This window comes from Drosophila ananassae, assembly GCF_017639315.1.
Source record: "Drosophila ananassae strain 14024-0371.13 chromosome Y unlocalized genomic scaffold, ASM1763931v2 tig00000153, whole genome shotgun sequence".
Taxonomy (NCBI): Eukaryota; Metazoa; Arthropoda; class Insecta; order Diptera; family Drosophilidae; genus Drosophila; species Drosophila ananassae.
Window position 1 is genome coordinate 1 of NW_025319087.1, and position 72089 is coordinate 72089.

The following is a 72089-nucleotide window of genomic DNA, read 5'->3' on the forward strand; positions in this document are numbered from 1 at the left end:
CCCTGGTCTAGAACCTTCTCAAGCATTCCTTTATATTGATGACTTAATAGTAATTGGTTGTTTCGAAAAACATATGCTTAAGAACCTAACAGATGTTTTTGAGAAATGTAGGAAATACAACCTAAAGTTACATCCAGAAAAATGTTCATTTTTTATGCATGAAGTGAATTTTCTAGGTCATAAATGCACTGATAAAGGAATTCCAGATGACAAAAAATACGATGTCATTATAAACCGCCCAGTTCCGCTCGACGGGGACAGTGCTATACGTTTCGTAGCATTATGTAACTATAATAGACGTTTTATAGAAAATTTCGACGACTATTCACGTCACATAACAAATTTATGTAAAAAGAATGTTCCTTTTAAATGTACGGATGAGTGTGAAAATGCATTTCAATACTTAAAAACAAAACTTATGGAACCTACCCTGCTACAATATCCTGTATAATAACACAGGCCGACAATATCCAACTATTTTTTCCTCCACGCATAATTTTACCTGCTCCATAACCTATAGGTTCCCCTGAACCAAAGTCCAGAACAATCATAGGTTCACCCACAGTTTCCGCGGTACACCTAAGAAAAGAAATTTCAAATTTTACGATATATTGAATTATGTAAGCCGTGTAATGAAGATGACCATCATTGTTTCTAGAACATATCATTTTTGAAATGTATGTGTACCAACTAAAATTAAAAAATGGTATCTAGCAGTTACCATATCTTTGGAATACTCAACCAAAGTTGAAATCTCCAATTTTTTACATTATTTTTTGGTCTTCTATGATTTTTCCTCAAACATTTTCCTATGGAAGATTTTTATTTTCTTATTGAAATCAGTAGACCATGTTTTAATTTTGGATTTAAGGAAAAACTCGAAATAATTTTATATAATTTATTATAGGTGGTTAAATAATATTTTCGTCAATTAAACTGGAGTTTTTAATCTCACATTTTCAAAGAGTCAGTGACTTGTTTAAAATAAAAAAAAATAAAAAATAATAGAATATTTAAAAATTATAAATTAATTTTTGCTAATTTGCTAATTAATATTTTAAAATGGAATACAATGTTGTTAGTGATTTATATACTAATGGAGGTATTGACTTAGATCAATTATTCAAAAGGCTTGAAATGCAAGCCGGTATACATAAAATCAGCCAACTTAAAGTGGCACCGTGGGAAAATATCTTTGAATATACTTCAATAGATAATTTCAAATTTATGGAAATACCCAAATAACAAATTTAAAAGAAAAAGAAGCAATTTTGTCTACATTTCATGATGATCAAATTCAAGGAGGTCATACTGGCATATCAAAAACTTTGTCCAAAGTAAAAAGACACTATTACTGGAAAAGCATGTCTAAAAATATAACTGAGTATGTAAGAAAATGTGAAAAATGGCAGAAAGCCAAAATGACTAAACACACAAAAACCCCTTTAACAATTACAGACACACCAATAAATGCTTACGACAGACACTATTGGTCCACTGCCAAAATCAGAAAATGGCAATGAGTATGCAGTCACTTTAATATGTGACTATTTACATATTATATGTGTGTATTTAGTTGCCATACCTGTTCCGAATAAAAATGCTAATACTGTCGCTAAAGCAATATTTGAATCTTTTATCCTGAAGTACGGTGCAATGAAGACGTTCATTACGGACATTGGAACAGAATACAAGAATTAAATTATAGACGATTTGTGCAAATATTTCAATATTAAAAATATTACATCTACAGCACACCACCACCACACAGTTGGAACTAGAGGTGGAGAACTATCGATGGCCGCTATCGAGCCGCAATCGATAGTGTCAGACACATTCGATAGTGACCCAACCACTATCGATGGTGCCTTCGATAGCTGGCGTCTCACATCGCTAAAACTATTTCAATATTCGCTTGTGTAAAAATTGAAAAATTTGGTGTAAAATTGACGGCAATTAAAAAGGAACTATTAAATATGGATCGCTTTTTAAAAAAAGGTATGCTTAATGTATTCTACATAAGTATTTTGATGGCGAATTTAAGGTATACGTCGGAGGTCCGCAAAGCCTATTGCGCCAAGTCCATAAAATCAAGACTGCGATTGCACCAGCACAGACTCTGAAAATGATTTTGTTCCCAATAAGCAGGGTAACTCAAAAAGGAGTAAGATTTCACATGTTTGGAAATATTTCAAAAATTCCGACGACCAAAAACTTGCCAAATGCCTTGAAAAAAAATATGTTAATGTCGGACGATAGTATCGGTGACTATCGATGGCACTATCGACACTATCGAGGGTTTAAGAAAAACAATCGCCGGCTATCTAGTTGAAACAATAGAAAGAAGTCATAGAACTTTCAATGAGTACATACGATCTTACATATCGGTTGATAAAACTGATTGGGACGTATGGCTTCAATATTTTGTCTTTTGTTTCAACACTACCCCCTCTATGGCACATTCTTATTGTCCATATGAGCTAGCATTCGGTAAAACAAGTAATTTACCGGAACATTTTAATAGCATAGATAGTGCAGAAAAACCAGATAACTATGCTAAGGAGAGCAAGTATAGATTAGAAGTAGCCTATAAAAGAGCTAGAGTTATGTTAGAAGCAAATAAAAATAAACTACTATACGATCATAAAGTTCGGGATATAGATATATCAGTAGGTGACCAAGTTTTATTAGAAAACGAGACAGGTCGTAAGTTACATCCTAGTATATGGTAACGGAAATAAGAGATAGAGATAACATAGTAATAACAAATAATAAACATAAGAAACAAACAGTTCATAAGGATAGATTAAAAATTTTTATTTCATAAATTGCACTTAGTATGGCCATGCAAAGACACACATACATAGGTAAATAAATAAACATATTCTTTTAATAATTTCAATTTCTTTGATTCTAATAACACAATACAAAAAATAAATAAAAAAAAAAGGATGTATTAACTAGAAAATTTTATTATAAAAATAACTTCATTACATTACGTTATTTTTCAAAAGGAGGGAGATGTAGTATTCACATATATTGAATACCCACTGTACCGAAAGTACTTAAAGGGTGCGCACTGTAACACTTTGTTACGGTGCTTACATATTTCAAAGTCCCGGTCCCGGCCACCCTAAGTGCCCGAAATATGAACCGATCGCTATGGCTTAGCCCGCACACAGGAAGGGCTAACGTCGGCATAATTGTAACGAACGGACAGCATATGCATACCCCTTGCGACTCCACTTGAGAGCGCATACCAATATATATAAGCACATTCCTTTATACATAAGTATATAGGTACATAACTGTCTCTCTGCCGCCGCCTGCGAGCAGCGCAGCTACGAGACTTAGCCTTAATTAGACTTAAAGAATATTGTAAAAGAACAGAGACACTTCGATCGTTAGAGCGGTACCATTGCTGCTCTAATCAAATAAACTTTAAGCATATTTCAATACAAAACCAAACGTACCTCAATACAAAACAAAACCAAACATATTTCAATGCATAATAAAACCAAACATATTTCAAAATATTTAATATACTTACTGAGTCAATACGACTTGTTGCTTTGTTACTTGTTTAATCTTTGTTACTTTAGTTTAATCTAAAATATTTTGGGACAACATACTTAGTTCTAGAAGTATATTATTTTTAACTACGGAAAATGACACATGAATATAATCATCGGCTCCCCAGAAATTAAATAGCTATTCTTGTTTCCTTTAACTCCTTTTATTTAGGGTGGATTAGTGAACAAAACTGGGACAACATTACTGAATTGGATAAAGTGGCAGGGTTTCATGGGATAATAGATTCTTTTGAACAAAACTTTAAAGCTTGGAATGGTAATGGAAGATAACTATAATTAAAATAACTTTAATAAAAATTATTATTTTAGCGTGGTATGCCACAACGTTTCCTGAACAAGAAGACTTGGTTGGAGAATGGAATGACAAGTTGACAGATTTTCAAAAGATATGCGTCTTACGTTCATTGCGACCAGATCGAATTACTTTCTGCATGACACAATTTATTATTACCAAACTGGGGCCACGATACGTTGACCCACCCGTTCTTGATCTTAAAGCTACTTTTGAGGAATCAATTTCTCAAACTCCACTTATATTTGTATTATCGCCGGGCGTTGATCCAGCACAATCACTTATAACTTTATCTGAATCAGTTAAAATGGCACAGAGAATGTTCTCCCTTAGCTTGGGGCAAGGACAAGCTCCTGTTGCAACTAAGCTCATTATGGATGGCATAAGAGATGGCAATTGGGTATTTCTTGCAAATTGTCATTTATCTTTGAGCTGGATGCCAACGCTTGACAAGATGATAACAACAATGCAATCTATGAAATTACATAAAAAATTTCGACTTTGGCTAAGCTCTAGCCCTCACCCCGATTTTCCCATATCAATATTACAAACAAGCATTAAGATGACTACTGAACCTCCGCGTGGAATTAAAGCAAATATGAAGCGTCTTTACAATAATATAAATGAACAAAATATGGATACATGTAATGATCCAAGCAAGTACAAAAAACTCCTTTTTGCGTTATGCTTTTTTCATACCATATTACTTGAACGAAAAAAGTTTCTACAGCTTGGATGGAATGTAATTTACAGTTTTAATGATTCTGACTTCGAAGTTTCTGAAGTACTACTTCTTTTATATTTAAATGAGTATGAAGAAACTCCATGGGGTGCACTTAAATATTTAATAGCGGGAGTAAATTATGGAGGACATGTAACCGATGATTGGGATAGGCGTCTTTTAATAACCTATATTAATCAGTTTTACTGTGACCAAGCATTACAGTCAAGAAAGTTTCGGTAAAAAATATTCAATATATACAAATGTATAAATCTTTTATACATTAATTATTTTGTAACAGGTTGTCATCACTCCCCAATTATTTTATTCCCGATGATGGTGACGTACAGACTTATTTAGATCAAATACAAATGTTTCCAAATTTTGATAAGCCTGAAGCTTTTGGTCAGCATTCTAATGCCGATATTGCTTCACTTATAGGTGAGACTCGGATGCTATTTGAGACTCTTTTATCTATGCAAGTACAAACAACAAGCTCAGCAGGAAGTGAAAATACTGAGACAAAAGTATCTGATTTAGCAAAAGAGATATTGGCTAGTACGCCAGATGAAATCAATTATGAACAAACTGCAAAAATTATTGGCGTCAATCGAACTCCTTTAGAGGTTGTATTGCTTCAAGAAATAGAGAGGTATAATAAACTTATCGGAGAAATGTGTACCCATTTGCGCGATTTACGTCGAGGAATCCAGGGATTAGTTGTAATGAGTTCAGACTTAGAGGATATATTTTTGGCGGTCTCTGAGGGTCGAGTTCCATTGCAATGGTTAAAAGGTATATATATATTATGACACAAAATAAGTATTAATTAATTTTTTTTTTTTAGCTTATAATTCTTTAAAACCATTGGCGGCTTGGGCCAGAGACTTAACACATAGAGTTGCACATTTTAACACATGGGCAAAAACATTGCGCCCCCCGACTTTATTTTGGTTAGCCGCATATACATTTCCAACAGGATTTGTAACAGCTGTATTGCAAACTTCAGCGCGATCTACCAAGACACCTATTGATGAATTATCTTGGGAGTTCTATGTATTCGTTGAAGAGGATGCTGCTGCAGCTCGTATAATAAGAGAAGGAGGCGGTGTCTATATACGAAGCTTATTTTTAGAAGGTGGTGGATGGCTTCGAAAAAACCAATGCCTTCAAGACCCTCTTCCAATGGAACTTATTTGCCCCCTACCTGTAGTTCATTTCAAGCCAGTTGAAAATCTTAAAAAACGGTCTCGTGGAGTTTACCAGTGTCCAGCCTATTACTATCCAATTAGGTCGGGTTCATTCATAATCGCTGTGGATTTGAAATCGGGCGCTGAGAAATCTGACTATTGGATAAAGCGTAGCACAGCGCTTTTATTAAGTTTAGCTAACTAATATATTGATTTCGCTTAAATTAATTGAATAAATTGAAAAATAAAATGGTCTTTTTCGTTTTAAGCGAACACACTGAGGTTCCGTGTAATTCATAGTCTAAATTTTCAAAAATCGATCAGAATATATTTTTTAGCCATAAGTGCTCAATCTAATTTGCAAATATATAGGGTGATGCGTCAAGCAGCCACTAAGAAAACCATTTAAAATAATCACAACATGTTTTGCGGTTGCGTCTTGCTAGCACTTATTCTATTCCGCCTCTCCCAGTTTCGCAAGCCATTTTTTGTTATTTGTAGCGCATGCGCTTTGGGAGCTTTGGTAAAGCTTCTGCGTCCAAGCTTAGTTATGCACTTGTATGCAAACAAAAGTTTGAGTTTGAGTTAAAATGGTTTCATGCGGCTTGTACTCTCCTCAAATTACGTAATGGTGACTGGAGCCGAAGCTAGTGAAGTCCGCTTTACCCTAAATCTAAAGATAAAACATGGTATGATCTACTGATTTCAATAAGAAACAAGAATCTTCCATTGGGAAATGTTTGAGGAGAAATCATAGAAGCACAAAAATAAATGTAAAAAATTGGACATTACAACTTTTGATGAGTATTCCAAAGATATGGAAACTGCTAGGTGCCATTTTTATACCATTGCAGAGTATAATTTTGGTCAAAAGTGTGCAACGCAGTGAAGGAGACATCTCCGACCCTATAAAGTATATATATTCTTGATCAGGATCACCTCCTGAGTCGATATGAGCATGTCCGTCTGTCCGTTTGTCTCTTTCTACGCAAACTAGTCTCTCAGTTTTAAAGCTATCGAGTTGAAACTTTGCACACACCCTTCTTTCCTTTGCAGGCAGTATATAAGTCGGAACGGGCGGGATCGGTCGACTATATCCTATAGCTGCCATACTGATTGATCGGAAATGCCATAACTTGGTTGTTTTTCAAGTTAGAAGGATGGGATTTTCAATGGACAAAATAATTCGATATGCCAAATTTCATAAGGATCGGCCGACTATAACGGATCGTAATAGATCTAATAATATAAGATGCGTGGCGGCAACTAGCGGACTGCAACTCAACTGCAAGGGTACATAAACTTCGGCTCCGCCCGAAGTTAGCTTCCGTTTCTTGTTTAATTTGAGTTGGTATACATAAATTTCAAAAATGATATGTACCAAAAATTAAGATGATCAACGCAATTATACGGCTAAATAATTCAATATTTAGTAAAAAGCTGCATTAAGACGACTTAATTAGTATCATTCGTCTCATCTAGGAATCGTGCAGGACGAACAAGGCAAACCAACTTCTTCCAAACCTTAAACCACGCATTGCTCCCCCCAATAGACCACGGAGCGCAGGGGGTCGGGAACGATGATTCTACTCTGATTCTCTTTCTGCATCGGGAAATCCAGCTTACATAGGAACCAGGCGATTAATTGGCATCAGTTGAGGTTAACAGTCTGCTGACCGAAACTTCCAAGCTGTTTTCCCGTGGCGCAGAAATTAGAATTCTGGGTCAGCCATCGCTACGTCGTGAGGAATATTCCATTTCGAAATATCGATTTTAAGTCTGGGCTGACAGTCCGCAATGTGAGAAACTATGTCAACAACATCGGTGGAAACCAAGTCTCGTTTTTGTGGGGCATTGGTAGGGCTGGACAGCTGCCCGCAACGGTGAAACAAAGAATGATGTCGGCGATTGCACGTTGGGCAACGAGAAGCTGAACACTCGTGTGCAAAATGGTCAACCAGCGGCTCAGGTTCGTCCACCCCCGCTGCACTGTGGTTGGGCTTGTATGGAGCCGCGGCCATAAATACTTTCCGTATCCGACTGTATCCTATTGCTCTCATAGCACCGTAGTAAGTATGGCAGTAGTATTATAAGGCAACGGTGCTCTAAGCAAATACTTGCTTACTTACCAGTAGAATTACAGTGCTAAAATTTCATTATTAGGCATCCAATTTATTTGTATTTAAATTATTTAGAGTATAAAATAGTAACTCCTCTCCTCCTTCCCACAAGCTTTTCAAAATATAATGAAATGAGGTTCTAAAGTTCCTTTTATGATATGAATTTGGAGTGAAATAAATATTAACAAATATCTTCTAATAAATCAAATGTGCTGGGAGAAAAATTAGATTTGTCTCTTGTTGGGCTAAGCAGCCACCAGATAGGCTAATTAGAATATTGATAATTTGTTTATCTGCAGCGGCATTTAATCTTCTCTTTTGTCTCCCAGATTCGCATGCATTAATTCGGTCGCTATCAAAATTGTGATCGCTCAACATTGGTGACCCCGACGTGATCGCGCCCGAAGTTCAATCAGTTTAATTTCCCGAGAAACTGAAAAAACTGCGGTACGAAAAACACAAAAATAAAAAAAAAAAAAAACATCTCTTGGTTGTCGATTTGCATCACTCGCACTGGAGATTTGCGGGATGGAGTCTAGATGTGGAACTACTGGATCTGCTGCCGCAAGCCGGGAAAGGATGCTGCGGAGAAGAGCAGAGGTGACGTGCCAGGAGATGGAGGCGCTGCATCATAAGGTGAAGGCCATTATGGCGCTGGAGTCAGTGGAGAAGCGTTTGCGTGAGCGGTTCACCGCGCTTCAAGAAGAGTTGGAGGAGCTTAACTTCAGCGAGATCGGGAGTGAGCTTTATTGGAAATTCTCGCAGCTGGCAACTGATGTGCAGGTGGACATTCAGGTGGAGGTTGCCAAGCACTCCATGAGAATCGCTGCCCACTCCACACTTCTCGACGGTGCCGGTGTCTCACCCATGCCATACAAGCCAGCCCCATCCTTACCACCGTTGCCGATGCCAACATTTAGCGGCGGCTATGTTGACTGGCCGGATTTCTTTGCCCTTTTTAAGACGACGATTGACAGCCATCCTCACCTAACAAAAATGGAAAAGCTCCGGTGGCTCATTTCATGCCTGCGCGAGTCAGCCTTGGAGACAGTGAGAGCGCTGGAAATTACTGAAGCGAACTACGATGTGGCTCTTGACCTTTTGCGCAATCGGTTTAGTAATCGGCGATTAATTTTCCAGTCTCACATCAACGAGATCCTGCAGCTTCGTGTGGTCGAGCCCGGATCTGTTGCTACGTTGCGGGAGCTGTCGGATCGGTTCAATGGGCATATGCGTGCTCTCATGAGTTCCGGATCAGCTGCCGAGATCCAAGGATGCTTGCTCATCCACATTGTCCTACAGAAGTTGGATCCTGTCACAAAAGCCAAGTGGGAAGACACTCTGGCCGGAAACAACGACAGCCTTCCGTCTTGGGAGTCCATGGCACGATTCTTGGAGCAAAGGTGCCGGACTCTTGAATGCGTCGACTTTTCTTTGGCTGCGTATCCACCAGCTAACCAAGTGGGCCGAGGGAGATCTACGAATAACCGATCGTCGTGCATGATTATCAACGCTCGTCCAGCTCTATGCGCCCTGTGTGGTGTTTTGGCGCACGCGCTTCCTACATGTCCCAGCTTCCTTGCCTTGCCACTTAGTCAACGGTACGACGAAGTGCGACGGCTGACCCGCTGCTTTGTATGTTTGGAGGATGGTCATTTTGCACGCGGATGTTCAGCTGCCCGATGTCCAAAGTGCAATCGCCGACATCATGCTTTGTTGCACCATTGCGGGCAGCTGCCCAGCTCTAACAATTCCCCATCACTACGAGGTTTGGTTTCCGCCGCTGGTGTTGCCGTTGCTGCCCCACCTTCCCAGTCAATCAACACGATCTTGACGCAGGATCGCCCTACTGAAGTGCTTCTGCCAACCGCCAATATCCTCATCCGTGGTCGATCAGGTGCCTTTCTGCCTTGCAGAGTGTTATTGGACTCTGGTTCACAAGTTCACCTTATGTCATCGCGGCTGGCAAGTCAACTTCAGCTTCCTCGCACCAAAAGCTGTGTAGCGGTCGCAGGTCTCGGCGGCACTGAGTTTGCTACGGATGGATCCTCCGTTAATGTGTGTGTGAAGTCTCGACTAACCACATATTGTGCGAACCTAGAGGCGGTTATAGTGTCTCATATTGCGGACTGTCAGCCCAGCCTTAAAATTGATAATTGATAATTGATTGATGAAAATTGACAGCCTGTTCTTCAACCTATTGTCAGTTGGCCAAATCCAATTAGGTCACTGCCTCCCAGTTGTCCAAAATACACTATTTGGATGGGTGGTTTCTGGACGCAATGGACTATCGCGGGATGCTGGATTGCCCTATGCAGAAGGAGAAGAGGAGAAGAATCAACGTTCCGGACCCCCTGCACTCGTTAGGAGAACTCGACTCCCGCATTGGTCTATTGCATGGTCAAGGGTTTGGAAGAAATTGGTGTGCCTTTTTCGCCCTGTGAGTTCTTAATCTTCTTAATGGAACTACGCATCCTGTGGAATATCCCTTAAAAGATGTGTCTGCTGCCCTTCCAAAATTGTTATTGAAGGCACGCCCTTCAATAGGTGGGAGGATGTTGGGCTAAGCAGCCACCAGATAGGCTAATTAGAATATTGATAATTTGTTTATCTGCAGCGGCATTTAATCTTCTCTTTTGTCTCCCAGATTCGCATGTACTTTGTTGTCATTTTGTAGCGCATGCGCTTTTGGGAGCTTTGGAAGAGCTTCTGCGCCAAAGCGGTTCTTCTTCTTGTTGTATTTTGGGAGTTGTTATTGACCTGCCGCTATTTAATAATAATAATAATTTTTTTAATAATTTTTTATTGGGACTTTCAAATTCGGTTGGCTTTAGGTTATCTATTTTATTTTTGAAGTACAGTTCTTCTTCAACGGATAGTGTGGCTGATTCCTTTTTAAATTGAAGTCTGACTGGTCTACAATAGCGTGTAGATGATGGTCTAGGATTTTTCCATATTATTTTTGAGTTACTTTCAGATATAAGCTGAAGTGGGGCGTATGATGTTACAAATAGACATCTATCATCGTCATTGCAGTTTGAAAACTTTTGCTTATATTCACTGTGCCCTGTACTGCCATCAAAGCCCCATTTTCCAATTAATGTTAGTGTGTTCTCCGTGCCATCAAGACAATTTTCAGTTACAGTTTTTTGGAGCTCTAAAATGCTTGAAGCTGTGTTGTCTAGTAGACTCTGCAGCTCAACTTCTGCATATGTTTCTGCTACTGTTATATTTTCTGGATATCTTAAGGTTTTAAATTTGAGAATTTTCTCATAGCTTGGCAATATATTGCATGAAGCTTCACTATTTATAAATTCACGAATAAGCAAGTATTGATGTTTCGTGATTCCAGTGTCCATAAAAAGCGATGAGACCTTTTCCATATTTGTTTCGGATGACTTTGCGATCGGTTGAAACTAGGATGAGCGTAAAACAGAAGCTGCAGACTCATCTTGTTTTTCTAGCAGAGCTATCTGACGACGTTTTGTTCTTTTTGAGGACTCAACAAAATCAATTTTGGGTCGTCCACGTTCAGCACTTGCAATCCCTTGTTGAGGTGGCTCAATTATAATTGTTTCAATAGTGTTCAGCCAATTAGATTGATGTTTAACAATTGAATTCTTAAAACGATTGTATTTGGCCCAAAAAGTACCATTTTTTTTGCAAATGTAACTAATGCAATTACTAAGTGTTGTCATGTCGACTGCGTAGCCTTTGTGTTTAATGTTTGTGACAACATACTTAGTTCTAGAAGTATATTATTTTTAACTACGGAAAATGACACATGAATATAATCATCGGCTCCCCAGAAATTAAATAGCTATTCTTGTTTCCTTTAACTCCTTTTATTTAGGGTGGATTAGTGAACAAAACTGGGACAACATTACTGAATTGGATAAAGTGGCAGGGTTTCATGGGATAATAGATTCTTTTGAACAAAACTTTAAAGCTTGGAATGGTAATGGAAGATAACTATAATTAAAATAACTTTAATACAAATTATTATTTTAGCGTGGTATGCCACAACGTTTCCTGAACAAGAAGACTTGGTTGGAGAATGGAATGACAAGTTGACAGATTTTCAAAAGATATGCGTCTTACGTTCATTGCGACCAGATCGAATTACTTTCTGCATGACACAATTTATTATTACCAAACTGGGGCCACGATACGTTGACCCACCCGTTCTTGATCTTAAAGCTACTTTTGAGGAATCAATTTCTCAAACTCCACTTATATTTGTATTATCGCCGGGCGTTGATCCAGCACAATCACTTATAACTTTATCTGAATCAGTTAAAATGGCACAGAGAATGTTCTCCCTTAGCTTGGGGCAAGGACAAGCTCCTGTTGCAACTAAGCTCATTATGGATGGCATAAGAGATGGCAATTGGGTATTTCTTGCAAATTGTCATTTATCTTTGAGCTGGATGCCAACGCTTGACAAGATGATAACAACAATGCAATCTATGAAATTACATAAAAAATTTCGACTTTGGCTAAGCTCTAGCCCTCACCCCGATTTTCCCATATCAATATTACAAACAAGCATTAAGATGACTACTGAACCTCCGCGTGGAATTAAAGCAAATATGAAGCGTCTTTACAATAATATAAATGAACAAAATATGGATACATGTAATGATCCAAGCAAGTACAAAAAACTCCTTTTTGCGTTATGCTTTTTTCATACCATATTACTTGAACGAAAAAAGTTTCTACAGCTTGGATGGAATGTAATTTACAGTTTTAATGATTCTGACTTCGAAGTTTCTGAAGTACTACTTCTTTTATATTTAAATGAGTATGAAGAAACTCCATGGGGTGCACTTAAATATTTAATAGCGGGAGTAAATTATGGAGGACATGTAACCGATGATTGGGATAGGCGTCTTTTAATAACCTATATTAATCAGTTTTACTGTGACCAAGCATTACAGTCAAGAAAGTTTCGGTAAAAAATATTCAATATATACAAATGTATAAATCTTTTATACATTAATTATTTTGTAACAGGTTGTCATCACTCCCCAATTATTTTATTCCCGATGATGGTGACGTACAGACTTATTTAGATCAAATACAAATGTTTCCAAATTTTGATAAGCCTGAAGCTTTTGGTCAGCATTCTAATGCCGATATTGCTTCACTTATAGGTGAGACTCGGATGCTATTTGAGACTCTTTTATCTATGCAAGTACAAACAACAAGCTCAGCAGGAAGTGAAAATACTGAGACAAAAGTATCTGATTTAGCAAAAGAGATATTGGCTAGTACGCCAGATGAAATCAATTATGAACAAACTGCAAAAATTATTGGCGTCAATCGAACTCCTTTAGAGGTTGTATTGCTTCAAGAAATAGAGAGGTATAATAAACTTATCGGAGAAATGTGTACCCATTTGCGCGATTTACGTCGAGGAATCCAGGGATTAGTTGTAATGAGTTCAGACTTAGAGGATATATTTTTGGCGGTCTCTGAGGGTCGAGTTCCATTGCAATGGTTAAAAGGTATATATATATTATGACACAAAATAAGTATTAATTAATTTTTTTTTTTTAGCTTATAATTCTTTAAAACCATTGGCGGCTTGGGCCAGAGACTTAACACATAGAGTTGCACATTTTAACACATGGGCAAAAACATTGCGCCCCCCGACTTTATTTTGGTTAGCCGCATATACATTTCCAACAGGATTTGTAACAGCTGTATTGCAAACTTCAGCGCGATCTACCAAGACACCTATTGATGAATTATCTTGGGAGTTCTATGTATTCGTTGAAGAGGATGCTGCTGCAGCTCGTATAATAAGAGAAGGAGGCGGTGTCTATATACGAAGCTTATTTTTAGAAGGTGGTGGATGGCTTCGAAAAAACCAATGCCTTCAAGACCCTCTTCCAATGGAACTTATTTGCCCCCTACCTGTAGTTCATTTCAAGCCAGTTGAAAATCTTAAAAAACGGTCTCGTGGAGTTTACCAGTGTCCAGCCTATTACTATCCAATTAGGTCGGGTTCATTCATAATCGCTGTGGATTTGAAATCGGGCGCTGAGAAATCTGACTATTGGATAAAGCGTAGCACAGCGCTTTTATTAAGTTTAGCTAACTAATATATTGATTTCGCTTAAATTAATTGAATAAATTGAAAAATAAAATGGTCTTTTTCGTTTTAAGCGAACACACTGAGGTTCCGTGTAATTCATAGTCTAAATTTTCAAAAATCGATCAGAATATATTTTTTAGCCATAAGTGCTCAATCTAATTTGCAAATATATAGGGTGATGCGTCAAGCAGCCACTAAGAAAACCATTTAAAATAATCACAACATGTTTTGCGGTTGCGTCTTGCTAGCACTTATTCTATTCCGCCTCTTCCAGTTTCGCAAGCCATTTTTTGTTATTTGTAGCGCATGCGCTTTGGGAGCTTTGGTAAAGCTTCTGCGTCCAAGCTTAGTTATGCACTTGTATGCAAACAAAAGTTTGAGTTTGAGTTAAAATGGTTTCATGCGGCTTGTACTCTCCTCAAATTACGTAATGGTGACTGGAGCCGAAGCTAGTGAAGTCCGCTTTACCCTAAATCTAAAGATAAAACATGGTATGATCTACTGATTTCAATAAGAAACAAGAATCTTCCATTGGGAAATGTTTGAGGAGAAATCATAGAAGCACAAAAATAAATGTAAAAAATTGGACATTACAACTTTTGATGAGTATTCCAAAGATATGGAAACTGCTAGGTGCCATTTTTATACCATTGCAGAGTATAATTTTGGTCAAAAGTGTGCAACGCAGTGAAGGAGACATCTCCGACCCTATAAAGTATATATATTCTTGATCAGGATCACCTCCTGAGTCGATATGAGCATGTCCGTCTGTCCGTTTGTCTCTTTCTACGCAAACTAGTCTCTCAGTTTTAAAGCTATCGAGTTGAAACTTTGCACACACCCTTCTTTCCTTTGCAGGCAGTATATAAGTCGGAACGGGCGGGATCGGTCGACTATATCCTATAGCTGCCATACTGATTGATCGGAAATGCCATAACTTGGTTGTTTTTCAAGTTAGAAGGATGGGATTTTCAATGGACAAAATAATTCGATATGCCAAATTTCATAAGGATCGGCCGACTATAACGGCCGACTATATAAAAGATGTGTCTGCTGCCCTTCCAAAATTGTTATTGAAGGCACGCCCTTCAATAGGTGGGAGGATGTTGGGCTAAGCAGCCACCAGATAGGCTAATAAGAATATTGATAATTTGTTTATCTGCAGCGGCATTTAATCTTCTCTTTTGTCTCCCAGATTCGCATGTACTTTGTTGTCATTTTGTAGCGCATGCGCTTTTGGGAGCTTTGGAAGAGCTTCTGCGCCAAAGCGGTTCTTCTTCTTGTTGTATTTTGGGAGTTGTTATTGACCTGCCGCTATTTAATAATAATAATAATTTTTTTAATAATTTTTTATTGGGACTTTCAAATTCGGTTGGCTTTAGGTTATCTATTTTATTTTTGAAGTACAGTTCTTCTTCAACGGATAGTGTGGCTGATTCCTTTTTAAATTGAAGTCTGACTGGTCTACAATAGCGTGTAGATGATGGTCTAGGATTTTTCCATATTATTTTTGAGTTACTTTCAGATATAAGCTGAAGTGGGGCGTATGATGTTACAAATAGACATCTATCATCGTCATTGCAGTTTGAAAACTTTTGCTTATATTCACTGTGCCCTGTACTGCCATCAAAGCCCCATTTTCCAATTAATGTTAGTGTGTTCTCCGTGCCATCAAGACAATTTTCAGTTACAGTTTTTTGGAGCTCTAAAATGCTTGAAGCTGTGTTGTCTAGTAGACTCTGCAGCTCAACTTCTGCATATGTTTCTGCTACTGTTATATTTTCTGGATATCTTAAGGTTTTAAATTTGAGAATTTTCTCATAGCTTGGCAATATATTGCATGAAGCTTCACTATTTATAAATTCACGAATAAGCAAGTATTGATGTTTCGTGATTCCAGTGTCCATAAAAAGCGATGAGACCTTTTCCATATTTGTTTCGGATGACTTTGCGATCGGTTGAAACTAGGATGAGCGTAAAACAGAAGCTGCAGACTCATCTTGTTTTTCTAGCAGAGCTATCTGACGACGTTTTGTTCTTTTTGAGGACTCAACAAAATCAATTTTGGGTCGTCCACGTTCAGCACTTGCAATCCCTTGTTGAGGTGGCTCAATTATAATTGTTTCAATAGTGTTCAGCCAATTAGATTGATGTTTAACAATTGAATTCTTAAAACGATTGTATTTGGCCCAAAAAGTACCATTTTTTTTGCAAATGTAACTAATGCAATTACTAAGTGTTGTCATGTCGACTGCGTAGCCTTTGTGTTTAATGTTTGTGACAACATACTTAGTTCTAGAAGTATATTATTTTTAACTACGGAAAATGACACATGAATATAATCATCGGCTCCCCAGAAATTAAATAGCTATTCTTGTTTCCTTTAACTCCTTTTATTTAGGGTGGATTAGTGAACAAAACTGGGACAACATTACTGAATTGGATAAAGTGGCAGGGTTTCATGGGATAATAGATTCTTTTGAACAAAACTTTAAAGCTTGGAATGGTAATGGAAGATAACTATAATTAAAATAACTTTAATACAAATTATTATTTTAGCGTGGTATGCCACAACGTTTCCTGAACAAGAAGACTTGGTTGGAGAATGGAATGACAAGTTGACAGATTTTCAAAAGATATGCGTCTTACGTTCATTGCGACCAGATCGAATTACTTTCTGCATGACACAATTTATTATTACCAAACTGGGGCCACGATACGTTGACCCACCCGTTCTTGATCTTAAAGCTACTTTTGAGGAATCAATTTCTCAAACTCCACTTATATTTGTATTATCGCCGGGCGTTGATCCAGCACAATCACTTATAACTTTATCTGAATCAGTTAAAATGGCACAGAGAATGTTCTCCCTTAGCTTGGGGCAAGGACAAGCTCCTGTTGCAACTAAGCTCATTATGGATGGCATAAGAGATGGCAATTGGGTATTTCTTGCAAATTGTCATTTATCTTTGAGCTGGATGCCAACGCTTGACAAGATGATAACAACAATGCAATCTATGAAATTACATAAAAAATTTCGACTTTGGCTAAGCTCTAGCCCTCACCCCGATTTTCCCATATCAATATTACAAACAAGCATTAAGATGACTACTGAACCTCCGCGTGGAATTAAAGCAAATATGAAGCGTCTTTACAATAATATAAATGAACAAAATATGGATACATGTAATGATCCAAGCAAGTACAAAAAACTCCTTTTTGCGTTATGCTTTTTTCATACCATATTACTTGAACGAAAAAAGTTTCTACAGCTTGGATGGAATGTAATTTACAGTTTTAATGATTCTGACTTCGAAGTTTCTGAAGTACTACTTCTTTTATATTTAAATGAGTATGAAGAAACTCCATGGGGTGCACTTAAATATTTAATAGCGGGAGTAAATTATGGAGGACATGTAACCGATGATTGGGATAGGCGTCTTTTAATAACCTATATTAATCAGTTTTACTGTGACCAAGCATTACAGTCAAGAAAGTTTCGGTAAAAAATATTCAATATATACAAATGTATAAATCTTTTATACATTAATTATTTTGTAACAGGTTGTCATCACTCCCCAATTATTTTATTCCCGATGATGGTGACGTACAGACTTATTTAGATCAAATACAAATGTTTCCAAATTTTGATAAGCCTGAAGCTTTTGGTCAGCATTCTAATGCCGATATTGCTTCACTTATAGGTGAGACTCGGATGCTATTTGAGACTCTTTTATCTATGCAAGTACAAACAACAAGCTCAGCAGGAAGTGAAAATACTGAGACAAAAGTATCTGATTTAGCAAAAGAGATATTGGCTAGTACGCCAGATGAAATCAATTATGAACAAACTGCAAAAATTATTGGCGTCAATCGAACTCCTTTAGAGGTTGTATTGCTTCAAGAAATAGAGAGGTATAATAAACTTATCGGAGAAATGTGTACCCATTTGCGCGATTTACGTCGAGGAATCCAGGGATTAGTTGTCTGTCTGAACTCATTGACTTAGAGGATATATTTTTGGCGGTCTCTGAGGGTCGAGTTCCATTGCAATGGTTAAAAGGTATATATATATTATGACACAAAATAAGTATTAATTAATTTTTTTTTTTTAGCTTATAATTCTTTAAAACCATTGGCGGCACATAGAGACCAGACTTAACACATAGAGTTGCACATTTTAACACATGGGCAAAAACATTGCGCCCCCCGACTTAATTTTGGTTAGCCGCATATACATTTCCAACAGGATTTGTAACAGCTGTATTGCAAACTTCAGCGCGATCTACCAAGACACCTATTGATGAATTATCTTGGGAGTTCTATGTATTCGTTGAAGAGGATGCTGCTGCAGCTCGTATAATAAGAGAAGGAGGCGGTGTCTATATACGAAGCTTATTTTTAGAAGGTGGTGGATGGCTTCGAAAAAACCAATGCCTTCAAGACCCTCTTCCAATGGAACTTATTTGCCCCCTACCTGTAGTTCATTTCAAGCCAGTTGAAAATCTTAAAAAACGGTCTCGTGGAGTTTACCAGTGTCCAGCCTATTACTATCCAATTAGGTCGGGTTCATTCATAATCGCTGTGGATTTGAAATCGGGCGCTGAGAAATCTGACTATTGGATAAAGCGTAGCACAGCGCTTTTATTAAGTTTAGCTAACTAATATATTGATTTCGCTTAAATTAATTGAATAAATTGAAAAATAAAATGGTCTTTTTCGTTTTAAGCGAACACACTGAGGTTCCGTGTAATTCATAGTCTAAATTTTCAAAAATCGATCAGAATATATTTTTTAGCCATAAGTGCTCAATCTAATTTGCAAATATATAGGGTGATGCGTCAAGCAGCCACTAAGAAAACCATTTAAAATAATCACAACATGTTTTGCGGTTGCGTCTTGCTAGCACTTATTCTATTCCGCCTCTTCCAGTTTCGCAAGCCATTTTTTGTTATTTGTAGCGCATGCGCTTTGGGAGCTTTGGTAAAGCTTCTGCGTCCAAGCTTAGTTATGCACTTGTATGCAAACAAAAGTTTGAGTTTGAGTTAAAATGGTTTCATGCGGCTTGTACTCTCCTCAAATTACGTAATGGTGACTGGAGCCGAAGCTAGTGAAGTCCGCTTTACCCTAAATCTAAAGATAAAACATGGTATGATCTACTGATTTCAATAAGAAACAAGAATCTTCCATTGGGAAATGTTTGAGGAGAAATCATAGAAGCACAAAAATAAATGTAAAAAATTGGACATTACAACTTTTGATGAGTATTCCAAAGATATGGAAACTGCTAGGTGCCATTTTTATACCATTGCAGAGTATAATTTTGGTCAAAAGTGTGCAACGCAGTGAAGGAGACATCTCCGACCCTATAAAGTATATATATTCTTGATCAGGATCACCTCCTGAGTCGATATGAGCATGTCCGTCTGTCCGTTTGTCTCTTTCTACGCAAACTAGTCTCTCAGTTTTAAAGCTATCGAGTTGAAACTTTGCACACACCCTTCTTTCCTTTGCAGGCAGTATATAAGTCGGAACGGGCGGGATCGGTCGACTATATCCTATAGCTGCCATACTGATTGATCGGAAATGCCATAACTTGGTTGTTTTTCAAGTTAGAAGGATGGGATTTTCAATGGACAAAATAATTCGATATGCCAAATTTCATAAGGATCGGCCGACTATAACGGATCGTAATAGATCTAATAATATAAGATGCGTGGCGGCAACTAGCGGACTGCAACTCAACTGCAAGGGTACATAAACTTCGGCTCCGCCCGAAGTTAGCTTCCGTTTCTTGTTTAATTTGAGTTGGTATACATAAATTTCAAAAATGATATGTACTAAAAATTAAGATGATCAACGCAATTATACGGCTAAATAATTCAATATTTAGTAAAAAGCTGCATTAAGACGACTTAATTAGTATCATTCGTCTCATCTAGGAATCGTGCAGGACGAACAAGGTAAACCAACTTCTTCCAAACCTTAAACCACGCATTGCTCCCCCCAATAGACCACGGAGCGCAGGGGGTCGGGAACGATGATTCTACTCTGATTCTCTTTCTGCATCGGGAAATCCAGCTTACATAGGAACCAGGCGATTAATTGGCATCAGTTGAGGTTAACAGTCTGCTGACCGAAACTTCCAAGCTGTTTTCCCGTGGCGCATTTAGGCGTATTTACGGCAAATAAGAGGCCAACTAAATGGATTTTGCCAACTGACAAACAAGCTGGCTCTAATTAGCAGTCCCCGAAATTAGAATTCTGGGTCAGCCATCGCTACGTCGTGAGGAATATTCCATTTCGAAATATCGATTTTAAGTCTGGGCTGACAGTCCGCAATGTGAGAAACTATGTCAACAACATCGGTGGAAACCAAGTCTCGTTTTTGTGGGGCATTGGTAGGGCTGGACAGCTGCCCGCAACGGTGAAACAAAGAATGATGTCGGCGATTGCACGTTGGGCAACGAGAAGCTGAACACTCGTGTGCAAAATGGTCAACCAGCGGCTCAGGTTCGTCCACCCCCGCTGCACTGTGGTTGGGCTTGTATGGAGCCGCGGCCATAAATACTTTCCGTATCCGACTGTATCCTATTGCTCTCATAGCACCGTAGTAAGTATGGCAGTAGTATTATAAGGCAACGGTGCTCTAAGCAAATACTTGCTTACTTACCAGTAGAATTACAGTGCTAAAATTTCATTATTAGGCATCCAATTTATTTGTATTTAAATTATTTAGAGTATAAAATAGTAACTCCTCTCCTCCTTCCCACAAGCTTTTCAAAATATAATGAAATGAGGTTCTAAAGTTCCTTTTATGATATGAATTTGGAGTGAAATAAATATTAACAAATATCTTCTAATAAATCAAATGTGCTGGGAGAAAAATTAGATTTGTCTCTTGTTGGGCTAAGCAGCCACCAGATAGGCTAATTAGAATATTGATAATTTGTTTATCTGCAGCGGCATTTAATCTTCTCTTTTGTCTCCCAGATTCGCATGCATTAATTCGGTCGCTATCAAAATTGTGATCGCTCAACATTGGTGACCCCGACGTGATCGCGCCCGAAGTTCAATCAGTTTAATTTCCCGAGAAACTGAAAAAACTGCGGTACGAAAAACACAAAAATAAAAAAAAAAAAAACATCTCTTGGTTGTCGATTTGCATCACTCGCACTGGAGATTTGCGGGATGGAGTCTAGATGTGGAACTACTGGATCTGCTGCCGCAAGCCGGGAAAGGATGCTGCGGAGAAGAGCAGAGGTGACGTGCCAGGAGATGGAGGCGCTGCATCATAAGGTGAAGGCCATTATGGCGCTGGAGTCAGTGGAGAAGCGTTTGCGTGAGCGGTTCACCGCGCTTCAAGAAGAGTTGGAGGAGCTTAACTTCAGCGAGATCGGGAGTGAGCTTTATTGGAAATTCTCGCAGCTGGCAACTGATGTGCAGGTGGACATTCAGGTGGAGGTTGCCAAGCACTCCATGAGAATCGCTGCCCACTCCACACTTCTCGACGGTGCCGGTGTCTCACCCATGCCATACAAGCCAGCCCCATCCTTACCACCGTTGCCGATGCCAACATTTAGCGGCGGCTATGTTGACTGGCCGGATTTCTTTGCCCTTTTTAAGACGACGATTGACAGCCATCCTCACCTAACAAAAATGGAAAAGCTCCGGTGGCTCATTTCATGCCTGCGCGAGTCAGCCTTGGAGACAGTGAGAGCGCTGGAAATTACTGAAGCGAACTACGATGTGGCTCTTGACCTTTTGCGCAATCGGTTTAGTAATCGGCGATTAATTTTCCAGTCTCACATCAACGAGATCCTGCAGCTTCGTGTGGTCGAGCCCTGATCTGTTGCTACGTTGCGGGAGCTGTCGGATCGGTTCAATGGGCATATGCGTGCTCTCATGAGTTCCGGATCAGCTGCCGAGATCCAAGGATGCTTGCTCATCCACATTGTCCTACAGAAGTTGGATCCTGTCACAAAAGCCAAGTGGGAAGACACTCTGGCCGGAAACAACGACAGCCTTCCGTCTTGGGAGTCCATGGCACGATTCTTGGAGCAAAGGTGCCGGACTCTTGAATGCGTCGACTTTTCTTTGGCTGCGTATCCACCAGCTAACCAAGTGGGCCGAGGGAGATCTACGAATAACCGATCGTCGTGCATGATTATCAACGCTCGTCCAGCTCTATGCGCCCTGTGTGGTGTTTTGGCGCACGCGCTTCCTACATGTCCCAGCTTCCTTGCCTTGCCACTTAGTCAACGGTACGACGAAGTGCGACGGCTGACCCGCTGCTTTGTATGTTTGGAGGATGGTCATTTTGCACGCGGATGTTCAGCTGCCCGATGTCCAAAGTGCAATCGCCGACATCATGCTTTGTTGCACCATTGCGGGCAGCTGCCCAGCTCTAACAATTCCCCATCACTACGAGGTTTGGTTTCCGCCTGCTGCCCCACCTTCCCAGTCAATCAACACGATCTTGACGCAGGATCGCCCTACTGAAGTGCTTCTGCCAACCGCCAATATCCTCATCCGTGGTCGATCAGGTGCCTTTCTGCCTTGCAGAGTGTTATTGGACTCTGGTTCACAAGTTCACCTTATGTCATCGCGGCTGGCAAGTCAACTTCAGCTTCCTCGCACCAAAAGCTGTGTAGCGGTCGCAGGTCTCGGCGGCACTGAGTTTGCTACGGATGGATCCTCCGTTAATGTGTGTGTGAAGTCTCGACTAACCACATATTGTGCGAACCTAGAGGCGGTTATAGTGTCTCATATTGCGGACTGTCAGCCCAGCCTTAAAATTGATAATTGATAATTGATTGATGAAAATTGACAGCCTGTTCTTCAACCTATTGTCAGTTGGCCAAATCCAATTAGGTCACTGCCTCCCAGTTGTCCAAAATACACTATTTGGATGGGTGGTTTCTGGACGCAATGGACTATCGCGGGATGCTGGATTGCCCTATGCAGAAGGAGAAGAGGAGAAGAATCAACGTTCCGGACCCCCTGCACTCGTTAGGAGAACTCGACTCCCGCATTGGTCTATTGCATGGTCAAGGGTTTGGAAGAAATTGGTGTGCCTTTTTCGCCCTGTGAGTTCTTAATCTTCTTAATGGAACTACGCAACCTGTGGAATATCCCTTAAAAGATGTGTCTGCTGCCCTTCCAAAATTGTTATTGAAGGCACGCCCTTCAATAGGTGGGAGGATGTTGGGCTAAGCAGCCACCAGATAGGCTAATTAGAATATTGATAATTTGTTTATCTGCAGCGGCATTTAATCTTCTCTTTTGTCTCCCAGATTCGCATGTACTTTGTTGTCATTTTGTAGCGCATGCGCTTTTGGGAGCTTTGGAAGAGCTTCTGCGCCAAAGCGGTTCTTCTTCTTGTTGTATTTTGGGAGTTGTTATTGACCTGCCGCTATTTAATAATAATAATAATTTTTTTAATAATTTTTTATTGGGACTTTCAAATTCGGTTGGCTTTAGGTTATCTATTTTATTTTTGAAGTACAGTTCTTCTTCAACGGATAGTGTGGCTGATTCCTTTTTAAATTGAAGTCTGACTGGTCTACAATAGCGTGTAGATGATGGTCTAGGATTTTTCCATATTATTTTTGAGTTACTTTCAGATATAAGCTGAAGTGGGACGTATGATGTTACAAATAGACATCTGTCATCGTCATTGCAGTTTGAAAACTTTTGCTTATATTCACTGTGCCCTGTACTGCCATCAAAGCCCCATTTTCCAATTAATGTTAGTGTGTTCTCCGTGCCATCAAGACAATTTTCAGTTACAGTTTTTTGGAGCTCTAAAATGCTTGAAGCTGTGTTGTCTAGTAGACTCTGCAGCTCAACTTCTGCATATGTTTCTGCTACTGTTATATTTTCTGGATATCTTAAGGTTTTAAATTTGAGAATTTTCTCATAGCTTGGCAATATATTGCATGAAGCTTCACTATTTATAAATTCACGAATAAGCAAGTATTGATGTTTCGTGATTCCAGTGTCCATAAAAAGCGATGAGACCTTTTCCATATTTGTTTCGAATGACTTTGCGATCGGTTGAAACTAGGATGAGCGTAAAACAGAAGCTGCAGACTCATCTTGTTTTTCTAGCAGAGCTATCTGACGACGTTTTGTTCTTTTTGAGGACTCAACAAAATCAATTTTGGGTCGTCCACGTTCAGCACTTGCAATCCCTTGTTGAGGTGGCTCAATTATAATTGTTTCAATAGTGTTCAGCCAATTAGATTGATGTTTAACAATTGAATTCTTAAAACGATTGTATTTGGCCCAAAAAGTACCATTTTTTTTGCAAATGTAACTAATGCAATTACTAAGTGTTGTCATGTCGACTGCGTAGCCTTTGTGTTTAATGCTTTCTTCTATTACACTAGTAACTTTCCACTAGTAACGCCCTTTTCTTTGCACCAAATATCAAAGACGTGCATGCGTGAAAATTCGCACTTTCAAGAAGCACCTAATAAAAATGAAAACATAAAAATAAGCGAAAAAATAATATGCGAAATTATCGACAAACACAAATGACGAAAACAAAAGAAACATCATAAAAGCAAAGGAAGAGCAGCAGATTGCGTCGCGAATTTGACCTTGACAGCTTGAGTTTATTAATGAGTATATACACATAGGCAAAAATCGCAGTTGAACTTAACATTTTTATTACCTGAAAACATTGGCAAATGCACTGATATCACTCATAAAGGGGGAATCGGGGGGGAACATATCTAAAAGTCTACTTAAACATGAAAAAGACGTTCATATAATACACAAAAAATGTATAGTTGTATGTATGTAAAACACAATGTATATAAAAACACATAACGAATAAAATATTTATCAAATAAATTTCACAATAAGTAAATAGTAAGTAAATACCTTCAACTTTAAAATTCATTTTAAATAATAAAATTAGGACCTCTCTAACAAACGTTTGAACACTTTGAAATCCAGTAATATTTTGACGAAGAGGTAACTTAACGCCGCTGCGCTTCAAAACTAAACACTTGTTCACGTTTTGCATTCTATTTTTAGAAAGTCCCGTTAGATTTTGTTTACTTTTCGCAAATTTGCTGTTCTGTTCTGCTTTTTGAATTATGGCCTATGGGCGCAACCACTGTGCGCTGCTGGCCCCTCATGCCGCCTATATTTCCAATGCATTTATTTTCTTCCGCAATTTCTAAACACAGCCGCGCTGGCCCGTCCGGAACCGTTACGTTCCACGCCGTCTCCACTTTTAACTTTGTCCGTGTGCGTAGCTGTGCCAACTTTCCTGCCCCCCGCTGTTGCCCCTCTTGCCACCTGACTTGGCGTGTGGGAGATTCAATCTCCTCACAGTACGTATGTGCAAAGAATTGAAAGAAGGGTGCAATATTCCAGCACAAGACGGATTTTAATTTATCTTTTCTCGACTTTAAATTTTTTTGCAAACAACCTGGGGTTTTGGTTTCGGATCCTTTAATTCTGCCACCACTTTCCTTGTACATAAATAAAAATCCTGTCAGTTGCCAGTTGCTGAATAAAAATGTTTTTTCGCGGACTTTTTTCCCCTTTTTATACCCTTGCAGAGGGTATTATAATTTTGGTCAAACGTGTGCAACGCAGTGAAGGAGACATCTCCGACCCTATAAAGTATATATATTCTTGATCAGGATCACCTCCTGAGTCGATATGAGCATGTCCGTCTGTCCGTCTGTCTGTTTCTACGCAAACTAGTCTCTCAGTTTTAAAGCTATCGAGTTGAAACTTTGCACACACCCTTCTTTCCTTTGCAGGCAGTATATAAGTCGGAACGGCCGGGATCGGTCGACTATATCCTATAGCTGCCATATAACTGATTGATCGGAAATGCCATAACTTTGGTGTTTTTTAAGTTGGAAGCATGGGAGTTTCAATGTCCTCTTTTGGCAAAATAATTCGATATGCCAAATTTCATAAGGATCGGCCGACTATATACGAACCGCTATATATCTAATAAAATAAGATGCGTTGCGACACCTAGCGGACTGCGACTCAACTGCAAGGGTATATCAACTTCGGCTCCGCCAGAAGTTAGCTTTCCTTCCTTGTTTATTGTTGTTTTTTTTAAGTTTTACACCACAACCGTCGCGAGCAACTCATTTATTTTATTTTTATATATTCTATTATATACTTATATATAAAAATTGAAAAAAAATTACGAAAAAATAACAAAATGCGTGCACTTGGGTGTGCGTTATAATTCGATCTATATTCAACAATAAGCTTAAGCCTAGCTTATCTATAGCGGCGAAGCGGACAAGAGAGCGCAACTGAGCTTTTTTCGCTCTGGCTCCACCCTATTCTAATTTATACTAAACTTCCAAATAACTTTAGTTTATTTTTCATTAATCTTTCTGATATTGATCTATGAACGCTTATGATACATTGTAATCAAGCTAGAATAAAAAAGGATATTATTTAACCGAAGCACTCGGTGTTATTTCTGGCCCGGGCAGTCACGACGGATATATATATGTATATTCGGTGGAACGACCCACATACTCTGTGAGCTAGCCGGCGCATTTTTTGCGAGCGTATACAAGCAAAACAGTTTAACTTGCAGCATATGGATAAGTGCACTGAAGGAGACGATTCGAGAAAACCGGGCCTGGTTTACCGACATTATCCACATAAAGCCGGAAGGTCATAGAATCAGTGTGCACCGGGGAACATAGACAGCAGGTTGTGAAGGGGAACCACGACGCACAAACAGCGGGATATCTAGGCGGAAGGAAAACGATTGCCAGGGTAGTTGCAAGGTACTTCTGACCGGGGATGCAAAGGGACATAAAGAAGTATGTCAGGCAGTGCGAAACATGCATGCGGTACAAACCAACTCAGATGCTGGCCGCAGGGAAAATGCTGACACATATCCCAGTGGAGCCATGGCCGGCGGTATGTGCGGATGTGCGGAAAGTCACAACCGAGACGCCAGTAGCAGATTCAAAAATATCCTCGAGGAGCTCGGATTACGGCATTAATTTTCCGCACCCCAAACGCCACAGGAAAATCGTTCAGACAGGGCAGGCCGGAACAAGACGGTCAAAACAAAGAAGGCATTATATTGCAAAGTGACATGGTGGACGGGAGCAGTACAAGCCACGTCCCCAGAGTGTTGGGCCAAGTAGCCACCAACAAAATCATTGAAAAATAATCATAATATATTATGTTAAGCTGCAGCTGTTGTTATCAGCATTTATTCTTCTCTGTATGTATCCTAGTTTCGCCAGCACTTTATTGTTATTTGTAGCGCATGCGCTATTGGGAGCTTTGGTAAAGCTTCTGCGCAAGCTCTTAGTTATGCGCTTGTTGTTATTTGGCATTAATTGGAGCGGCATATATTGGGGTTAAATTGAAACCATAATAAATATTAAAAGTTGAACTAATCCTTGTCTACTTACTCGGCCGCTATTAAAAACTACATTTGGTAACATTTTGGTGGCCTCGACGTGATTTCATCCCGGTTGATTATTGTGATCATCATTTAAGGTGCTACTAAAAAACCGTTGTTTTTTTGTCACAAAGTTGTATTTTAATTGCATAATGGAGTCTGGAGCTAAAGCTCCTGGTTCTGCTGCGTCAAGTAACGAGAGGATGGTGTGCAGACGTGCAAAAGTGACGGAGGGAATGGAGGTCCTGCATCGGAAGGTCAAGGCTGCGATGCAGACCGACGACCGACGACTTTACCATTTTGACCCTCGAGTAAATGGAGTAGCATTGCGATAGATATTGGATCGATATTGGAAGCGATTTCTATTGGAAGTTTTCTCAGCTGGCTACGTTGACATCCAGGGGGAGGTTGCCAAGCGTTCTATGAGAATTGCTGTAGACTTGAACGACTGTTTAGGACGACTATTGACAGTCATTCGCACTTCTCCAAGATGGAGACGCTCAGGTGGTTCATTTCAGCCCTGGAGACTGTGAGAGCACTGGAGATTACTGACGCTAACTAAGATAGTGCCCTTGATCTTTTGCGCAACCGTTTTAGTAACCGACGACTAATCTTCCAGGCTCACATCAACGAGATTCTGCAGCTAAGGGAGTTTGAGCCAGGATTTAGCCAATGCTGAGCTAGTGCTCCTGCCAACGGCCAATGTATTCGTTTGTGATCGATCTGGAGCCTTGCCGAATTTTATTGGATTCCGGTTCACAAGTGCACCTCATCTCGTCACGGTTGGATAGTCAGCTTGAGCTTTACCGTTCCAAATTTTCTGCGGATGGAGCATCTGTTAATGTGTGCGTGAAATCCTGCCTTAGCACGTATTCTGCGAAAATTGACGGTGTTGTAGCTTCTCACATGGCGTCGGCTCCGGGCAACACGGTGGGACCTAAGGCTAATGACGTCGCGAGGACCAGGAGGACGATGGATCTTTGACGGCGCTTCGCTACAGTCGGTAAAGATGCCAGGAAAGGCATGAGGCGGATGAGGTTCTGGACTTGGCAAGAGCCAAGCAAAACTTTGCCAGAGAAATGGTCGAGGAGGCGGCCCAGCGGTGGAGCTCGGCAGCGATGAAGGAGCGTGCAGCGATGCTGAGAAGGGCGGCGCGCCGGAGATAGCAGCGGAGCAGGGCCACCCCTGCGAAGGAGGCGATCGATGCGCGGATACGACAAAAGCCGGAGCCACGATAGTGCCCATGACGGAAGTGGCAGCCAAATGGGCCACCCACCCCGCGCCCCTAGGTTGATGCAGTAGAGGGGGACATGGAGCCCGATGTCCATGGGTGTGGCTTGCCCCGAAGGCAAGGTCGAAATGGAAGCGGAAGACGTCATGCCCGGAGAAGGGCCTTTCTTAGGAGGTCCGACTCGGCTGAAGGCGAAGATGTGTTTGTCGCCAGAGCTGCGGCGCTAAGTGGAAGAAGAGGCCAGGCGATGGCGGTGGCAAGTGGAGATGGTTAAGCAAAAAAAATAAATATTAGGGGAAAAAAGGTTTTTTTTAAAAAACATTTGTCCAAAGGACCACCATTTGTCCAAAGAAATCGAAGGTTTCGCGGCGACGGGCCGTATAGAGTAATGTATTTCATTTCGCCTGTGATCGCCGTGCTACGTCACGTTGGCACAAAGAAAGAGAAAAGGGCACACGTAAGTGAGCTAAAAGCCCAAGTAGAGGTATCGGCACCGCAGGCGTAGGACAGAAAAAATGGAGAACACACAAACATAAATTTGTCAACAAAAATAGGAACACTCAAACACATACACGAGAACGGAATTACGCGAAGAAACGGAGAAAGGAATAAGGAGGAGACACACCACGGGAGCATGGAAGTGGACACAAGAACCGCAACCCACCCCGCACCCCCAGGAGCACGAGGACCAGGAGCAATGGACGCGAGGTCCATGGTGATGACACGGCAATCATCCTGCCCAGAGAAAAGGCCGCCGAGGCCAATCCTAAGGACGGCAGAGTCGCCGGGAGACGGAGGGGCGGTGCAACAGCAGAACTGGCCGCCAGATCTGCAAAGGAAGGTGGAGGAAGAGACCACGAGAAGGAGGCAGAAGTTAGAGCGTGGTCTGGCAAGTGATGGGGGGGGAGAGTTTCCGGGTGCGCGGAGGCAAAAATGGGATACGCGTCACCCGAAAACTGTAACATTGTCTCGCAAAAAAAACGAAAATGAGCAAAACTTAAAACAATTAAATCAAAAAAAGGGTGGGGAGGGAAACAAAACAAAAACACACTGAAATCAAAGAAATAAAATATATGGAAAAATATAAAAAAACAACAAGAAAGGAAAGCTAACTTCGGGCGGAGCCGAAGTTGATATACCCTTGCAGTTCAGTCGCAGTCCGCTAGGTGGCGCAACGCATATTATATTATTAGATATATAGAAGATCGTATATAGTCGGCCGATCCTTATGAAATTTGGCAAATCAGATTATAGTCCAAAATAGAATCTGTACCAAGTCCCATCTTTCTAACTTAAAAAACACCAAAGTTATGCCAATTCCGATCGTTGTATGACGGCTATAGGATATAGTCGTCCGATCCTTATGAAATTTTGTACATAAGATATGTAGGTCAAATTTAACATGTGTGGAAAGTCCCAACCCTCTATCTTAAAAAACGACGAAGTTATGGCATTTCCGATCAATCAGTTATATGCCAGCTATAGGATATAGTTCCGACTTATGTACTACCTGCAAGGAAAATAAGGATGTGTGCAAAGTTTCAACTCGATAGCTCTAAAACTGAGAGACTAGTTTGCGTAGAAACCGACAGACAGACGGACATGCTCATATCGACTCAGGAGGTGATCTTGATCAAGAATATATATACTTTATAGGGTCGGACAGCATAACAGCATAAATAGAAATAGAAGGGGAACGACCCAAAACGTCACCCGAAGAAGGGGGGAGGTGCATAGGGGTATCCACGGCAAAAAAAAGAAAGAAACAAAAAAAGATGAACAAAACAAAAACAAACATGAAGCTGGAACCAGGAAGCTTCTGACGTTCCGGAAGAAAGGGGAAGTGTGAGGAGATTAGATCTCCTACACGCCAAGACAGGCGGCAAGAGGGGCAGCAGCAAGGGGGGGAACAGGCAAGCGAGCGCGGCGGCGTCGGACGGGCCAGCGCGGCTGTGTTTAGAAAGAACGGAAGAGAAGAAATGCGAGTAAAGACGGCATGCGGGGGCAGCAGCGGGGGCGGAGGAACCAGCACGGCGTCGCGCACGGAAGAATGAGAAAAAGGAATCACCGTGGAACGTAACGGTCCCGGGCGGGCCTCCGCGGCCGCGCTCGAATGTTATAGGAGAGAACGGGAACGGCGGAAATGAAGCGGCCCGCGATTGCGCAGCTGTGTTTAGAAGAATGCAGAAACCCAGAAATGCATTTGTTGTGACCAAGGGGGGCGCAGGGGTATCTGGACGAAGTCCGATGGCCCAGTCGTGCCTGGCGCTCGCCAAACAGGCATCCCGCGGTAGGAAATGAAGTGCGCGGCGCACTCCCATCTGCGGAAAACCATCATTCCGATTTAATTTGGCGTGGCGCTTTTATCACCCAGCGGAGCGAGTATCAATATGCTTGGCGCTCGGAAAAAGAAGGTACTTCTCCCTTAGGCGCAAGCTTACCGGCTAGGGGAGATCGAAGCGAAATCTCACACAGAGAAATTCTGGTTGAAACAAAATTTCGCTTGCTTTTTGCTTTGCTTTTGGTTTTCCCCCATTTATTTTTACTTAATTCGAAATGCGTTGTTTGTCATATTTATTTAATATTCATTATATTTATTATTTATTAATCTTATTTATCTTTAACTTAACTTAAAAAGCTATAAATAAAACTGAAAAGATAAAAAAAGAAATAACAAAACGCTGAAAATAAATTAAAAAGAAAAACAAATTATTTAAGATTTTTAGAAATAAAGATATTGAGACGTCCAAATTACTTGTACAGCCAGAACTGAAAATATTTGTTTAATGAAATAATGTTTGGTCATCATAATTAACATAATAAAATAGGAATAATTGAATGAACACAGCAGTAAACTTACCATTTCACAATAATAAACCAATGCGACGCTCTATGAACAACCCAATGTGACCGTTTTGATTTGGGTTGAATTATCATAAAAACGCTGCACAAAACGCACACTAATTGCGCGAGATTTTTGCTCCCATCAGTTAATGTAAAAACACAAATTTCTTATTTAAATAATATTTTTCATTCAATATTGAGCTATGTTAAAATTTTGTACTTCAATAAAATTATTATAGAATTTAAATTGGTAACATAAATAATATACGTTGAAGAAAGCCCGCCGATAGAAATGCGGCGGGAATTGCAGAAAGTTAACGGTGAGAGCAGAGGAACGAAGGATTATAAAAGAAGGGCCCCTGGAGCAAATCGAGACCAAGTCTTTTAGGGAAGCTGGAAGAGATGAGTGAAAGATCTCCTGTGGCCCCGTGGGTAAGTCTGACATTCAAGCGGGAAAGTTTCCTTGGAGGAATTAGGAGTATAGGCTGAAGGACCCCCCGTGGGTAACTCCGACAGTCTCAAGTGCGGGATTTAAAGCGAGTGCGTCAGAATCTGGACCCTCTGTGGGTAAGTCCGGCGGCGTTACGCGAATCAGCCAAGGAGTAGTAATCAAGGAGCAAGTGGGAAAAGGATCAAGGATCCGCGGCGGAACTGAAGCCCAAGGGTAAAACGAGTCAGGTTGGGCTATTCCCTGACACGACAGGTATCCTGGTGCCATAGCGATAGCGACGGATCGGCCTGGCGTACGCCTTGTCGATTCGTGACCGTTAAGACCAGGTGTCATCCTGTAAATCGAGGGGTAGCCAGCTCGGGAACTCAAGCCCAACAGTGAAACCAAACGTCAAAGGAGACGCGACAGGTGTTTGGAGGCGAGTGGCGAACGCAACCGGGGGCGTGTCCTGCGGGGTAGGTAGGCCCTTTGTGCCCTCATCCGGCCGCCAGGCACCGAGAAGCGCATCCTGCCCGGCGTATGCCTGGAAGGAGAGCCTATCGGTCTCCTAACACGGATTTGGTGCCGGCCACGGCGAAAGGGCATTCCCAGTGAGCCAAGTATATCGAAGGTTCACGGCACCCGCAAAGAAGAAGCAGCGACAGGATCAGCGAAGGAAGCAGCAACAGGAGCGGCGACGACGAGGGATCAGCGGCGTCGACGAGGGAACAGCGACGACGAGGGAGCAGCGACGTCAGAAGAGCAGCGATGACGAGGGAGCAGCGACGACAGCAGACAACAACAACGACAGCACAAGCCCCGCAGCTGGAGCACGTGAGTCCAAACGGAGGCGCAATCCAAACGGCGCAAGCTTTGGGAGGGCGTGTGTATTGGCACCAACCGGGAGCGGGGATCGGGGTTCGACGGGGAGGACGGGGAGGACGAGCGGCCGGTCGGCTGAGCCAAGCAGCAGGTGATATTCATCCTTTTGTAAATTTGTCGCAATAAAGGGGATATTTATTAAGTGAAGAACTCTGTGTTATTTCTTGGCTCGGGCAATCACGTCGAATACATAAATTCGGTGGAACGTTCCCCCAAACTCTGTGAGCTAGCCGCGGCATTTGTTGCGAGCAAAAGTTAACAAAAACAGTTCGTTACAAGATATTGGGTCGATATTGGAAGCGATTTATATTAGAAGTTCTCTCAGCTGGCTGAGCACTTGACCAAGACGGAGACGCTCAGGTGGTTCATTTCATCCCTGGAGACTGGGAGAGCGCTGGAGATTACTGATGCTAACTAAGAGTGTGCCCTTGATCTTTTGACATCAACGAGATTCTGCAGCTAAGGGTGGTTGACCCGGGATTCAGCCAATGCTGAGCTAATGCTGAGCCAATGCTGGCAAGTTCTGCGGAACCAAAAGTTCTGCGGATGGAGCATCTGTTAATGGGTGCGTGAAGTCCAGCCTTAGCACGTATCTGCGAAAATTGACGGTGTTTTAGCTTCTCACATGGCGTCGGCTCCGAGCAAGAGGGAGGGACCTAAGGGTAATGACGGCGGGACCAGGAGAACGATGGATCCCTGACGGCGCTTCGCTACAGTCGGTAAAGATGCCAGGAAAGGTATGAGGCGAATGCGGTTCTGGACTTGGCAAGAGCCAAGCAAAAATTTGCCAGAGAAATGGTCGAGGAGGCGGCCCAGCTCGGTGGAGCTCGGCAGTGATAAACGATCGTGCATGTCGAGTGTCCATGTCGGAAGTGGCAGCCACCGAGGCCACCCACTCCGCGCCACTAGGATGATGCAGTGGAGGAGGACATGGAGCCATGAGCGCGATGTCCATGGGGGGGAGCGGAAGTCGTCGTGTCCGGGGAAGGCCCTTTCTTAGAAGGTCCGACTCGGTAGGAGGCGGAGAAGTGGTGCCGCTGGAGAGTTTGTCGCTAGAGCTGCGGCGCAAAGTGGAAGGAGAGGCCAGGCGACGGAGGAAGAAGACTCGCAGATGGGGCGTCGTCTGGCAGGTGGGGATGGATTAGAAAACAAATAAATATTGGGAGAAAAAAAACACAATAATAAAAAAAAACCAACAAAAAAATATATTATGAAGAAACAAAAATATATATACACCAATATATAGAAAATATATGAAAAAAATCATACCAAAAAGGAAGAAGAAGAGCCAAAAGAAGAGGTGTTTTCTCCTCCGGGAGAAGAGGAGTTACTTATGTACAGGAATTTTTTTCCTCGGCATGCTACATAGAAAATAGGACCAGATCTGTAGAAGCCTTCCTGATAGTAATAAATCTCTTCAGTGCATGCAGTCGGCGGTGGACAAATCCCTTACAAGCTCTTCGTCGTGAAACAGATGAAAACCCTGATGTGACATTTTATGGGGATCTTGTTGCGAACCTCTGACTTATAAGAGAAAGGAGGTACGGCGGATCCGGGCCACGAGGAGGATCCTCCGGGTGATGACCCAGGGGTCAAACGGAGTCCGAGGAATCCTGGTGGGTCCACGGGAGCGGCCAAGCCGGAAGTGGCAGCTGGCGCGGCCACCCACCCCGCACCCCCAGGAGCTGGAGAACCAGGAGCAATGGACGCGAGGTCCATGGTGATGACACGGCAATCATCCTGCCCAGAGAAAAGGCCGCCGAGGCCAATCCTAAGGAGGGCAGAGTCGCCGGGAGACGGAGGGGCGGTGCAACAGCAGAACTGGCCGCCAGATCTGCAAAGGAAGGTGGAGGAAGAGACCACGAGAAGGAGGCAGAAGTTGGAGCGTGGTCTGGCAAGTGATGGGGGGGGGGGAGAGTTTCCGGGTGCGCGGAGGCAAAAATGGGATACGCGTCACCCCAAAAACTGTAACATTGTCTCGCAAAAAAAACGAAAATAAGCAAAACTTTAAACAATTAAATCAAAAAAAGGGTGGGGAGGGAAACAAAACAAAAACACACTGAAATCAAAGAAATAAAATATATGGAAAAATATAAAAAAAAAATATGGAAAAAATATATGAATAGAAAACAATGTAAAAAAAAAAAACAAAATTTTAAAAAAAAATATTTAAAAAAAATATATATAATAAGAAAAATTATATAAGAAAACAAGAAAGGAAAGCTAACTTCGGGCGGAGCCGAAGTTTAAATACCCTTGCAGTTAAGTCGCAGTCCGCTAGGTGGCGCCACCCATCTTATATTATTAGATATATAGCGGATCGCATAAAGTCGGCCGATCCTCATGAAATTTGGCAAATCAAATTCTTTTGTCCAAAATAGAATCTGTACCAAATCCCATCTTTCTAACTTAAAAAACACCAAAGTTATGCCAATTCCGATCGTTCTATGACAGCTATAGGATATAGTCGGCCGATCCTTATAAAATTTTGTACACAAGATATGTTGGTCAAATATAACATGTGTGGAAAGTCTCAACCCTCTAACTTAAAAAACACCAAAGTTATGGCATTTCCGATCAATCAGTTATATGGCAGCTATAGGATATAGTCGGCCGATCCCGGCCGTTCCGACTTATATACTACCTGCAAGGAAAAAACGGATGTGTGCAAAGTTTCAACTCGATAGCTCCAAAACTGAGAGACTAGTTTGCGTAGAAACCGACAGACAGACGGACAGACGGACAGACAGACAGACGGACAGACGGACATGCTTATATAGACTCAGGAGGTGATCCTGATCAAGAATATATATACTTTATAGGGTCGGAGATGTCTCCTTCACTGCGTTGCTCACTTTTGACCAAAATTATAATACCCTCTGCAAGGGTATAAAAATGAAAAAATATGAAAAGAAATTTAAAAAAAGGTATATATAAAAGCAATTTGAGGAGGATATACACAAAAAAAAAAAACAAAATATGGAAAACATTTTTCTAAAGGGAAGCATAAGGGTCCGGAGCAAAAAGAAGAGAAAAAAAAAAATATATAAAAAATATATACACAACAGCATAAATAGAAATAGAAGGGGAACGACCCAAAACGTCACCCGAAGAATGGGGGAGGTGCATAGGGGTATCCACGGAAAAAAAAGGAAGAAACAAAAAAAGATGAACAAAACAAAAACAAACATGAAGCTGGAACAAGAAGCTTCTGACGTTCCGGAAGAAGAAGGAAGTGTGAGGAGATTAGATCTCCTACACGCCAAGACAGGCGGCAAGAGTGGCAGCAGCAAGGGGGGGAACAGGCAAGCGAGCACGGCGGCGTCGGACGGGCCAGCGCGGCTGTGTTTAGAAAGAACGGAAGAGAAGAAATGCGAGTAAAGACGGCATGCGGGGGCAGCAGCGGGGGCGGAGGAACCAGCACGGCGTCGCGCACGGAAGAATGAGAAAAAGGAATCACCGTGGAACGTAACGGTCCCGGGCGGGCCTCCGCGGCCGCGCTCGAATTTTATAGGAGAGAACGGGAACGGCGGAAATGAAGCGGCCCGCGATTGCGCAGCTGTGTTTAGAAGAATGCAGAAATCCAGAAATGCATTTGTTGTGACCAAGGCGGGCGCAGGGGTATCTGGACGAAGTCCGATGGCCCAGTCGTGCCTGGCGCTCGCCAAACGGGCATCCCGCGGTAGGAAATGAAGTGCGAGGCGCACTCCCATCTGCGGAAAACCATCATTCCGATTTAATTTGGCGTGGCTGCTTTTATCACCCAGCGGAGCGAGTATCAATATGCTTGGCGCTCGGAAAAAGAAGGTACTTCTCCCTTAGGCGCAAGCTTACCGGCTAGGGGAGATCGAAGCGAAATCTCACACAGAGAAATTCTGGTTGAAACAAAATTTCGCTTGCTGTTTTGCTTTGCTTTTGGTTTTCCCCCATTTATTTTTACTTAATTCGAAATGCGTTGTTTGTCATATTTATTTAATATTCATTATATTTATTATTTATTAATCTTATTTATCTTTAACTTAACTTAAAAAGCTATAAATAAAACTGAAAAGATAAAAAAAGAAATAACAAAACGCTGAAAATAAATTAAAAAGAAAAACAAATTATTTAAGATTTTTAGAAATAAAGATATTGAGACGTCCAAATTAGTTGTACAGCCAGAACTGAAAATATTTGTTTAATGAAATAATGTTTGGTCATCATAATTAACATAATAAAATAGGAATAATTGAATGAACACAGCAGTAAACTTACCATTTCACAATAATAAACCAATGCGACGCTCTATGAACAACCCAATGTGACCGTTTTGATTTGGGTTGAATTATCATAAAAACGCTGCACAAAACGCACACTAATTGCGCGAGATTTTTGCTCCCATCAGTTAATGTAAAAACACAAATTTCTTATTTAAATAATATTTTTCATTCAATATTGAGCTATGTTAAAATTTTGTACTTCAATAAAATTATTATAGAATATAAATTGGTAACATAAATAATATACGTTGAAGAAAGCCCGCCGATAGAAATGCGGCGGGAATTGCAGAAAGTTAACGGTGAGAGCAGAGGAACGAAGGATTATAAAAGAAGGGCCCCTGGAGCAAATCGAGACCAAGTCTTTTAGGGAAGCTGGAAGAGATGAGTGAAAGATCTCCTGTGGCCCCGTGGGTAAGTCTGACATTCAAGCGGGAAAGTTTCCTTGGAGGAATTAGGAGTATAGGCTGAAGGACCCCCCGTGGGTAACTCCGAAAGTCTCAAGTGCGGGATTTAAAGCGAGTGCGTCAGAATCTGGACCCTCTGTGGGTAAGTCCGGCGGCGTTACGCGAATCAGCCAAGGAGTAGTAATCAAGGAGCAAGTGGGAAAAGGATCAAGGATCCGCGGCGGAACTGAAGCCCAAGGGTAAAACGAGTCAGGTTGGGCTATTCCCTGACACGACAGGTATCCTGGTGCCATAGCGATAGCGACGGATCGGCCTGGCGTACGCCTTGTCGATTCGTGACCGTTAAGACCAGGTGTCATCCTGTAAAGCGAGGGGTAGCCAGCTCGGGAACTCAAGCCCAACAGTGAAACCAAACGTCAAAGGAGACGCGACAGGTGTTTGGAGGCGAGTGGCGAACGCAACCGGGGGCGTGTCCTGCGGGGTAGGTAGGCCCTTTGTGCCCTCATCCGGCCGCCAGGCACCGAGAAGCGCATCCTGCCCGGCGTATGCCTGGAAGGAGAGCCTATCGGTCTCCTAACACGGATTTGGTGCCGGCCACGGCGAAAGGGCATTCCCAGTGAGCCAAGTATATCGAAGGTTCACGGCACCCGCAAAGAAGAAGCAGCGACAGGATCAGCGAAGGAAGCAGCAACAGGAGCGGCGACGACGAGGGATCAGCGGCGTCGACGAGGGAACAGCGACGACGAGGGAGCAGCGACGTCAGAAGAGCAGCGATGACGAGGGAGCAGCGACGACAGCAGACAACAACAACGACAGCACAAGCCCCGCAGCTGGAGCACGTGAGTCCAAACGGAGGCGCAATCCAAACGGCGCAAGCTTTGGGAGGGCGTGTGTATTGGCACCAACCGGGAGCGGGGATCGGGGTTCGACGGGGAGGACGGGGAGGACGAGCGGCCGGTCGGCTGAGCCAAGCAGCAGGTGATATTCATCCTTTTGTAAATTTGTCGCAATAAAGGGGATATTTATTAAGTGAAGAACTCTGTGTTATTTCTTGGCTCGGGCAATCACGTCGAATACATAAATTCGGTGGAACGTTCCCCCAAACTCTGTGAGCTAGCCGCGGCATTTGTTGCGAGCAAAAGTTAACAAAAACAGTTCGTTACAAGATATTGGGTCGATATTGGAAGCGATTTATATTAGAAGTTCTCTCAGCTGGCTGAGCACTTGACCAAGACGGAGACGCTCAGGTGGTTCATTTCATCCCTGGAGACTGGGAGAGCGCTGGAGATTACTGATGCTAACTAAGAGTGTGCCCTTGATCTTTTGACATCAACGAGATTCTGCAGCTAAGGGTGGTTGACCCGGGATTCAGCCAATGCTGAGCTAATGCTGAGCCAATGCTGGCAAGTTCTGCGGAACCAAAAGTTCTGCGGATGGAGCATCTGTTAATGGGTGCGTGAAGTCCAGCCTTAGCACGTATCTGCGAAAATTGACGGTGTTTTAGCTTCTCACATGGCGTCGGCTCCGAGCAAGAGGGAGGGACCTAAGGGTAATGACGGCGGGACCAGGAGAACGATGGATCCCTGACGGCGCTTCGCTACAGTCGGTAAAGATGCCAGGAAAGGTATGAGGCGAATGCGGTTCTGGACTTGGCAAGAGCCAAGCAAAAATTTGCCAGAGAAATGGTCGAGGAGGCGGCCCAGCTCGGTGGAGCTCGGCAGTGATAAACGATCGTGCATGTCGAGTGTCCATGTCGGAAGTGGCAGCCACCGAGGCCACCCACTCCGCGCCACTAGGATGATGCAGTGGAGGAGGACATGGAGCCATGAGCGCGATGTCCATGGGGGGGAGCGGAAGTCGTCGTGTCCGGGGAAGGCCCTTTCTTAGAAGGTCCGACTCGGTAGGAGGCGGAGAAGTGGTGCCGCTGGAGAGTTTGTCGCTAGAGCTGCGGCGCAAAGTGGAAGGAGAGGCCAGGCGACGGAGGAAGAAGACTCGCAGATGGGGCGTCGTCTGGCAGGTGGGGATGGATTAGAAAACAAATAAATATTGGGAGAAAAAAAACACAATAATAAAAAAAAACCAACAAAAAAATATATTATGAAGAAACAAAAATATATATACACCAATATATAGAAAATATATGAAAAAAATCATACCAAAAAGGAAGAAGAAGAGCCAAAAGAAGAGGTGTTTTCTCCTCCGGGAGAAGAGGAGTTACTTATGTACAGGAATTTTTTTCCTCGGCATGCTACATAGAAAATAGGACCAGATCTGTAGAAGCCTTCCTGATAGTAATAAATCTCTTCAGTGCATGCAGTCGGCGGTGGACAAATCCCTTACAAGCTCTTCGTCGTGAAACAGATGAAAACCCTGATGTGACATTTTATGGGGATCTTGTTGCGAACCTCTGACTTATAAGAGAAAGGAGGTACGGCGGATCCGGGCCACGAGGAGGATCCTCCGGGTGATGACCCAGGGGTCAAACGGAGTCCGAGGAATCCTGGTGGGTCCACGGGAGCGGCCAAGCCGGAAGTGGCAGCTGGCGCGGCCACCCACCCCGCACCCCCAGGAGCTGGAGAACCAGGAGCAATGGACGCGAGGTCCATGGTGATGACACGGCAATCATCCTGCCCAGAGAAAAGGCCGCCGAGGCCAATCCTAAGGAGGGCAGAGTCGCCGGGAGACGGAGGGGCGGTGCAACAGCAGAACTGGCCGCCAGATCTGCAAAGGAAGGTGGAGGAAGAGACCACGAGAAGGAGGCAGAAGTTGGAGCGTGGTCTGGCAAGGGGGGGGGGGGGAGAGTTTCCGGGTGCGCGGAGGCAAAAATGGGATACGCGTCACCCGAAAACTGTAACATTGTCTCGCAAAAAAAACGAAAATAAGCAAAACTTTAAACAATTAAATCAAAAAAAGGGTGGGAAGGGAAACAAAACAAAAACACACTGAAATCAAAGAAATAAAATATATGGAAAAATATAAAAAAAAAATATGGAAAAAATATATGAAAAGAAAACAATGTAAAAAAAAAAACAAAATTTTAAAAAAAAATATTAAAAAAAAATATATATAATAAGAAAAATTATATAAGAAAAAAATGAAAAAATATGAAAAGAAATTTAAAAAAAGGTATATATAAAAGCAATTTGAGGAGGATATACACAAAAAAAAAAAACAAAATATGGAAAACATTTTTCTAAAGGGAAGCATAAGGGTCCGGAGCAAAAAGAAGAGAAAAAAAAAATCACCCGAAGAATGGGGGAGGTGCATAGGGGTATCCACGGAAAAAAAAGGAAGAAACAAAAAAAGATGAACAAAACACAAACAAACATGAAGCTGGAACAAGAAGCTTCTGACGTTCCGGAAGAAGAAGGAAGTGTGAGGAGATTAGATCTTCTACACGCCAAGACAGGCGGCAAGAGGGGCAGCAGCAAGGGGGAGAACAGGCAAGCGAGCACGGCGGCGTCGGACGGGCCAGCGCGGCTGTGTTTAGAAAGAACGGAAGAGAAGAAATGCGAGTAAAGACGGCATGCGGGGGCAGCAGCGGGGGCGGAGGAACCAGCACGGCGTCGCGCACGGAAGAATGAGAAAAAGGAATCACCGTGGAACGTAACGGTCCCGGGCGGGCCTCCGCGGCCGCGCTCGAATTTTATAGGAGAAAACGGGAACGGCGGAAATGAAGCGGCCCGCGATTGCGCAGCTGTGTTTAGAAGAATGCAGAAACCCAGAAATGCATTTGTTGTGACCAAGGGGGGCGCAGGGGTATCTGGACGAAGTCCGATGGCCCAGTCGTGCCATCGTAGGTTCAGTGAGCCAAGTATATCGTAGGTTCACGACACCCGCAAAGAAGAAGCAGCGACAGGATCAGCGAAGGAAGCAGCAACAGGAGCGGCGACGACGAGGGAGCAGCGGCGTCGACGAGGGAACAGCGACGACGAGGGAGCAGCGACGACCACAGACAACACAACGACAGCACAAGCCCCGCAGCTGGAGCACGTGAGTCCAAACGGAGGCGCAATCCAAACGGCGCAAGCTTTGGGAGGGCGTGTGTATTGGCACCAACCGGGAGCGGGGATCGGGGTTCGACGGGGAGGACGGGGAGGACGAGCGGCCGGTCGGCTGAGCCAAGCAGCAGGTGATATTCATCCTTTTGTAAATTTGTCGCAATAAAGGGAATATTTATTAAGTGAAGAACTCTGTGTTATTTCTTGGCTCGGGCAATCACGTCGAATACATAAATTCGGTGGAACGTTCCCCCAAACTCTGTGAGCTAGCCGCGGCATTTGTTGCGAGCAAAAGTTAACAAAAACAGTTCGTTACAAGATATTGGGTCGATATTGGAAGCGATTTATATTAGAAGTTCTCTCAGCTGGCTGAGCACTTGACCAAGACGGAGACGCTCAGGTGGTTCATTTCATCCCTGGAGACTGGGAGAGCGCTGGAGATTACTGATGCTAACTAAGAGTGTGCCCTTGATCTTTTGACATCAACGAGATTCTGCAGCTAAGGGTGGTTGACCCGGGATTCAGCCAATGCTGAGCTAATGCTGAGCCAATGCTGGCAAGTTCTGCGGAACCAAAAGTTCTGCGGATGGAGCATATCGTAGGTTCAGGAGAACGATGGATCCCTGACGGCGCTTCGCTACAGTCGGTAAAGATGCCAGGAAAGGTATGAGGCGAATGCGGTTTTGGACTTGGCAAGAGCCAAGCAAAAATTTGCCAGAGAAATGGTCGAGGAGGCGGCCCAGCTCGGTGGAGCTCGGCAGTGATAAACGATCGTGCAGCGATGCTGAGAAGGGCGGTGCGCCAGAGATAGCAGCGGAGCAGGGCGCGATGTCCATGGGGGGATCGGAAGTCGTCGTGTCCGGGGAAGGCCCTTTCTTAGAAGGTCCGACTCGGTAGGAGGCGGAGAAGTGGTGCCGCTGGAGAGTTTGTCGCTAGAGCTGCGGCGCAAAGTGGAAGGAGAGGCCAGGCGATGGAGGAAGAAGACTCGCAGATGGGGCGTCGTCTGGCAGGTGGGGATGGATTAGAAAACAAATAAATATTGGGAGAAAAAAACACAATAATAAAAAAAAACCAACAAAAAAATATATTATGAAGAAACAAAAATATATATACACCAATATATAGAAAATATATGAAAAAAATCATACCAAAAAGGAAGAAGAAGAGCCAAAAGAAGAGGTGTTTTCTCCTCCGGGAGAAGAGGAGTTACGTATGTACAGGAATTTTTTTCCTCGGCATGCTACATAGAAAATAGGACCAGATCTGTAGAGGCCTTCCTGATAGTAATAAATCTCTTCAGTGCATGCAGTCGGCGGTGGACAAATCCCTTACGTGAAACACTTCGTCGTGAAACAGATGAAAACCCTGATGTGACATTTTATGGGGATCTTGTTGCGAACCTTTGACTTATAAACGAAAGGACTGCAAAAATAAATACCGGTTATATCAAAAACCTGATAACCTTCCACCCTCTCCTTCAGAAGATCGTCCATTACATGCTCTAACAAACGAGGCTTCGTCCGAAAAAAATCTCACGCATTTATTTGTCTCCTTGAGTACAGTCATTCTCCCACCAATAATGAGATCGTATCATCGCCAATAACGCTGAAAAGCTTATTAAAGCATGCGAGCCCCCGGCTTAAGGTCATGAATGGTAATTTCTTTTTTCCTTCTTGAAGAATGAATCAACGATCCGGACCCGCTGCACTTGTTACGAGAACTCGATTGCGACATTGATCTATTGGGGGAGCAATGCTTGTTCAAAGGTTTGGAAGAAGTTTGTTTGCTTTTTCGCCATGCATGATTCCTAGATGGGACAAATACTACTAATTAAAGAATGCAACTACGCAACTCGTGGAATAATCCATTGCGAAGATGTGTCTGCTTAACTTTGCATTTTAAGGATTCAATGCATTCTATGCATTTTATTTTTATTTGTAGCGCATGCGCTTTTGGGAGCTTTGGAAGAGCTTTTGCCCCCAAGGTCTCACGAAAATCTAATCCGGTGTGCCAAATTTTTTATGGATCGGCCGACTATATCCTATAACTGCCATATAACTGAACGATCGGAAATGGCACAACGTTTAGAACTTTTCCCTTCAATTTTATGTATTAAATCGCCATATGCAGGCCTCGTGGCGACATTTAAATACGCTTACTCATTTCCAGCTCTTCTGCGAGTGTTTGCATGCGTCTAAAAGTTACGAGGTTAAAGAATAAATCAATAGGTAAAAATTCAGATACGGATTGTTAATAAAAAGTGTAACGAACAACGAGAAGCTGGTGATCTTTGCAAGCTACTAATCCTGCACACATTAAATTCCGGCTATAGCTCGTCAGCGAATGGAGTGGTGTTCTTAGCGGTTATAGCTTACAGGTGTTCTAAGTTATCTGGAATTAATGAATTTTATTTGCGTTTCACATGCCCTGTGTTGTTATTTGTGGCGCATGCGCTTTTTGAGCGCGCCCAAGCTCTTCCGAAATCTTCCGATCTAATCCGATCTGCCAAATTTCATAAGGATCGGCCGACTATATCCTATAGCTGCCATATAAATGAACGATCGGAAATGGCACAACCTTGTTATTTTTAAAGATGCTTGGAGCTGTTTCCAACATTTTCATTAAAAAATTGATTTTATGGTTAAATTCTCATAAGGATCGGCCTAGTATACGATCCGATATATATATAATAATATTAGCGTTAACCAAACTGCGAAACGAAAACAAGGGAATATCAACTTCGTTTACGCCCGACGTTAGCTTTCTGTATAATTAATGTAGATAATTAAGTGGAATTTTATGAAGTCTAGTATAAGTTAGTTTAGGGCGGAGCGGGAGCGCAAGTGAAGCTCTCACTTGCGCTCTCCCATGAATTCGCCCCGCTTCGCCGCACTAGATAAGCTAGGCTTAAGTTTTTGTTGATTGAATATAATCGAATTTATAACGTCGAAAAGAGTGCACGCATTTTTCGTTCGTTTTTTTTGCAATTTCATTTAATTCTACAGCCACCTTCGTTTCCTTTCGTTTTCGCGACGAGATAAAATAATCTCAATTAACATTTTGGCGCCCCGGGGTGGACTGTAGTGAATATAATTAAATAAAAAAGCAACAAAAAATAGTGACAGTGACACATAACATATATAAAAAATATATATAACATATATATATTCAAAAAAAAAGAGTTGCTCGCGACGGTTGTGCCAGTGAATTCAAAAATAAAAATTAAAGAATTCTCCGCGTCGCGAAACAAACTTCTCCAATCGAGTTGCTACTGGAAGGATTCGTCGTCCCCATGCCCTGCACCTGCATCGATTGTGAAAGGAAAGTGGCCGCAGGATTAAAGGATACGAAAGCAGAACCCCAGGTATTTGTGCAAAAAATTGAAAGTTGAGATAAGACAAATTAAAATCCGTCTTGTGCTGGAATATTGCCCCCTCCTTTCAATTCTTGGCGCATACGTACGTAGAAAAAATAGTATAGCAAAAATAAATAACAACATACCTATATAAAAATTCTAAAAATTTAATTATAAATATATGTGCTAACCTAAATGTACTGCCTGTGGAGGAAATAAAAAAGAAAATATTTATATTATTTGCAATCAATGTCGCCCCCTACTCCTCGTTCTCGAATTTACAAATCTTCCAAATAAATACTTAAGTGCAGCCAAAAATTATTTATTTATTACAGATAAATAAAGGTGCATATATATTTGGTATACATACATATATATGCAGCGATAATATTCTCGTTTTCGTTTCCCACCGTTATCCGCCTATAGTTTACCGGTCCGCCAAGTGACGCGCTCCCCTACAATTTGGTCGCGCATATTGGTTTCGGCGTCATTGGCGACCAACTATTTTTTTTGGATACTCTGTGCCTCGACTATCAATAATTCGTTATCAATTAATTAATCAATTTAAATTTTTTTTTGTTAAATTTAATAAATTATTTATTATATTTAAATAAGATTAATTAATTATTTTCGTTTTCGCATTTTCTTGTTGTTGAATTAATTTCAATAAATTTTTAAATAAATTTCTAAAAGTGATTTATTTTAGTAAATTTTTGATATTAATATTTTAAAATTAATAAAAAATTTTGATAAATTTAATTTAAATAAATTATTAAATCTTAAATTTGCATTGTTTCGTTTTTGTATTGAAAAAACAAATTTTTTTATAATGGAAAGTACTAAACAAAAACTTAATTCCACGACAATTCCACGACTGAAGACTCCCGTGCAGCTACTGCAATTTCTGCAGCCCCAACTCGAGCTCGACTTCCTAGTTTGGCATTGCCAAAATTCAGTGGAAATTATTCGGATTTCAAAAATTTCATAAGTCTTTTCGAGACATTAGTTGACAAAGATGTGAACATTCCAGTTATCGAGAAATTTAATCATTTAATTTCTTGCCTCTCTGGTGAAGCCTTAGGAACTGTCAAGGCATTCCAGGTCACCGAGAGTAATTACGACAAAGCTATCGCTAGTCTAAAAAGAGTTTATGATAACGAATGTCTCATCTTTGCGAACCAAATACGTCAACTGTTCAGCCTTCCGAAAATTTCCCAGCCGTCTGCGTCGTTGCAAACTCAATGATTATTCATTTAGTTTTGAACCAAAACGGGTTCGCAGAAAGAACTGGGTTCGGCAAGCAACTAAATAGAACTTCGTTGGCTTGTTCTTCTACCAACGCCAAACCAGCTTGCAGTTATTGTAACGCGAACAACCATTTTTTGGCCCAGTGCAGTCCGTTCGCTCGCCTTGCTGTAATGCAAAGGTTTGAGTTTGTTAAGTCAGCCTCCCTATGTTTGAATTGTCTGCGAAAAGGTCACACGGTAGCGAATTGTAAATCGACCAGGTGCCAAATCTGTTCAAGATCGCACCATAAAATTCTGCTCCGATTTACAGTGACCGAAAATAACTTAGCATTACCACCACCCACACAAAATCCTCCTCCAGAGTTAACGAATGATGGCCCTTCTACTTCACATGCTTTGCATGCGTCGTAAGCGTTCGCACAAAAAATGATGAGCACATCTTGGCCCGAGCATTACTTGACTCAGGGTCATAAATGAATTTTATTACAGAAGATCTTGCTCAACGCTAACAGATCCGTAGGGAGGAATCGTGCATCAACTTGCTTGGAATTGGTCAAACTAATTCACAAGTTAAGAAAAAGATACACACCGTGGTGAAGTCGAGAGTCAATGGTAGCGAGTTTCCGTTCGACTTTTGGGTTTTGAAAACCATTTCAGGCTATCACCCTGATCAGTTAGTGAACGTAAAAGATTGAACCCTACCAAAGAACTTGCCGTTAGCGGACCCATATTTTTACAAACCTCAGCGGATAGATATGCTAATTGGAGCTGAGTCATTTTTCGAACTGTTGCCCGTTGGCCAAATAAAACAAGGTCCGAACCATCCCATTCTTCAAAAAACTCTCCTTGGGTGGATAGTATCGGGAAAATATCTGGCAAATTCCTCAACTCCTCCACAGCCGGTCTCTAGTCTGAATTGACAAGAGGAAGTATTAGAGTCAAATAAAATTCCACTTATTATCTACATTAATTATACACCGGCCCCGTTGAAGGCCTTCCTTAGGCTTCAACTATTGGCAACCTTGCCAGCTTGTGGACTGCTCTCCGAAATACTGCTCCTCTATTCGTCCTGACATCGGCGACCCTCACCCTTCCGTCCGCGCCGGCGTGAGTCTCGACGACCCTGGCGGTGATCCACTGCTGGGGCGGCTGGTTGTCCTCGGCGACCAGAACCAGATCGCCCTTCCCAACGTCCTCCTGCTCCCGCATCCTTTTTTTGATGCGTATTGCCGCAGCTCGTCCGCTTCGCTCTCGATCTGGTGCCGCAGTGCCGCGAAGTGGCGACTCGCTCCGACGAAGTTCGTCGCGTTGTCGCAGTGCACGGTCTGCGGACATCCTCGGCGCCCAACGAACCTTTGAAAAGCCAATAGAAAGGAATCAGTTGACAAATCGGAAACTTCTTCTAAATGTACTGCTTTAGACGAAAAACAAACAAACAGGGCAATGTAGGACTTGTATGGTGGCCTACCACGAATTTTCAAGGTCGTCTCAATAGGGCCACAGAAATCCACGCCACATATAGAAAATGGGCGGAGAGCACGAACTCGATCTAAGGGTAAATCTCCCATGATTTGAGTCATCAGATGAGGCTTGCATTTAAAACAGCGTATGCATGACCGCACTATCTGACTGCAGACTTCCTGCGCGTTTACTATCCAAACGCGCTGTCGCAAGAGACTCACTAGTGCTCGTGGACCCACATGAAAATTCGACTCGTGCAAGTATCGGACGTAGCTCTGAACAAATTGAGAGCGCTTCGTCAACAATACTGGAAACTTGGCATCGTACGAAATAGGAGCATTAGCTAGTCGCCCCCCGACCCGCAACAACGAAAAGGTAAGCCCAGCCTGAGAGGTTTCATGGACAAACGGACTTAGCTTCTGTGGGCTTGGGCTAACAACAAGATTTTTTCTAAAATTTTTAATTTCCTCTTGATACTCGTGCTCTTGGACTATCTGGACAATTTTATTAAACGCGTCTCGATATTCGACAGGGGAAGGTACATTATCAGAAGGTACTATTAATTTTTTACACTTCTTTATAAAGCGGACCATGTAAACGAACACTCGCAGCAGTTTTAAGTGAGAGGAAAATCCTTCTATCACTTCCAACAAATATGAGGTAGAGACCATTGCAGTCAGTCCGACCGCACTCTTCTTTGCTTCCATCTGCAAAATCTCTGGGGCCGGATCAAACCGAGGGCTCGTTGGCCACTTATCTTTCCTTTAATAAGGATCGGGCTTAATAAGCCAAGAGGGTCGAAAAGCTTTGACGTCACCGAAAAAATATTCCGCTTAGTCGCCCTTTGACCCATGACTGACATATCAATTTCGAATTTAAATACATCATCTTTAGAAACCCAAACGATTCCTAATGTTTTTGTCAGCTCTGAGTCTGAAAGTGTTATTGGCTTAACCGTGCAGTAACTTCAGGCGAGTTTGAAAACCACTTGCTCAATTCAAACCCAGCGTTTTGAAGAACCTGAGTTACTTCAGACTTAATCGTCTTTAGCTCCTCCACGCAACCAGCACCCGTTAACATGTCGTCGACGTAAAAGTCAGACCCAATAACTTTAGCAGCTCGAGGGAATGTTTTTTTCGCGGATTCACTCAACCTCTTCAAACACCTTATGGCCAGGAATGGGGCTGGTGCAGTGCCATAAGTAACGGTGTTGAGCTTGCACAATTTCAAGGACTCAGACGGGTCTTTTCTCCACACTATCAACTGGTATCGTCGATCTGCTTCATTTACCATCACTTGACGATATATCTTTTTTATGTCGGCTACCAGAGCGAATTTGTTTAGCCGAAATCTAAGAAGAGTTGAGTAAAGCTCTTCCTGAATTGTTGGACCCACCATCAACAACTCATTTAAACACTTTTGTGTGGATGTCTTGCAGGACGCATCGAAAACGACTCGAAGTTTGGTCGTTGTACTTTGCGGCCGCAAGACACACTGGTGGGGTATGACGTAGTGTGGAGAAGCAAGAACGTCATTGCTTGCAGGGGACATATGGCCTAGGGATTCGTATTCTTCCATAAATTCCAAATACATTTTCTTTAAGTTCGGATCTCGAGATAATCTTCTCTCGAGCGACAGGAATCGGCGTTTGGCTATCTCGAATGAATTGCCCAAAACGCTTGCTTCCAACGACCAGAATTTTTTCAAGTTTTTGTCTATTGACTCTAAGACTTGGCAATTCAGACTAGAGACTGGCTGTGGAGGAGTTGAGGAATTTGCCAGATATTTTCCCGATACTATCCACCCAAGGAGAGTTTTTGAGGGATGGGATGGTTCGGACCTTGTTTTATTTGGCCAACGGACAACAGTTCGAAAAATGACTCAGCTCCAATAAGCATATCTATCCGCTGAGGTTTGTAAAAATATGGGTCTGCTAACGGCAAGTTCTTTGGTAGGGTCCAATTTTTTACGTTCACCGACTGGTCAGGGTGATAGCCTGAAATGGTTTTCAAAACCCAAAAGTCGAACGGAAACTCGCTACCATTGACTCTCGACTTCACCACGGTGTGTATCTTTTTCTTGACTTGTGAATTAGTTTGACCAATTCCAAGCAAGTTGAGGCACGATTCCTCCCTACGGATCTGTAAGCGTTGAGCAAGATCTTCTGTAATAAAATTCATTTGTGACCCTGAGTCAAGTAATGCTCGGGCCAAGATGTGCTCACCATTTTTGGTGCGAACGCTTACGATCGACGTTGCTAACAAAACCCTTTCTACAGACGACGCATGCAAAGCATGTGAAGTAGAAGGGCCATCATTCGTTAACTCTGGAGGAGGATTTTGTGTGGGTGGTGGTAATGCTAAGTTATTTTCGGTCACTGTAAATCGGAGCAGAATTTTATGGTGCGATCTTGAACAGATTTGGCACCTGGTCGATTTACAATTCGCTACCGTGTGACCTTTTCGCAGACAATTCAAACATAGGGAGGCTGACTTAACAAACTCAAACCTTTGCATTACAGCAAGGCGAGCGAACGGACTGCACTGGGCCAAAAAATGGTTGTTCGCGTTACAATAACTGCAAGCTGGTTTGGCGTTGGTAGAAGAACAAGCCAACGAAGTTCTATTTAGTTGCTTGCCGAACCCAGTTCTTTCTTGTTTTGGTTTGCCAGTCTCTTCAGCGGACAGATGCTGGCATCTACGATTTAGTATTTTTTCGAAATCGGACCACAGCGGCAATTCCTCATAATCCAGTGACTCTTCCCATTTTTGCTTGGTCACTGGATCCACTCTACTCAAAACTAAATGAATAATCATTGAGTTTGCAATTTTAGTATCATCTCCTATGGATAATAGTGATCCATAAATTGATGATACAGTGTCGATGAGACCCCTCAACGACGACGCAGACGGCTGGGAAATTTTCGGAAGGCTGAACAGTTGACGTATTTGGTTCGCAAAGATGAGACATTCGTTATCATAAACTCTCTTTAGACTAGCGATAGCTTTGTCGTAATTACTCTCGGTGACCTGGAATGCCTTGACAGTTCCTAAGGCTTCACCAGAGAGGCAAGAAATTAAATGATTAAATTTCTCGATAACTGGAATGTTCACATCTTTGTCAACTAATGTCTCGAAAAGACTTATGAAATTTTTGAAATCCGAATAAAATCCACTGAATTTTGGCAATGCCAAACTAGGAAGTCGAGCTCGAGTTGGGGCTGCAGAAATTGCAGTAGCTGAACGGGAGTCTTCAGCTGAATTAAAGGCATTACATAAGGACATGATCCTTGCCTTGGTAGTTATTCCTAATTCTTCCAACTCGGCTCTGAAATCATCCAATTCATCTATTTGCTCGATCTGGTCTTGCAACTCATTTGCTTTAGAAATTGCCTCTTCTAAAACCTGAAGCCTGCACTCTAGCTCGGTTTTATTTAGAGGAAGTGATCCATCTTCCAAACGTTCCTCCAACCGGCGAATGCTTTTAACTTTGACATTTAATCTTCTTTTTAAGTCAATAAGAGTCGTGGAATTAAGTTTTTGTTTAGTACTTTCCATTATAAAAAATTTGTTTTTCAATACAAAAACAAAAACAATGCAAATTTAAGATTTAATAATTTTTTTAAAATTTTTTATTAATTTTAAATTAATAATATTACAAATTTATTAAATTTTTATTTATTAAATTTTTTTAAAATTTATTTAAAAATTTATTGAATTTAATTCAACAACAAGAAAATGCGAAAACGAAAATAATTAATTAATCTTATTTAAATATAATAATTAATTTATTAAATTTAACCAAATCTAAATTGATTAATTAATTGATAACGAATTATTGATAGTCGAGGCACAGAGTATCCAAAAAAAATGGTTGGTCGCCAATGACACTGAAACCAATATGCCCGACCAAATTGTAGGGGAGCGCGTCACTTGGCGGACCGGTAAACTATACGCGCCAAAAAGTGCATATACATACATACATACATACAGCAGCGGTGGGAAACGAAAACGAGAATATTATCGCTGCATCTATTTGTATGTATGTAAACCAAATATATATGCACCTTTATTTTATCTGTAATAAATAAAATAATTTTTGGCTGCACTTTAGTATTTATTTGGAAGATTTGTAAATTCGAGAACGAGGGGTAGGGGGCGACAGTGATTGCAAATAATATAAATATTCTCTTTTTTATTTTATCCACAGGCAGTACATTTAGGTTAGCACATATATTTATAATTAAATTTTTAGAATTTTTATATATGTTGTTATTTATTTTTGCTCTACTATTTTTTCTACGTACGTATGCGCCAAGAATTGAAAGGAGGGTGCAATATTCCAGCACAAGACGGATTTTAATTTGTCTTATCTCAACTTTCAATTTTTTGCACAAATACCTGGGGTTCTGCTTTCGGGTCCTTTAATCCTGCGGCCCCTTTCCTTTCACAATCGATGCAGGTGCAGGGCATGGGGACGACAAATCCTTCCAGTAGCAGCTATGTAGTTGATTGGAGAAATTTGTTTCGCGACGCGAATAATTCTTTAATTGGTATTTGTGAATTCACTAACACACCGTCGCGAGCAACTCTTTTTTTTGAATATATATATGTTATATATATTGTTTATATATGTTATGTGTCATTGTCACTATTTTTTGTTGCTTTTTTATTTAATTATTCACTACAGTCCACCCGGGGGCGCCAAAATGTTTATTGAGATTATTTTATCTCGTCGCAAAAACGAAAGGAAAAATAGGTGGCTGTAGAAATTAAATTAAATGGCAAAAAAAACGAACGAAACGAAAATGCGTGCATTCTTTGACTTTATAAATTCGATTATATTCAATCAGCAACAACTTAAGCCTAGCTTATCTAATGCGGCGAAGCGGGGCGAATTCATGGGAGAGCGCAAGTGAGAGTTTCATAAGATAAAATAATCTCATTTAACACTTTCCTTCCTTTTTTTTTTTGAAATCAGTAGATTATGTTTTAATTTCGGATTTAAGAGAAAATTCTAAATAATTTTTTTAAATTTATTACAGTTTGTTAAACAATATTTTTTTCAATTAAGTAGAAGTAAATAGTTTAAATATCATACTTTCAATAAGTCGTGACTTAGAAACTTCAATTTAATTGAAGAAAATATTAGTTAATACGCCTAACTATAGGCTTACCTCTCAGACTGGGCTTCCCTTTTCGTTGTTTCGGGTCGGGGGCGACTAGCTGATGCTCCTATATTGTACGACGCCAAGTTTCCAGTATTGTTGACGAAGCGCTCTGAATTTGTCCAGAGCTATGTCCGATACGTTCGTCACCACGAGCACTGGTGAGTCTTTTGCGACGCGCAGGAAGTCTGAAGTCAGATAGTACGAATATGCATTCGCTGTTTTAAATGCAAGCCTCAGCTGATGAATCAAATCATGGTAGATATACCATTAGATCGAATCCGTGCTCTCCGCCCATTCTCCATATGTGGCTTGGATTTCTGTGGTCCTATTGAGATGACATTGAAAAATTTTGGTTGCCACGTTGTAGGAAGTTCATTTATAAGTAGTGTCTAATTGGTCCACTGATTCTTTTTTATTGGCATTTCAAAGGTTCGTTGGGTGCAGATGATGTCCGCAGATCGTTCATTCCGACAACGCGACGAACTCGTATGAGCGAGTCGCCACTTCTCGACACTGCGGCAGCAAATCGAGGACGAAGCGGACGAACTGCGATAATACTCATCCAGAAAGGTTGTGTACTTGCGTTCATACCGCCGAGGAGTCCGAACATGGGCGGACTATGGGAGGCAGGTGTCAAATCTGCAAAGTAAAAATTAGTAGTTCCCTTTGATAGTATACTTTACCCTGTCGAATATCAAGAAGCTTATAAAAAATTGTCCAAATAGTTCAAGAGCATGTGTAGCACGAGGAAATTAAAAACATTTTCAAAAACCTGGTTTCCAGAATTGTTGACGAAGCGCTTTCAATTTATATGGATAATACGGTCATGCAAACGCTGTTTTAAATGCAAGCCTCATCTAATGGCTTAAATCATGGGAGGTTTACCCGTAAATCGAATCCGTGGTCTTTGCCCATTCTCCATATGTTGTAACGAACTGTTTTTGCTATATTTTGTTCGCAACAACCTCCGCGACTAGCTCACAGAGGTTGAGGGTACGTTCCACCGAATTTATAGATTCGACGTGATTGCCCGAGCCCATAAATAAAACGGAATGCCTCGTTTCAATCAAATCCCCTTTATTGTCTTTACTTTACAAAGAATAAGAGAATCTCACCGGCTGTTCGGCTCAGCCGACCGAATGCTCGCCCTCCCGTTGATCCCCGATCCCCTCTCGGGAACTCAAGCCCACAAGTAAAACCACGCAGGGACACCCCGGGAAAGTCAGTAGAATCCAGATCCAGGCACTGGAGCGTATGCACAGCGTATCACCTGGAGTTAAAGGAGAAGCGACGCCCAAACCTGTGTTTCAGCCTATACTCCTAATTCCTAATTCTAATTTCTAATTCCTAACTTAATTCCTAATTCCAAGGAAACTTTCCCGCTTGAATGTCAGACTTACCCACGGGAGGTCTTTCACTCAACTCTTCCAGTTAATATAGTGCCAGAGACGCCCGTCAATCCTTGAAAATCTAGCTTTCTGCTGTTAATCCTTCGCTCCTCTGCTCTCGCCGTTAACTTTCTCCAATTCCCGCCGCATTTCTATCGGCGGGCTTTCTTTATTTGCCCCCCCCTGTTTTCCCCCGCTTAGACCACCGATCCATATTTTTGTTGCACTGGTCATCGGACTTCGTCCAGCCACCCACGCGCCCCCCTTTGGTCACTCCAAATGCATTTCTGTGTTTGTGCATTTTTGTAAACACAACCTTCGCAGTCGCGGTGCGCTTCGTTCCCCGCCGTCCCCGCTCTCTCCTATAACATTCGAGCGCGGCCGCGGGGGCCTGCCCGGGACCGTTACATTCCACGGTAATTCCTCTTTCTCTTTCTTTCGTGCGCGACCAAGAAAATCACGGCTGGCCATCCAACTTCCCCTTTGACAACCTGCGAGTTTGTTGGTTACATTGAACCCTCAAATAAATACATTGAAATTGATTGAAATTGAACCGTGAAATTGCTATTTAATTTTAAAAAATATTAATAGCTTAATAGAAAAATTTAATCATTTAATTTCTTGCCTCTCTGGTGAAGCCTTAGGAACTATCATGGCATTCCAAGTCACCGAGAGTAATTATGACAAAGCCCTCGCTAGTCTAAAACGAGTCTATGATAACGAATGTCTCATCTATGCGGACCAAATAAGTTCAGCCTCCCGAAAATTTCCCAGCCGTCTGCATCGTCGTTGAGGGATCTCATAGACACTGCGTCATTACAATCCATAGGAGATGGCACTAAAATGGCAAAAAATAAGAAGATGGCAAAAATGGGAAGATTTACTGGATTACGAGGAATGGCCGCTTTGGTCCGATTGCGAAAAAATATTAAATCGTAGGTACCAGCACCTGCCCGTTTAAGAAAATCGCAAACAAAAACAGGTGAAAACTTCGTTTGCCAACACCAAACCAGCTTACAGTTATTGCAACGCTCAAGACCATTTTTTGGCCCAGTGCAGTCCGTTCGCTCGCCTTGCTGAAATGCAAAGGTTTCAGTTTATAAGTTATCATTTCTCTGTTTAAATTGTCTGCAAAAAGGTCACTAGATGTCAAATCTTTCCAAAATCGCACCATACACTTCTGCACCGATTTACAGTGACTGAAAATAACTTAGCGTTACCACCACCAACGGAAAATCCTCCTCCAGCGTTAACGAATGATGGCACTTCTGCTTCACATGCTTTGCATGCGTCGTCTCTAGAAAGGGTTTTATTAGCGACGTCAATCGTAAGCGTTCGAACAAAAAATGGCGAGCACATATTGGCCCGAGAATTACTTGACTCAGGGTCACAAATGCACTTCATTACTAAAGATCTTGCTCAACGCTTACAGATCCGTAGGGAGGAATCGTGCATCAACTTGCTTGGTATTGGCCAATCCAATTCACAAATGAAGAAAAGATACACACCGGTGTGAAGTCGAGAATCAACAGTACTGAGCGGATAGATATGTTAATTGGAGCTGAGTCATTTTTCGAAATTTTTTGTCAATTGGTCAAATAAAGCAAGGTCCGAACCATCCCATACTTAAAAAACGCTCCTTGGATGAATAGTATCCGGAAAATTCCTCAACTCCTCAAAAACCGGACTCTAGCCTGAATTGCCAAGATGAAATATTAGAATCAATAGACTACATTTCTACTACTCAACTCTGGAGATTGTCAGGGCGCTTGAGATTACCGACGCTAACTACGACGCTGCCCTTAACCTTTTTTTGTGCAACCGTTTTAGTAAACGACGGTTAATCTTTCATGCTCACATCAACGAGATCGTGCAGCTAAGGGTGGTTGAACCGGGATCCGTTGCTACTCTTCGGGAGTTATCCGACCGATTCAATTGACATATGCGGGCCCTCATGAGTTCCGGGACGTCGGCCGAATTTCAAAGGTGCGTCCTCATCCAGATCATCTTCTAAAAGCTGGACCCTGCCACAAAGGGCAAGTGGTAAGACTTTCTGGCAGAATGGAGACGATGGATTTTAGGACATTTAACAACCAATCCTACATGCTTTTGAATGCTCTGCCTCCTTCATGTGCCCTGTGTGGCATCTTGGCACACGCTGTGCCTTCTTGCCCAAGGTGTCTCGCCTTGTCAGTTGAGAAACGATACGATGAAGTATCCCTCTGCTTATCCCTTATATTAGAACCACTAGACTACAATTTGAAAAAATTTCCATCTTCTAAGTTGCATCTTCTAAAAAGATGTTGTCGCCAGAAAATGAGTTGAGTGAGGAACATTATCGAAAATACTGCATTCGATCTGAAGGTCGATTTGAAGTCAGACTTCCATTTATGTCGGATCCAAGCCTTTTGGTCAACTCATTCGAGACAGCCAAACGCCGTTTTCTGTCGCGAAGATCTAGCGAAGATTATCTCAAGATCCGAACTCAATGAAAATGAAAATTTATGAGTCCTTGAAATTGTGCAAGCTCAACACCGTTACATATGGCACTGCATCAGCCCCATTCCTGGCCATAAGGTGTTTGAAGAAGTTGAGTGCATCCGCGAAAAATACACTCCCTCGAGCTGCTAAAGTTATTGGGTCTGACGGCGACATGTTAACGGGTTCTGATTGCGTGGAGAAGCTAAAAACTCTTAACTCTGAAGTAACTCAGGTTCTTTAAAACGCTGGGTTTTTAAATGAGTAAGTGCTTTCAAACTCGCCTGAAGTCAGAGCTGACAAAGGCATCGGTTGGGTTTCCAAATATGACGTATTAAAATTTGATATTGATTCTTCAGTCACGGGTCAAAGGCCGACTAAGCGGAACATTCTTTTGGTGACATCAAAGCTATTCGACCCTCTTGGCTTATTAAGACCAATCCATATCAAAGGAAAGGTCCTGTTGCAAATCTGCAGAAGGTGTTAAAGTCTCGTTTCTGACTGCAAAGTCCAAAGTAGTGACGCCCATGGCAAAGGCGCTCCCCCGTCTTGAGTTCACCTCCCACCTTCTCGCAGACCTCTACCGCAAAATCAAGCATCTTATTAAAGTATCGATCGAAGGAATTATATGTTGGCACCTGGGGTAAAGACCTACTACCCTATATTCACACTTAGTAAGCTGATTTAATCAATGTTCAGCATATTAATCAGACCCACTAACCTAATGGAACACCTAGTAATAATTAGCAATAAGCATGAGTTTGTCAACTCACAAGAGAAAAGCACAGAGTGCAAGGGCCAGTGAACAATATACGCGCACTGTATGCGCACTGACGAACCAGAAAAAACGCCTAGTACTACATGGGATGCCCAAGGAGAATGGTTACGAAGGCGCGCAATAGGCGAAGGAGACAACAGGCCGGATTGAATTAACGTTAGTATCTTATCAAAGTTGGAGATCTCACCCACATGATTCAAATTTTTTCTTGGTATTAACATTAGATTTTTAGTAATAAGTTTTAAGATCCACAATATTTTCTAGTGCAAGGATACACAACGGTTCACTGAGAAGGTCCAACAACAACGCACAGCCGCATTGAATGAGTCCCTCAATAGGGGAGGGGAGAATGTTGGCACTTAGTGCCAAGACCTACTACCCTATATGCACCCTTAGTAATTTGATGCAATCAATATTCCAAGCGCACTAACCTATTGACACACCTATTTATAATTAGTAATAAGCATAAAACGATATCCAACCTATTAACCCAGCACTAGTAGACGGCGCCAAAAGCAGAATCAGCATATCAGCGGGAAGAATGACCGTCTGACCGATGCAACCAAAAACAAACAATCTGAGTCAGCAGACTCAGAGGTGGGTGACCCTGGCATTAACATTAGGTTTAGCACGTCCATAACATTGACTTTTTAATTTAGCATCTTATATAAGAGTTGTTCTTCTGAAATAAAGATAGTTCAGAAATCAGAGTCAATCGTCCCGTTACTCAGTGTCCGAACCACGGCACTTAAAATCAATCTACTTCGAGTGATCCTGTGTAAAACGGTAGACCCCGCCAGTAGACCCCGCGTTACCTAACTACTCCAAGTGTTGCTCCCGTAAAACGGACCACGAGGAAACCCCGCGTCATACCAGTATAGCTCGAGTGTTGCTCCCGTGAAACGGACCGACTCAGCGATGCAAGCAAAGCAGCTAGCTTAGCCAAAATGCATAAACCAGCAATTTGATTCAGCAGACTCAGAGGTGGGGGACCCTGGTATTCATATTGGTTTGAAAATGTCCATAACATTTAGAATCTTATATAAGAATTCTGAAATAAAGATAGTTGCGAATACTGAATAGATCGGTTCGTTACTTAGTGTCAATGTACGGCACCTCAATTTAACCTACTTCGGGTGATCCTGTGTAAAACGGTTCACAAGTATTACTCTCCTAAAGCTATTTACTTCGCGTGGCTCCAGTGTAAACGGACCATAAGTAGAGCTTCATTATCTAATCTACTTCGAGTGTTGCCTCCGTGAAACGGACCAAAAGTAGAACCCGCGGAACCCAACCAATTTTGAGTGTTGCTCCCGTGAAACGGACCACAAGAAGAAACCCCGTTACCCACCCTACTTCGAGTGTGTCTCCAAAAGTAGGACCGGCCGATAAGGATACAAGCAAACCCCGTACCATCTGCACTTAAGAAGAACCTGATCACAGCCAGAGCCAGAGCAACCCCATCAGTGCCTTGCAAAATCCAGGTACCTTTAGTCATAACCTTTATACGTTCTTTTGACTACGACTGCGGGACCTACCGTTATGCCCGCGAGTTCAAATTCGACGTAGTGGTGGCCCAGGTACAATAGCTCTTCCCAGAAGAAGTGGCACTTGTGTTTATCCGTAAGAATACTTCCTTCAAATTCGCCATATGCTCCTCCCTTGTGCGTCCGATCACGATGATGTCATCCTGATACCCAAATGCGAGCGGAACCATATCCGGGCCTATGACCTGGTCTAAGGCCTTTGAAGGTCCCTTTGAAGCATTGCCGAGGCTGAGTGTAACCCGAACGGCATCACATTCCACTGGTACAGACCTTTCCCTGGTACCGTAAAGGCCGTGTACTTTCTGCTCCCTTCCTCCAGTGGGATTTGCCAATAGCCATCATCCGTGTCATCAGGTACGCATCCTTTACTGATTGTGCGTTTATTTGTCGGAAACCCACGCACAATCTCCATTGACCCGTTTTTTTCTTTACCAATGGGTGAGCTGTAAGCGCTTTTTGTAGGCTCGAACATCCCTTTTCCAGCAGCTCTTCTACTTTTTCATTGATCTCCCCTTGTATGTTGGGGTTCTTTGGATAATATCTTTGCTTAATCGGGATGTCGTCCTTCATCGTGATCCTATGCTGCGATATGTTCGAATAACCCTTGTGGTTTGTGAACGCCACTAGCTCCTCCTCGACGAACCTTTTGTCCCGCTCGCTCACCCATTCCTCCGAGGATCCGGTTATAGCTTTGGACAGCCATCCTCTAGGCATCTGCTCCATCTTTCTCTTCTCGGGATCGTGACTTGGTGGCCTGCGCAGTTTAGTGTTGTGCCAAATTCTGCAAGGAAATCTCATCCAAGCACCGCGCTGTCTCCCATGCCTGGCAACACCAACATATTCAAACTTTTTTTTTTTGCCAAAACTTACTTTTGTCTGGAGTACCATTTGCGTCTTGTGTGGCTCCCGTTGGCCAACTTTACCAGTCTCCTTGTTGCTCTCCGCTGACCGGAGATTCCCGGGGTTTCCGCTAGCTTTTCTGAAATGAAGCTAGCGTTTGCCCCGGTGTCTATCAAGGCCTTTACTTCTGCACCCCCGACCATGACGACCGCCGCCAAATGCTGATGGCCCATGCCTCCGCACCTGTTGCATGCCTGCGCTGGGTTTTCTACATGTCCCTGTCTAGGCGTCCCTGCCCACTGCAGATTCGGCTGCCACTGCAGATTTTGATGCCCATTGTTGACTCGGCTGCTGTTACCTTGGGTCTACCGACCAATTTTGGTTCGGCGGTTGCTGCCGTACTTGGCGTCGATCCTCCGGCTGCCATCTCTGTCTCCATCCCTGTCCTGGGGGCTCTGTTGCTCTGGTGGGTTCTGGTGCAGTTCCTCAGAGTTTGGGGGATCGTTCCACCGAATTTATATATTCGACTTGATTCGACGCACGAGCCCAGAAATAACACAAGTGCTTCGTTTTATAAATATCCCCTTTATTTCGATAAAGTTACAAAAGGGTGAATCTCACCGGCTGCTTGGCTCAGCCGATCGACCTCTCGTCCTTCCGTCGTTCCCCGATCACTGTTCCGGATTGGTGCCAATACACACGCCCTCCCACAGCTTGCGCCCAGCAGAACGTGTGGTCTTGGTTCCTGGCGCTCCAGTTGCGGGGCCTGTGCTGCCGCTGTTGTTGTCGTCGCTGCTCTCCTGTCGTCGCTGCTCTTCTTTCGTCGCTGCTCTCCTTTCGTCGCTGCTGCTCCTGTTGTCTCTCCTGTTGCTTATCCTGTCGGTGCTCCTGTCGCTGATCTACCGCTGATGCTGCTTCTCCTTTGCGGGCGCCGTGGACCTTCGGTGTCCTTGGCTCACTGAGAATGCCCTTTCGCCATGGCCGGCACCTAATCCACACGGATACTAACACTAGCAGACCGATAGGCTCACCTCCTAGGCATACACCGGTCAGTCTGCGCTTCTCGGTGCCTGGCGGCCGGATCAGGGCACGAAGGGCCTACCTACCCCACAGGACACGCCCCCGGTTGCGTTCGCCACTCGCCTCGAGACACCTACGTGCCGTCGCTCTGCAGGATGTATTGCAGACCGGAGGTTTTGGCGTCGCTTCTTTTTTAACACCATGTGATACGCTGGGGTGTCCCTGTTTTGGTTTCACTGTTGGGCTTTAGTTCCCGAGCTGGCTACCCTCGCTTTACAGGATCACACCTGGCCTTAACGGTCAGGAATTGTCGTGTCCGGGAATAACCCAACCCGACTCGATTTACCCTTGGGCTTCAGTTCCGCCGCGGATCCTTGATCCTTTTCCCACTTGGCTACTCCTTGGCTGATTCGCGTATTGCCGCCGGACTTACCCACAGGAGGACCTTAAGCTAGTGATCGCAGATCCTTGAGCCCTCGCTTAAAATCCCGCACTTGAGACTGTCAGACTTACCCATGGGGGGTCCTGCAGCCTATACTCCTAATTCCTCGAAGGAAACTTTGTTGCCCCCCCTTTTGCCCCGCTTGGGCCTCCGATTCGTATAGTTATATATTGCTAGCTTGCCTGTCCCCCCCGTTGCTGCCCCCCTTGCTACCTGTCTTGGCGTGTGGGAGATCTATTCTCCTCACAAAATATATTCTAAAATGATGCGTATGAATTGATGGGAATTGGCGGGAATTAGAGCCCACCTTAGAATATAGGCTGAGCGAGCTTAATGCTAAAGGACCATTGAAGCCAAGCGGCCGAGAAGAGTCAGTTTGCGACCAACAATCTCGATAATGCCTATCTATATAGGCATATATATAAACTAACTTAGTTTAGTTAAAATTGACTGACGGACCCCCAGTCAATCAAGGTGTGATCGTCTGATAGAGACAATAGAGGCCGTAAGTTTATGACAGCACCAATGTGACACAGCAGAGTTTGCAGCTCCTCAAATCCAGGATCTGAAATTCGCTTCAAGCTCAGAAACGGTCCATTCCAAGTCGCTGCTGATCTTTAAAATTCTACAATTCTTCAAGCGCGCCGTGGATGGCCTTAAAGTCTTCGTAAATAGCGACCAACTGGCCATGAGTCACGTGAGGCGTGGTATCATCCACCTCGGGCACTGGCTAGAGGGCTCCTTCGATCCTCTTTAAATCCTCGATCATTCCCGACATTTATATGGGGTCACCCATTCTTGGTCATTGAGATTTTGGACCCATGGACCCAGTTTAAAAAGAATGATTCCAAGCTCCATGACCTCGCCCTATAAGTCCTGAGAATAAGTACTTCACAAAGCCCAAAGCGCTAGAAGAGCTTGTGAAAAAATATGAAGCAATATTTTCGGACGGAATCCCATCAGTGTCAGGCCCGTCACAAAGGCACCGGAAAACAGGCGAAAATCTCGAGCCAAAGGCACAATCATCACGAGGAAACGAAGGAGAAGACCTTCGATTAACATCATTAAAACGAAGACATGAAGGACGATTAGACGATATGGAAGACTTTCTGTGCAACCGCACCGAAGGACGGGAAGTGTCCCCACACGTCAGACAACACATGAAGGAGCTATGGAAGGAAAAGGGCACGGGATACCATGATCTCATCGACCTGGAACCAGCCATAAAAAATGATGGACACACCGATGACAGATTTCAGGTTATACGAGCAGAATAGTTTTCGTTTCTAAGCGAAGAATCGCAATCGACTTCAGCATCAACACAAAAACCCGCGATCGCACCTTTGTTTGTAATACCACCAGTATAAATTCCAAAGTTTGACGGGGACTACCGACATTGGCTACGATTCTACGAAATTTTTACGGAATGCATCCACAATCAAGACAATAGCGATGCAGTAAAATTCCGTCATTTGTAGAATCATGTAACAGGTGAAGCAAAAAACCTAATTCCAACGTCTATTGGCGAACAGACTAGTTACCAGGATGCCTGGCAACGACTAAAGAATCGATATCAAAATGAACGGCTGTTGATTAAATCCGCGATCCATTAGCTTTTCGGACACCCCAAAACAAATCCTAGATTCCGCACTCCTAGATTATCACAGATTAACATAATCACCAGAAGGATGGCTGACACACTTGGACTACAATTGGAACCATCAACACTGAACATTGCTGCACTAGGAGGAACAAATAAAAGATCACGAAAAAGGGCTGTGGTAACCTTATCATCATTGACCACTGATTTCGAAAATCAAATCAACGTCGTTGTACTAAGCGCCAAGAAATATCCCACCTCAGTTGCGATTAGCCGACCTGAATTTACGCAGCCCCAGAATATTGACCTGTTCTTGGCGCCGAAATCATCTTTCAGCTTAACACAGGAAAAAAAATAAAAAATACCGTGCTTGGATGGATTGTGATGGGGCCAGTGCAACCGGAATCAGCTCCTGATATCAAGGCAGAACAAGTCGTCTGTAATATGGCATAGTTCCCCGCTCATGGAGGATCAACAAGGAGAGCCGCAGACGGACCCTGAACCACAAGCCCAAGTTTGTCAACTCACAAGAGAAAAGCACAGAGTGCAAGGGCCAGTGAACAATATACGCGCACTGTATGCGCACTGACGAACCAGAAAAAACGCCTAGTACTACATGGGATGCCCAAGGAGAATGGTTACGAAGGCGCGCAATAGGCGAAGGAGACAACAGGCCGGATTGAATTAACGTTAGTATCTTATCAAAGTTGGAGATCTCACCCACATGATTCAAATTTTTTCTTGGTATTAACATTAGATTTTTAGTAATAAGTTTTAAGATCCACAATATTTTCTAGTGCAAGGATACACAACGGTTCACTGAGAAGGTCCAACAACAACGCACAGCCGCATTGAATGAGTCCCTCAATAGGGGAGGGGAGAATGTTGGCACTTAGTGCCAAGACCTACTACCCTATATGCACCCTTAGTAATTTGATGCAATCAATATTCCAAGCGCACTAACCTATTGACACACCTATTTATAATTAGTAATAAGCATAAAACGATATCCAACCTATTAACCCAGCACTAGTAGACGGCGCCAAAAGCAGAATCAGCATATCAGCGGGAAGAATGACCGTCTGACCGATGCAACCAAAAACAAACAATCTGAGTCAGCAGACTCAGAGGTGGGTGACCCTGGCATTAACATTAGGTTTAGCACGTCCATAACATTGACTTTTTAATTTAGCATCTTATATAAGAGTTGTTCTTCTGAAATAAAGATAGTTCAGAAATCAGAGTCAATCGTCCCGTTACTCAGTGTCCGAACCACGGCACTTAAAATCAATCTACTTCGAGTGATCCTGTGTAAAACGGTAGACCCCGCCAGTAGACCCCGCGTTACCTAACTACTCCAAGTGTTGCTCCCGTAAAACGGACCACGAGGAAACCCCGCGTCATACCAGTATAGCTCGAGTGTTGCTCCCGTGAAACGGACCGACTCAGCGATGCAAGCAAAGGCAGCTAGCTTAGCCAAAATGCATAAACCAGCAATTTGATTCAGCAGACTCAGAGGTGGGGACCCTGGTATTCATATTGGTTTGAAAATGTCCATAACATTTAGAATCTTACATAAGAATTCTGAAATAAAGATAGTTGCGAATACTGAATAGATCGGTTCGTTACTTAGTGTCAATGTACGGCACCTCAATTTAACCTACTTCGGGTGATCCTGTGTAAAACGGTTCACAAGTAGGACTCTCCTAAAGCTATTTACTTCGCGTGGCTCCAGTGTAAACGGACCATAAGTAGAGCTTCATTATCTAATCTACTTCGAGTGTTGCCTCCGTGAAACGGACCAAAAGTAGAACCAGCGGAACCCAACCAATTTTGAGTGTTGCTCCCGTGAAACGGACCACAAGTAGAAACCCCGTTACCCACCCTACTTCGAGTGTGTCTCCAAAAGTAGGACCGGCCGATAAGGATACAAGCAAACCCCGTACCATCTGCACTTAAGAAGAACCTGATCACAGCCAGAGCCAGAGCAACCCCATCAGTGCCTTGCAAAATCCAGGTACCTTTAGTCATAACCTTTATACGTTCTTTTGACTACGACTGCGGGACCTACCGTTATGCCCGCGAGTTCAAATTCGACGTAGTGGTGGCCCAGGTACAATAGCTCTTCCCAGAAGAAGTGGCACTTGTGTTTATCCGTAAGAATACTTCCTTCAAATTCGCCATATGCTCCTCCCTTGTGCGTCCGATCACGATGATGTCATCCTGATACCCAAATGCGAGCGGAACCATATCCGGGCCTATGACCTGGTCTAAGGCCTTTGAAGGTCCCTTTGAAGCATTGCCGAGGCTGAGTGTAACCCGAACGGCATCACATTCCACTGGTACAGACCTTTCCCTGGTACCGTAAAGGCCGTGTACTTTCTGCTCCCTTCCTCCAGTGGGATTTGCCAATAGCCATCATCCGTGTCATCAGGTACGCATCCTTTACTGATTGTGCGTTTATTTGTCGGAAACCCACGCACAATCTCCATTGACCCGTTTTTTTCTTTACCAATGGGTGAGCTGTAAGCGCTTTTTGTAGGCTCGAACATCCCTTTTCCAGCAGCTCTTCTACTTTTTCATTGATCTCCCCTTGTATGTTGGGGTTCTTTGGTGTTCGTCCGTAGAGCGTAATGCGGCAACTACGTCAAACTTGAACTCGCGGGAGTAACGGTAGGTCCCGGAGTCGTAGTCAAAGAATGTAACTAATCTGACTAAATTTACCTGAATTATGCAAGGGGCTGTGCTTGCTATGATCAGGCTGGAGTTGCTGTGCTTGAAGTCCTGGGTGGTTTTCCTCAAGTACCGGTGGTTGTGGGGGTTGGCTGATTTCTTCTCAGCTGGGCCTACTGGCGGTCCGTTTCACGGGAGCAACACTCGAAGTAGGTTAGATAGTGCGGGGTCGGCCGGTGGTCCGGTTTTACGGTAGCAACACTCGAGCTAGACTGGTATGCCGCGAGATCTCCTCGTGGTCCGTTTCAAGGGAGCAACACTCGGAGTAATGATATGACGCGGGGTTTACTGGCGGTCCGTCTCACGGGAGCAACACTCGAAGTAGACTGGTATGCCGCGGATTCTACTTGTGGTCCGGTTACACTGGATCCACGCGAAGTAGATAATGGTAGAGCGTCCTACCTTGTGAACCGTTTGACACAGGATCACGTGATATAGGTCAGTTTTAAGTGCCGGAGGTTCAACACTGAGTAACGAGACGAGTGGTTCTGATTTCGCAACTATCTTTATTTCAGAAGAACAACTCTTATATAAGATGCTAAATTATACATACTTAAATCTAAGGAAGGTCAATGTTATGGACGTGATAAAACTAATGTTAATGCCAGGGTTAACCACCTCTGAGTCTGCTGACTCAGATTGTTTGGTCATGTACTTCTTGTACATGCATTTTGGCTTAGCTCGCTGGTTTTTTGCTTGCTTTGGTCAGTTGGTCATTCTTCTTGCGGCGCCGTCTACTAGTGCTGGGTTATTAGGTTGAATATTGTTTTATGCTTATTGCTAATTATTACTAGGTGTACTTAATAGGTTAGTGGGTTGTATTGCGACATGCTGATGTGTATTGGATCAAATTACTAGTGTGTATCTAGGGTAGTAGGTCTTGGCAATAGGTGCCAACATTCTCCCCCCCCATTGAGGTACTCAATAATAGAGGCTGTTATGTCATTTTGTGAACCACTTTCAGTATCTCTGTCGATCATGTCGTTGCTCTTCTTTCAGGTTATTGGTCCGTATTACGGTCGCACGAAATGGTCCTATCACGAACGGGACTCCTCCGATGTCCACTTCTGGTACGCTGGCCGTATCATGCCTCGCCGCGGTACCCCTGCCTCTCTAGGGATGGAGGATCGCGACCTGATTCTCGTGCAGTTCCGTCCAGCTGGCCGAATTGCCCGGAGGCGCCTTAGTCGTCGTTCGGCTTGGGATAGTGATGACAACCTTTCTACTGATAGTGGTCACTCTTCGATGGGTACCATTGATGGCGATGCTTCTTAACTTAATAAATTTTCCTTATAACTATGTTTTTCTTGCTTGCCTTTTACTGAGACGTCCCTGGGTCGTAGACTTCGAATCTCCTGTGATGTCCATCCCGTGTTACTGCTGCTAGATGTTGTTCGATCAGCTGGAACCCTTCTCCTTGGGCTGGTATCGTCCTCTGGTTGGTTGCTGAGGTGTCTTTCCAGACACACCGTGTGTATCCTGCCCATGCGGCTACGAGGATTGCTATTCCTAACATTATTACTCCGGAGTATTAATGCGCCAGATTCCAGTCTGTCTCGCTGTCCACATCCTCCTGTGCCTGCTTCGTCCATGTTTTCAATCCCTGCACCTCTGCATGTAGTTGGTCTAGCTGATCCAACTTTGACTCCAATTGACCTTCTGTTGTCTTTATTTTTTCCTGTGATGGCCACTCGTGCACATAACCTCCTGACATCTTTACTGTTCCTGATGAGTTAACTTGCGCTCGTCCCAATAAGGTGATGGTCGGACTTTGGATCACACAATCTTGCCTGATTGTCATTTTTCCTACGCCTTCGATGATGACTTGATCCTTTTCGGCCGAGCAGACATAAGTCATTGTTATTGGTTTCGTGGTCCCAAAAATCCAAGCATTTTGCTCTGTCAATTGAACCCAATAACTGGTTCCCTTGATTGGCTCAGGCTTACATTCTCCTGCCTTATGTTTTGCTAAGGCTGCCATTGTACACGGGAGTTGATGGGCGTCCGGGCCAAAAAGCGTCTGCTTAAAATCGCATACCTTAATTCCGTTCGTCATGCTGATACACTGCCTAAGATGTTCTTGATTGATCGCGAAGTGGTGTTTCCGATGATCATCTATTGCTAGATATCCTGTTTCCGTCTTGGTTATCACCAGGCCTTCTCTCGTTATTTGTGGGATTGGCTCCATCCGATATACCGTGAATTCATCTTCTTCGACTAACGGAATGCTTGTATGAAACATTAATAAATCCTCGGTTTCTTGTACTCTAGTGGTCGCCAGTCGATATAAGTCTCGTGCTGTTTCACTGGTGATGGGTAATCGTCTTCCCGATGGCAGGTGTGTTTGTATTTTTGTGATCACCTGTTTTACTTGTTCCACTGACACCAATGCAGGGCTTAATTTTCCTTCATGTGCCCCGATTAACACGTTCAACACAGCATCCTGGACCCGCCGAATGTGATTTGCCACGACGACCAATTCTGAGACTGCATGCGGAAGATATCTATCCGCCGCATGGCTTCTTATCTTGATTCTGGCTAGACTGGCTTCTAAGTCCGGCATCCTCTTCTGAGTTTCGATCGTCGTCCTCCTCATAATGTTGATGGTTGTGTCCAGAATTGACGTCTGGTTCTCCACTATTTTATGTGTGACGCTTTCTTGGGCTCGTAGTTTGCTAATAATCTCTTCCATCCGTTTGGCATATTGATCATCGAGTACTCCGAACAGACCATTCGCGATATTTCCAACGATGTTCAGTGCTCCGCGTTTTTGTCGTTGATGATGCATTAACTGATCGGCATCTTGGATTTCTGCGACTTCCTGCTGCAACGTTTGTATGATCGTGGGACAAACCTCATATGCCGTTGAGCACCATTGTTTTATGGATTGGATACCCTTTTTGACAGTCTCAATTTCTTGTGCCAATTGGCTTAGGTCAAAGAATGTGATGAGTGTCCACTCCGCAGCCATCCTATCGGTGGCTTCTACGATGGTCCCGGTCACATTGTTGATTGGAGTGATGACCACAGGGTTGACGGTCTTCAGTTCTGATGTTGTGGAGATGGGTAATGGTAGTCCGGGCATCACCCAGACGAGTATCATTGTTAGGACAAGCATGTCCCCCCCCCTTTTTTTTTTTTTTTTTTTTTTTTTTTTTTTTTGATGTTATTGGGGTTCCTCCTTCTTATCGTTGATTGGTAACACCGCCAGTCGGTGTATAGCTCGTGTTATATTGCCAGACGTTGTTCGTATTTCAGCAACTCGGATCTCGCCGTCTTTTCCGGGATGTACTGCGACAATGCGTCCGAGGGGCCAGTTCAACGGAGCGATGTTGTCTTCTTTTATTATGACTAGATCGCCAATCTTTACCGTCTTACAACTTCTCGTCCACTTTGATCGATTCTGTAGTTCGTGTAGGTACTCGTGGCTCCAACGTGTCCAAAATTCCTTTCGTAAGTGTTCGAGGCGCTTCCACCGAGTGAGTAACCCTGTGCGTCGCCTTGATTGGTGAATGTCGGGTGATGCCGTAAGAGGTTCCCCGATCAGGAAATGCCCTGGCGTTAATGCCGTAAGATCCCTTGGGCTGGAAGAGACAGACGTCAACGGGCGAGAATTTAGAATGGCTTCAACATCAATGACTATGGTTTCGAGTTCTTCATGAGTTAGTGTGGCGGTATATAGCGTTCGTTTCAATAAGTGCTTTGCTGATTTTACCGCGGCTTCCCACAGGCCTCCGAAATGGGGTGCCCGAGGTGGTATGAATTTGAATTCGATGCTCAGTTTCGCGCAAGTCTTGTGTATCATTGCTTGTGCTTCTTCGGCGAAGATTGCTTCCTTTACTTCTGATAATTCATTATAGGCTCCAACGAAATTTGTTGCGTTGTCACTATAGATTTTTGATGGCAGTCCTCTGCGCCCGCAAAATCTCTTTAGTGCTGCCAGGAAGGCTTGGGTCGTCAAATCGGTTACCACCTCTAGGTGCACTGCCTTGGTTGAAAAACAACAAAAAACGGCTAGGTACACCTTATGTGGACGTTTTCCTCGGATTTTATAGTGAGTCCAAAAGGGCCCGCAGTAGTCCACTCCGCAATTCTTGAAGGGTCTATGTTGTTGAACTCGATCTGCTGGTAATGGACTCATTATTTGATTCAACAATTTTGGTCGAATCCGGCAACATCTGACACAACGGCTCACTGTTTTTTGAGCCAATTCCTTTCCTCTTAGTGACCAAAATCGTTGTCTAACGTTGCATAGTAATGCCTGTGGTCCGCAATGCGCCAGTTGCTGATGTTTCCATTGAAACAGGAGTATTGTCAATGGATGGGTTGGAGATAATAACATGGGATGTGTGGCGTCATATGATAATGCTGCGTTTTGTAGTCGTCCTCCTACTCGAATTATTCCGTCTGTGTCTATAAACGGATCTAGGGCACGTAGTGGATCGTTTGGCCCTACAGTTTTCGTCTTCTTGAGTTGTAGCATGGATGTTGGAAAGTGCTGTGCCTGTATTTCCCGTATTATCACTCCTAATGCCTCATTCAACTCTCCTGGTGACAATGGTCCCGTTCTCTTCTTCTCTGGGTTGCGGCAATTGAAAATGAATCGCCGCATTCTTCCTATTATCTGCAACATCGTATCGAATGATCCATGGTGGTTAATATGTTCCATCCAGTCGTCAGATTTATTGACTACGCTGCAAACAGCCTCCTTCTTTCTTTCTTGATCTTCAATTGCATTGTATATTCCTGTTGAGTGGAATTTAGGCCAGGACTCGGGATCTTGGCCCAAGAATGGCGGTCCGGCATACCAAAGCCTTGACTCTCTTAATTGGGCTGCCGTGCACCCTCTGGAGAGAATATCTGCAGGATTATCTGTTGATGCTACATGTCTCCACCACTCTGGGTCTGTTAGTTCTTGAATTTGGGCGACTCGGTTTGCCAAAAACGTTTGGAATGACGAAGCAGTGGCGTTAATCCATTTTAATGCAATCTCTGAGTCTGACCATAAATGTATTGCTTCTAGGCTTATGTTAAGATCGGTTTTTACTCTGTTTGTGACTTGAGCTGCTAATACCGCTGCACAGAGTTCTAAGCGGGGCAGGGTCTGTTTCATCAGGGGCGCTACTCGGGCCTTTGAACATAGCAATCTTGTGATAATATTGCCTGTCTTATCCCTTGCTCGCAAATATGCCACTGCCCCATGTGCTGCTTCTGATGCGTCTGCAAATACATGTAATTGAATGCCTCCGGATGTGTCAGCTGGTAGTGCACATCTTGGAATTTTTATTGTTGTCAGGATTTGGACATCATGTCTGAATGTTTGCCATTGCTGGGTGAGTTCTGAACCCAGTTCCGTGTCCCAGTCGATCTTTAACTCCCACAATCGTTGCATCCTTATCTTTGCCGTTGTTACCACTGGACCAAACAATCCTAGAGGGTCGAAGATTTTTGCTAGTTCCGAACACACAATTCTTTTAGTGATGACTCCTGTGTTTTCTGTCGCCGCGCGTCCTTGGAGCCAATCTCCGGATGGATCCCATATAATTCCGAGCGTTTTGACGGTTTGTTCAGTAAAATTGCTGAAATCAAGAGTCATTTCTTGGTCTTCTTCGGGAATGTCTGCTAATAACGCTGGGTGGTTTGCGCACCATTTTCTTAGTTTGAATTTCGCTTCTCCCAAAAGTTGTATTAGTTGATCCCTCTTGATTAGTGCTTCATCTATGGTGTGACCTCCGGTCAGACAATCATCTACGTAGCAACCCTGTCGAAGTGCAGCCGCACCCTGGGACAAATGCTCAGGTGCTGTGTCCGATAAGTATTGTAAGCATCGGGTGGCCAAGTATGGAGCAGTTGCCGTGCCATAAGTGACAGTGTTTAGTTGATAATATTTTAGTGGTTCCATGAGGATACGTCTCCATAAGATGATTTGAAACTTTCGGTCATCTGGATGTATCATAATCTGCCGGTACATTTTCTCTACGTCTGATGTAAACACATATTGATAAGATCGGAACCGTAAGAGAATGGATAGTAATTCGCTTTGAACTGTTGGTCCAATCCGTAATAGATTATTTAAACTTTTTCCACTTGTCGTTGTCGCTGAAGCGTCAAATACAACCCGGAGTTTGGTAGTACTACTATCAGGTTTTAGTACACAATGATGTGGAATGACATAATGGTTTGATGTTAGTTGTTTGGTTGTTAATCTAGTCATATGCCCTAGTTCCTCGTATTGATCCATGAATTGTACGTATTGTTTCTGGAGATAAGGATCCCGTTGAAGTCTCTTTTCCAATGCATAGAAACGGCGATAAGCCATTGGGAGGGAATTTCCCAATGTTTGTGGATCTTCTTTAAATGGTAAGCGTACACTTAATCTTTTGTCTGCCCTCCTTTCTATGTTTTCTATAAAATGCTGTTCGCATAACTTCTCGTCTGTGGTCAGACTCCTTTTGTTTTCATCGAGGGTGTCTAACTTCCAAAACTGTTCGAGCAGTCTATCGATTTTTGGTTCCTCCATGGTTGATAGTGCAC

At 42.8% G+C, this 72089-nt stretch overlaps 3 protein-coding genes across 3 annotated transcripts; all 3 read left to right on the top strand.

The window, feature by feature from the left end:
• The first annotated feature begins 3681 nt into the window (after positions 1 to 3681).
• LOC26514358 (dynein axonemal heavy chain 2-like) lies at positions 3682 to 6046 on the top strand. The gene is made up of 4 exons (XM_014903617.3): positions 3682 to 3849; positions 3903 to 4845; positions 4908 to 5401; positions 5454 to 6046. Exons 2-4 carry the CDS (start codon positions 4025 to 4027, stop codon positions 5999 to 6001), a joined length of 1863 nt encoding a protein of 620 aa, XP_014759103.2. The 5' UTR covers positions 3682 to 3849; positions 3903 to 4024; the 3' UTR covers positions 6002 to 6046.
• A 5667-nt stretch (positions 6047 to 11713) lies between these two features.
• LOC116655217 (dynein axonemal heavy chain 2) lies at positions 11714 to 14071 on the top strand. Its single transcript, XM_032452762.2, has 4 exons — positions 11714 to 11874; positions 11928 to 12870; positions 12933 to 13426; positions 13479 to 14071. The coding sequence occupies exons 2-4, from the start codon at positions 12050 to 12052 to the stop codon at positions 14024 to 14026; spliced, it is 1863 nt and encodes a 620-aa protein (XP_032308653.1). The 5' UTR covers positions 11714 to 11874; positions 11928 to 12049; the 3' UTR covers positions 14027 to 14071.
• Positions 14072 to 16361: 2290 nt separating this feature from the next.
• LOC116655218 (dynein axonemal heavy chain 2-like) lies at positions 16362 to 18729 on the top strand. The gene is made up of 4 exons (XM_032452763.2): positions 16362 to 16525; positions 16579 to 17521; positions 17584 to 18082; positions 18135 to 18729. The coding sequence occupies exons 2-3, from the start codon at positions 16701 to 16703 to the stop codon at positions 18026 to 18028; spliced, it is 1266 nt and encodes a 421-aa protein (XP_032308654.1). The 5' UTR covers positions 16362 to 16525; positions 16579 to 16700; the 3' UTR covers positions 18029 to 18082; positions 18135 to 18729.
• Positions 18730 to 72089: the final 53360 nt, after the last annotated feature.

Excerpts from the sequence above, each read along its gene's own strand:
- LOC26514358 (XM_014903617.3), top strand. The coding sequence starts at position 4,025 with ATGACACAATTTATTATTACCAAACTGGGGCCACGATACGTTGACCCA. Across the intron at positions 4,846-4,907 it reads TTACAGTCAAGAAAGTTTCG|GTTGTCATCACTCCCCAATT; the intron begins GTAAAAAATATT and ends ATTTTGTAACAG. Across the intron at positions 5,402-5,453 it reads TCCATTGCAATGGTTAAAAG|CTTATAATTCTTTAAAACCA; the intron begins GTATATATATAT and ends TTTTTTTTTTAG.
- LOC116655217 (XM_032452762.2), top strand. The coding sequence starts at position 12,050 with ATGACACAATTTATTATTACCAAACTGGGGCCACGATACGTTGACCCA. Across the intron at positions 12,871-12,932 it reads TTACAGTCAAGAAAGTTTCG|GTTGTCATCACTCCCCAATT; the intron begins GTAAAAAATATT and ends ATTTTGTAACAG. Across the intron at positions 13,427-13,478 it reads TCCATTGCAATGGTTAAAAG|CTTATAATTCTTTAAAACCA; the intron begins GTATATATATAT and ends TTTTTTTTTTAG.
- LOC116655218 (XM_032452763.2), top strand. The coding sequence starts at position 16,701 with ATGACACAATTTATTATTACCAAACTGGGGCCACGATACGTTGACCCA. Across the intron at positions 17,522-17,583 it reads TTACAGTCAAGAAAGTTTCG|GTTGTCATCACTCCCCAATT; the intron begins GTAAAAAATATT and ends ATTTTGTAACAG.